Source organism: Amblyraja radiata, chromosome 17 (genome assembly GCF_010909765.2).
Source record: "Amblyraja radiata isolate CabotCenter1 chromosome 17, sAmbRad1.1.pri, whole genome shotgun sequence".
Taxonomy (NCBI): Eukaryota; Metazoa; Chordata; class Chondrichthyes; order Rajiformes; family Rajidae; genus Amblyraja; species Amblyraja radiata.
The window spans coordinates 41580595-41652683 of record NC_045972.1 but is presented as its reverse complement, the minus strand read 5'-3'; the positions used below and the strand labels follow the sequence as shown (position 1 = coordinate 41652683).

The 72089-nt window shown below is 45.0% G+C and overlaps 1 protein-coding gene across 1 annotated transcript; it reads left to right on the top strand.

Moving 5' to 3' along the window:
• The first annotated feature begins 25721 nt into the window (after positions 1–25721).
• mmp2 (matrix metallopeptidase 2) lies at positions 25722–58763 on the top strand. Its single transcript, XM_033036315.1, has 13 exons — positions 25722–26190; positions 28793–29019; positions 34628–34776; positions 37832–37960; positions 39173–39346; positions 42505–42678; positions 48355–48528; positions 50070–50225; positions 51502–51628; positions 53904–54040; positions 54921–55080; positions 55676–55785; positions 57747–58763. Exons 1-13 carry the CDS (start codon positions 26038–26040, stop codon positions 57848–57850), a joined length of 1974 nt encoding a protein of 657 aa, XP_032892206.1. The 5' UTR covers positions 25722–26037; the 3' UTR covers positions 57851–58763.
• Positions 58764–72089: the final 13326 nt, after the last annotated feature.

The window sequence follows — 72089 nt, the reverse complement described above, 5'->3', positions numbered from 1 at the left end:
CAAGGGACAATTAGGGACAAGGGACACACTAGGAACAATTTACAATTTTTACCAAAGCCAATTAACCTACAAACCTGCACGTCTTTGAAGTGTGGAAGGAAGCCGGAGCACCAGGAAGAAACCCACATGGTCCCAGGAAGAACGAACCAACTCCGTACAGACAGCACCCGTAGTCAGGGTGGAATCCTGGTCTCTGGCGCAGTAAGGCAGCAACTCTACCGCCGTGCCGCACTGAAAGGAGGAGATAGATAACTTAGTGGCACGGTATCAGGACAATAACCTCACCCTCAATATCAGCAAGATGAAGGATCTAGTTATTGACTTCAGGAAGTGTGGTGAAGTACCTGCCCAAATCAGCATCAACAGTGCTGAAGTGGAAATGGTTGAGACCTTCGGGTTCCTTGAGCGTTAATACAATGATTCCCAACCTGGGGCCATACCATGGCAAATTTCAGGGGTGCCACAGAAACATTTTGGGATTTAGGGGGCCACAGGTTCAATGAAGTGGGCCACAGAGCTACCTCCTAAATTTCAGTTCTAATAAATTTAAATCTATGTAGTTGAAATATTTTTGATGTTTGTGGAATAGAATAAAAGAGAATATATGTGCAATTAATAGACACTGATATTTTTATGGAAGGTATTATAATATTGAAGTACTTTTTTTCCGCTAATAATAATTTCAGGGGGGGGCCACAGAAAAATTAAAAGATCCCAAGAGGACCATGAGCTAAAAAAGGTTGGGAACCACTGCGTTAATATTACCACCAATCTGTCGAGCCAAGTCCCAAGTCAGATTTGATACCCACATCCAGGGTGGCATGGTGGCGTAGCGGTGTAATCGCTCCTTTACAGCACCAGAGTTCAATCCAGACTACAGGTGCTGTCTGTACGGAGTTTGCATGTTCTCCCTGTGACCACGTGGGTTTCCTCTGGGTGCTCCGTTTCCTTCAACACTCCAAAGGCGTGCAGGTTTGGAGGTTAATTGGCTTTGGTAAAAATTGTAAGTTGTCCCTAGTGCGTAAGTTAGTGCTAGTGTATGGGTGATCGCTGGTCGGAGCGGACTCAGTGGGCCGAAGGGTCTGTTTCCACGCTGTATCTCTAAAGTACTCCATACATACTATGCACAGAATACAGTACTCCATACATACTATGCACAGAATACAGTACTCCATACATACTATGCACAGAAAACCTGTGGAATTGGAGATTAATCTATCTGCCGCTAATTTCTCACTACATTCAAAACTCAAAGATAACTTAATTGAACAGGCCCCTGAGAACCTTTTTGTTTTTGTTAGACTACGAGGAAAGCAAATGTGTTATCCTACTCAGCCAGAGGCTAAACTACTAGCAAACAAATTTCACCCGAGATCCCCCACGTAATAATATACATGCGAGCCTTGAAGAAAGATGTAACACCCTCGGGGAAAAGACCATCCAGCTAAGTAAAATATTTAATCACCATAATATACATTTTGAACCATAATGAACCAAAAAAATACTCAATAAGCACCAGCAGCATTACTTCACACACTGTGTAAATCTTTTTTATATATTTAAAATTTTAATTATATTCCATACCGAATGAAGCTGTTCTGCGGATGGATTATAAAATTAAATATTTGACTAATGATTCTGCTCTTCGCGAAGAGGAGATATCTAGCTCCAAGAAAGATTCTATTAACATTATTTGTAAAGATGCTTTGTGTAATTTTAGTTCATTTTTAACTGCTGAATCTAAACCACCAGTGGTCAAATCCTAAGTAAATTTGCCATGTTTTAATTAGCTGTGTCCTGGAGGCAGATGTAGTGCAGTATTGTAACTGGTGAATGTAATTAGAAAGGAAGTTTCTATTATGTATGGGGTTTTATCATTTTAAAACGTCCGTGGGTATCAAGAGCCAAGAGTGTTTTATTTTCAATATGTCACAGATAGAACAATGACATTCTTACTTGCAGCAGCACAACAGAATATGTAAACATAGTACACTGTAAACAATATAATAAACGAGGAAAAAAAATCAGTGTGTTTATTTATCTATCTATCTATCTATCTATCTATCTATCTATCTATCTATCTATCTATCTATCTATCTATCTATCTATCTATCTATCTATCTATCTATCTATCTATCTATCTATCTATCTATCTATCTATCTATCTATCTATCTATCTATCTATCTATCTATCTATCTATCTATCTATCTATCTATCTATCTATCTATCTATCTATCTATCTATCTATCTATCTATCTATCTATCTATCTATCTATCTATCTATCTATCTATCTATCTATCTATCTATCTATCTATCTATCTATCTATCTATCTATCTATCTATCTATCTATCTATCTATCTATCTATCTATCTATCTATCCCAAAAACTGATCTTGTGCTCTTTCGGTTTGCAGGGTTTTTTCTATTTGGGCAAAAATTGTATACGATAGCACAACAATTTTTTGCCAGGTTACTCACCGTTCTCCTGTGCTGCGAGTGCAACCAGTTTCGTTCCGATCGGTGGTGTATTGTAAAAGTTATCGAGGTTTAAAAATCTTTAAAACCGTGCATGCGCAGATTCCTTCAGTCAGCACCACACAGATTGGCTGGGATGGTGACTCCCCTTCCTGCCCCACTGGCGGCGCCTCACCCACGAACTCCTCTCTCCCCTCCTCACAGTAACTCATAACTCGTAGAAAATAGCGTTTAGTTATCCATACACTAATGCCCCTGACCCACTTAGGAAACCTGAACGGAAAGCTCTGGTGACCTTGCGCCCCACCCAAGGTTTCCATGAGTCGCCAGAGGTTTTGATCACTCGCCTGGAAAGTCTCGACCGAAGCGTGAGTTGAATCTACTGACCAAAGATCCTCCAGGATCTTTGCTTTTGACCACACACACACACACACACACACACACACACACACACACACACACACACACACACACACACACACACACACACACACACACACACACACACACACAAACTCATCGCGAAGGTGGGGGCCAGGGAAGCGGAGGAGCGCTGTCTGTGCGATGAAGAGGAAGGTAAATGGCTGCCACAGAGCACAGTAAGTCCTTTAGAGAGCGCGGGAGGGAGAGGTGGGGAAAGAAGGGGAGAGAAGGACAGAGAAGGGGAGTGAGAAGGGGAGAGAAAGGGGGGAGAAGGGGAGAGAAGGGGGGGGGAGAAGAGGAGAGAAGCGGGGAGGAGTGGAGACAGTTTTAAGAGGTTTAATAAAGTTAGCGGGCATTTTACCTTCTGGTGGATCTTCTAGGTCCTGAAAACCAAAGATCTTATAGGATCTTTGCTGAAAACTCCAATGAGCCAATCAAAATGGCCGGTCCGCGAAGGAGGTTGCCCTCGACTGCCTGTAAGTAAATAGCGGCCCCACTCCACTGGCTTTGACCAACCGGCAACCTATTTTTAGTCAAGGCCGGTTTTGATTTTGTTGAAATAATCGCAGGAACATAGAAGAAGCCTCGACTACGCGGATACCACTTTCGACCATTAGGGAGAGTGAACAAAACCTCCGGGAACCTCACGGAAACCTTGGGTGGGGCGCAAGGTCACCAGAGGTTTCCGTTCAGGTTTCCTAAGTGGGACAGGGGCATTAACTGTCTTTTGCTTTAACAGTCACTTTGTATCATTAGAGCATATCTGAAGTGGAGCAGGGATTATTTGTTCTCTGGTAACTTGTTTGTCAGAATGTAAATACATCCATTCCCCTGTGAGATCACGATATTTACTATGTTGGACCACAGCCCCAGTCCTCTATATACCTCAGGGTTTGTCTGTTCCTCGATATCACACAGGGCGCTTCATGCCTACAACAAAATAGCTTGGGTTCATCCGTTTCCTGAAGCAACGAACATCCAGTTTTCACTTCGGTGCCATGCTGAATAAACAGTATCAGTTTACTGAATCAAAGCCAGCAATTCATTTTTGTTTTTGCCGAGTTTATTGGTTAGCTTGCCCTGAGCTTTCATCTTCGAGACTAACATTATCTCATTGAAATTGATGCATTCAAGAGCCAGTACAGATTACGCCAACATAGCTGCCAAATTAAACTGCTGTTGGCTTTCATTTGACTTGCCCATAAGTCCCGACTGAATTTGTTTTCCATTACAAACTCTGCATCAAAAACAAGGGCAGCCTGGGGGTAAACCACTAGAAGCAAAGAACTTATTATTTCTTGCACTTCTTAACATGTATTGAAAGAGTTGTAGCCTTTGGTAGGATGGAGATAAAAAGCTGGAGTAACTCAGCGGGACAGGCAGCATCTCCGGAGGGAAGGAATGGGTGGCGTTTCTCTTCCCTTCTTCAGACTGAAAGTCAAGGGAAAGGGAAAGGAGAGCTAGAGATGATGATGTACAGAGATATAGAACAAATGAAAGAAAATATGCAAAAAAGTACCAATGATCAAGGAAACAGGCCTTGAGGTTAGAGACTGGGGTGGCGGAATGCAAATTGGAGGAACAGCATCTCATATTTCGCTTGGGCAGCTTACAACCTAGAGGCATGAATGTTGATTTCCCTAACTTTAAGTGACCCCTGCATTCTCTCTCCATCCCTCCCCCACCAGCTTTTCGTTCTCACCTAGCAAACACCTAACATGGCCGAATGTTTTATTTATCGTCAATGACAAACCTCTGCAGTCCGTTTGTCTTTTTGTTATTTTTTGTCCCGTTTTAATGTAGTTTTTATTTTATTTTTATGGGGTATGTGTGTGTGTGTGTGTGGGGGGGGGGGGGGGGGGGGGGGGGGGGTGGGAAACTTTTAAAATCTTTCCCCTGCACGGAGAACCCGACCTTTTCCCTGTCGGGTCTCCGTTGTCGTTGGGGCTGTAACATGGAGCGGCCTCCAGCAGGAACGTCCTGGGGCTCCAGTCGCGGAGCTGCGGAGCTACTCACCATCATGGAGCTGGCCGAGTCCGGAGCGGGTGGATCTGTGGTGGCGCGCTGCTGTGACCCGACCCCCGGAAATTCGGAGGCTTACCGCAGGTCTGGCAGACAGTAATATCGGGAGCCCGCGGGTCCCTGGTGTGAGACCGCTTTTCGAGGCTTCTGCAACGGCGACTTCTCCCGCCCGAGTAGCGGGGTCGAGGATGACCTGGAGCGGGGCCTTACATCATCGCCCGGCGTGGCTTCAACGGCTGCGGGACTTTGCTAGCGCCCGCCGGGGGCTCCAACAACAAGACCCGGAGCGTGGCCTTGCATCACCCGGCGTGGCTTTAATGGCCGCGGGACATTTGCCATCGCCCGCCGGGGGCTTTGACTCTGACATCGGGAGGGGAATGGGGAGTGCAGGGGAGAGATATGTTTTTTTGCCTTCCATCACAGCGAGGAGGAGATGCGCTGTGATGGATGTCTGTGTAAATTGTGTTGTGTCTTGGGTCTTTTTTTTTCATGTGTGTATGACTGCAGAAACAACATTTCATTTGAGCCTCTATGAGGTTCAAGTGACAAATAAATTGTATTGTGTATTGTGTATTGATTCAATAGGTAAATTATCATGTTGGGAAACAATAGAGAAACAAATATAAAATGGGCCACAGAGAATGACTGAACATCTTTGGAGACTGCTCAGCTTAAGTTTGCAGCAATGTAGTGCATTGTAGTACAGTTGCTGCGTCACAGTGCCAGAGATCCGGGTTCGATCCTGACTATGGGTGCCTGTCTCTATGGAGTTTGTACGTTCTCCCTTCAGTAAAATTCCATTCAATAAAATTGTAAATTGTCCCTGGTGTGTGGGATAGTGCTCGTGTACGGGGATCACTGGTCGGCGCGGACCCGGTGGGCCGAAGGGCCTGTTTCCACACTGTATCTCTAAAGTTTAAGGTCCAACTCTTTAGACACAAAACGCTGGAGTAACTCAGCGGGTCAGGCAGAAGCTCTGGAGAAAAAGAATAGGCGACGTTTTGGGTCAAGACCCTTCTTTGGGCTGACAGTCAGGGGAGACGGAAAGGTGAGACATGAAAAGGTACATGGAACAAATTAATGAAAGATATACAAAAAGTCAAATCAATGTTACGTCAAAGATTAGGGCCTTACAGCGAATGCAGCGCCAGAGACTCATAGAAACATAGAAAATAGGTGCAGGAGGCGGCCATTCGGCCCTTCGAGCCAGGACCGCCATTCATTGTGATCATGGCTGATTGTCCCCAATCAATAACCCGTGCCTGCCTTCTCCCCATATCCCTTGATTCCACTAGCCCCTAGAGCTCTATCTAACTCTCTCTTAAATCCATCCAGTGACTTGGCCTCCACTGCCCTCTGTGGCAGGGAATTCCACAAATTCACAACTCTCTGGGTGAAAAAGTTTTTTCTCACCTCAGTCTTAAATGGCTTCCCCTTTATTCTAAGACTGTGGCCTCTGGTTCTGGACTCGCCCAACATTGGGAATATTTTTCCTGCATCTAGCTTGACCAGTCCTTTTATAAGTTTATATGTTTCTATAAGATTCCCACTCATGCTTGGGATCCCCCCCCCTCATCCGGATTGTGTTGTGTAATTCTGGAAAACCACTGCATGTTGGCTGTCAGTAACAAGATAAATTTGCAACGTTGAAAAATATCCCCACAGAATGGATCAAGAGTCAAAATTCTGCTTGCATGAACACTAAACTGAAGTTAAATTACTAGCTGAGCTCATAGTGTGGGTGTAGATTTATTTGCTCTTTGGAAAATAAACACGATGAAAGATAGGAGAATCAGGCAGTACTTTAGAAAGCTAAAAACCACAAATGAGTCAACCCTGGTGCTTCAGACAAAACCCTCAGCATATTTATGCTCTGGTTAAAAATATGTGTAAATCGCCAATAAACAGTTGAGCATCACGTTACTGGGGAAGGTAACTGCAGATGCTGGAATCTTGAGTAAGACACAAAGTGCTGGAGTAAATCAGCGTGTCAGGCAGGATCTGTGGAGGGAATGGATGGACAGCGTTTTGGGTCGGGAGCCTGCTTCAGACCGAGAAGCTGGAAAAGAGGTTGGGCCGGGGTAAAGCCTGGGAAGTGATAGGTGGATACAGGTGAGAAGGGGGGGTGGGGAGAGAACAATAGGCAGAGAGGTGGGCAAAGACTAGAGATGAAACAAAGACAAAAAGGGTTAGACGAGGAGAGGAGAGAAGAGGAGTGAGATGTGAATCCAAAGGGATGGCCAGACAACAGTGGGCCATTATGGACGCCACCCTTCCTGAGGTCTTCTGTTGCCGGCTCAGTTTTGTTGTGGCCTTCTCTATCCCACGTTCAGAAGTTATAGTAGAATTAAGCCATTCGGCCCATCAAGTCCACTCCGCCATTCAATCATGGCTGATCTCTGCCTCCTAATCCATTTTCCTGCCTTCTCCCCAAATCCTTTGATACCCGTTCAAATCAAGAATTTGTCTATCTGTGCCTTAAAAATATTCACTGGCTTGGCCTCCACAGACGTCTGTGGCAATGAGTTCCCCAGATTAACTGCCCTCGGTGGAATTCTCTGCCTCAGAGGGCGGTGGAGGCAGGTTCGCTGGATGCTTTCAAGAGAGAGCTAGATAGGGCTCTTAAAAATAGCGGAGTCAGGGGATATGGGGAGAAGGCAGGAACGGGGTAACTGATTGGGGATGATCAGCCATGATCACATTGAATGGCGGTGCTGGCTCGAAGGGCCGAATGGCCTACTCCTGCACCTATTGTCTATTGTCTCTGACTAAAGAAGTTCCTCCTCACCTCCTTTCTCAAAGAGCGACCTTTAATTCTGAGGCTATGACCTCTGTCCTAGACTCTCCCACCAGTGGAAACATCCTTTCCACATCCACTCTATCTATGCCTTTCATTATTCTGCAAAGGCTTCTCTGAATACCTTTTATTCAGCAGAGGTTGTTTAGTTTGGAACAGTCTTGTTGTCAGATCTTTGCTTCTTGTGCCACCAATATGGTGTCTATGCAGATCTACTGCAGATAAATGTGAATTGAAGGCCAACACAATGCAGTCCTTCTTTGTCAATAGAACTTGCCTTCTTTTTATGCACTCTGCATTAGTTAATATATTCTGAACAAGGCAAACTTAAATCTCTCTGGAGAAAAGGAATGGGTGACGTTTTTGGTCGGAACCCTTCTTCAGATTGGTAGATGGAGCATTATGCCAGGATTGAGTGGGTTAGCGTTTGATGAGCGTTTGACAGCACTGAGCCTTTCCTCGCTGGAGTTTAGAAGGTTGAGGGGGGACCTTATTGAAACTTACAGAAGGGGCTTTCATAAAATTCCTCTTTACAACAGAGCATAAAAACCAATGCACGCTCACGGAGAGGGAAAAAATCAAGCATTTTTAAATATTTACTTAGAACCAGGGGCCACAGTTTAAGAATAAGGAGTAAGCCATTTAGAGCAGAGAATCTGTGGAATTCTCGACATCAGAGGGCGGTGGAGGCAGGTTCTCTGGATGCTTTCAAGAGACAGCTAGATAGGGCTCTTAAAAATAGCGGAGTCAGGGGATATGGGGAGAAGGCAGGAACGGGGTACTGATTGGGGATGATCAGCCATGATCACATTGAATGGCAGTGCTGGCTCGAAGGGCCGAATGTCCTACTCCTGCACCTATTGTCTATAACAAGCCTTCATGGTGATATCTATAACAATGCCAGCAAGCTTTCCATACCTTTACCTTATCATGTGTCTATACACTGTAAATGGATTGATTGTAATCATATATTGTCTTTCCGCTAGAACGCAACAAAGAGCTTTTCACTGTACCTCGGTGCACGTGACAATAAACTAAACTGAACGAGGAAAATAATCATCTTCATATATGCAATGTGAATTCAAATGTTGCTGTACATAAATCATGTGCAGGCCAAGGAGATTAGTTGTTCGGCACAGACATTGCAGCCTGTTCCTGTGCTGCACTGTTCTATGTGTGGCAAATAACTGCAGGTGCTGGTTTAAATCAAAGATAGTCTGAAGAGCAGTCTGAAGAAGGGTCTCGACCCCGAAAAGTTACCCATGCCTTCTCTCCCTGTCCCGGCTGAGTTACTCCAGCATTTTTTGTCTGTACTGGTCTATCTTCTTTGTGAAACTGCTTCTTCTTCTTCCTCTTCTTGCGTATGGCGTGCACAGCCTAAAGTTGTAGGACAACTTTGATCTTAATTGATTGTGCACGCCAGGTTGATTGCATTCATCGAAACAGGGCGGACCACGTGAAGGTTGCAATCTCCCACCCCTTTGTGAAACTGAAACAGCATCTATATTACTAAAAGTCTGTTCTTGACTGCTTTTGGCCATCTGTGCTGCGATTTCCGAGAGAACGCCGCCACCTACGGCCGTAATTTTTGGCCACCTTGCTCAGAGCCCCCCTCCGCCGTATGTGTGCCGAGGATTTTTCCCGTCGATGAAAAATGACAGATATATTAATGTTTTTACAAAATTCCCCATTCTCTCTGCTGCCCCTGCTAGCGACAGGGGGAGGGACTATAAAACCAGGAAGTGGTGTGCCTCACAGTCTCTTCAAGATGGAGGAAGGCAGAGGGTCACGTTTCTCTGAGCTGTGAATAACACTGAACACATGTCGACTCAAATGTAAGTTTCCTTAGTGGTTCTAAAACGCTTGCAGAATGTGTCTATTGGTTCTAAAACGTTTGCAAAAAGTGTTTATTGGTTCTAAAATGTTTGCAAAACGTGTCTCTTTTGGTTCTACAATGCTTGCAGAATGTGTCTTTTTTGGTTCTAAAATGTTTTTTAGGTTCTCCCCCCCTTTCCTCTCCCCCCCCCTTTCTTCTCCCCCCCCTTTCTTCTCCCCCGCTCTCCTCTTCCCCCCCCTCCTCTCCCCCCTCTCCTCTTCCCCCCCTCTCCTCTTCCCCCCCCTCCTCTTCCCCCCCCTCTCCTCTTCCCCCCCTCTCCTCTTCCCCCCCTCTCCTCTTCCCCCCCCTCCTCTTCCCCCCCCTCTCCTCTTCCCCCTCTCCTCTCCCCCCTCCTCTCTCCCCCTCTCCTCTCCCCCTTCCTCTCTCCTCTCCTCTCCCCACCTCACCCCTCCTCTCCTCTCCCCTCTCCTCTCCCCCCTAACCCCCTCTCTCTCTCCCCTCTTTTTCTCCCCCCCCTCCCCTCCATCTCCTCCCCCACCATTCCTCCCCTAAACCCCCTCCCCTCCACACACCCCTACCCCCTTCCCTCCACCCTCCCTCCCCCTCCCTGCTCCCCACATCTCCCCTCCCCTCTCAGCACACCCTCTCTCTCCCTCTTTCCCCTCTTCCCCCCCCTCTCCTCCCCTCCCCCCTCTCCCCCCCGCTCTCTCTCTCGCCTCCTCCCCTCCATCCCCTCCCCCACCCTCCCTCCCTCCCCTAAACCCCCTCCCCTCCCCTCCACACCCCCTACCCTCTTCCCTCCATCCTCCCCCCTACCTCCCCCTCCCTGCTCCCCACCTCTCCCCCTCACCCCCCTCTCAGCACCCCCTCTCTCTCCCCCTCACTCTCACCCTCTCTCTCTCCTCCCCTCCTCCCCCACCTTTCCCCCCTCACCCACCCTCCCTCTTCTCCTCCTCTCCACCCAACTCTCCCTCTTGCCCCTCTCTCTGTGTCTCTGTCTCTCTCTGTCTCTGCCCCTTCTCTCTCTACCCTCACTCTCTACCCCCCCCCCCCCCTTCCCCCCCCTAGCTGTGACTGCAAGTTGGGGGCTATGCGTCAGTAGATAGGGTGTTTATTGGGTAAAAGGAGCAAATTAATAATATTAATATAATATCAAGGGGGGTAATTAGCGTGAGTGCGGGGGGGGGGAGATAGTTAGTGTGTGTGACGCTGCATGCCGCCTCCCCCCCCCCCCCCACAACCGCACGTTGGGGGAACAGACCCAACGGGTCTGCACTTGGTCTAGTAATATCTATCAAAATAAATGTTGTTTTTGTTTTTGATAATTTTAACATTGCAATTTTCCCTGCCTGAATGTTTCCTGGAAAGTCACATTGAACACAAATCTGTGCCAATGATTGAGTCATGTGTTCATGTGTTGCTTGGGAATTAAAGGCTGTATCTCTCAGTTCAGTCAGATTGAGTGCTACATTGGACCTCGTGCATGCAAACTTGGAAAGAATATACAATATCAAAATCTAAGTGCAAATATTGTTGAGGCATCCATTGTTTATCTCTCCACAGCCTTTCTTCTTCCAACATCTATAATTTCTTCCAGCTTTAATATTTTAGGTCAGTTAGGTTTAGTCAGCGTGGAAACAGACACCGAGTCCGGGCCGACCAGCGATCCCCGCACACTAGCACTATCCTACACACGAGGAACAATTTACAATTTTACCGAAGCCAATTCACCTACAAACCTGTACGTCTTCGGAGCGTGGGAGGAAACTGGAGCACCCGGAGAAAACCCACGAGGTCACAGGGAGAACATACCAACTTCGTACAGTTGTTGGTAGGATAGTTCAGTTGCCTGATAGCAGCTGGGAAGAAACTGTCCCTGAATCTGGAGGTGTTTGTTTTCATACTTCTGTACCTCTTGCCTGATGGGAGAGGGGAGAAGAGGGAGTGACTGGGGGACGACTCATCCTTGAATATGCTGGGACTGTAGCTGAAACCCGCTAATCCGGGCAGCATTCTGGCAAAACTCCACTGCACCCTCTCCAAATGCTATACACTGAGAAGCTTACTAGGAGTTAGACATGTCTTTAAAACCTTACAGCTGGAATTTCAACACTTGAAGTCCTGATGCTATTTTACTTTGATAAGCACTCTAGAATAATTAAATTTTGTCATAAAATTTAAAATGCTCAGTCTCCAGTGTCATTAATTCGACCTTTCAATTCCTGCAAACCTTAAACACTAATGAGTAATTAAGTCCGTACAGGCTGTCAATGGGGATTTCTACAAAAGTAACAAGACAAGCAGAGTTATTAGTACGATGCAGTCTAATTTTTTTGTCGGTGATAATAGGCGACCCTGATTTGTTAAAGAAAATATCTCTCCCGAGATCAAATTATTAAGTGCGAAAGGAAATCTAACCAAGTGGAAATGCTGTGGGCTTTCAAAACATATTAGCAAAATATCATTCATCTCCCCATCATCTTTCCTCAGCCTCCACACCCATGATCTCTCTGTCCCAAGACAGAATTTCTAATAAAAATCAAACATTGGCTGTGCATTTTAATTCCTCACACTTTGAAAAGAGAATTCATGAAACCATTGTGTATTTATAAGTTCATTAGTTCATAAGATAGCAATGTTACAACATTTTGAGATTTAAAAAATCACGTCTTTAATTTATCCCATCAGATAAAGCATAAAAAGAAGTTTAATTTGACACCTAATTCACTTTCATATCTTCAGTATTAAAAAAGTTATAGCCATTTTCATACTCGGAAATTAGCATCTTGTTCCCTATTGCTTTTTCATTGACTTAACACAAAAGCTGTGATCGAGGACATTTAAAAGCCCATAACATTCTTAAAATTTAAGAGAACTGGAAGAAATTTTCAGTTATTATAGATTGAAGCATTCTGAAACAAATATGAAACAATCTTACTTAGATGACTTGAAATAAAAGCATATAATTAGTTAGTTACCTAGTTACCTGACTGAAACATGGCTGACCTCGCTGATTCCGGATCAGGTGATCTGCCCAACCGAGTCCTTCACTGTCCACCGTGCTGACAGAACAGAAGCATCTGGGAAATCCAAGGGTGGAGGAGTCTTCTTCATGACCAATAACAACTGGTGCAACCCTGGAAATATCAAGATGCTTTCCCATTCCTGCTCGCCGGACCTGGAGCACCTGACGATCTCATGCCGCCCATTCCACCTTCCCCGGGAGTTCGACTCAGTGATCGTCACAGCCGTCTACATTCCACCGCATGCGGACACCGACGTGGCACTATCGGCCCTACACGATGTGCTATGTCGACATCAAAACAAGTACCCGGATGCGGCTATGGTGGTGGCTGGAGATTTTAATAAATCAAATCTCAAGAAGGTCATGCAGAACTTCTACCAACACATCACGTGTGCCACCAGGGGGGAGAGAACTTTGGACCACTGCTACACGCCATTCAGGAAAGGCTACAAGGCCGTTTCACTCCCTCCCCTAGGAAAATCTGACCACGCTGCCATTTTCCTGTTGCCGGAGTATAAACAGAGGATAGTTCGGGAAGCGGTAGAGACGAGGGACGTAAAGCGGTGGTTCGACCAGTCAGAGGCCATGCTGCAAGATGCACTGAGTGATGTCGACTGGAATATGTTCGAAGCAAGTTCCAGTGACGTCAGTGAGTTCGCGGAAGCAGTCACGGACTTCATCACAACAGTAACCGACAACATCGTCCCCACGGTAAGGGTAAGCACCTTTCCGAACCAAAAACCCTGGGTAGACAGGTCTGTTCGTGTGGCCCTGAATGCTCGCACCGCTGCCTACAACTCGGGCCTGGCATCAGGAAACATGGACGTCTACAAGGCAGAGTCCTACCAACTGCGAAGGGCGGTGAAGGACGCAAAGAGAGGGTACAGAGACAAGATGGAGTTACAGATGGAGCAGCAGGACACCAGAAGCCTGTGGCAGGGGCTACGGATTGTAACCAACTACCGGAGCACCCCTCCCTCATCCGCAAGTGCCGGCACCTCCCTAGCTGATGATCTGAACTCCTTTTACGCTAGTTTCGAGAGGGGCAACACCACTCCAGGTCTGCCGACTATCGACAATACCGCCAGCGGGCTGGCTACCGAAGCTGCAGGGAGGAATGTGCACACATTCTCGCTGTCCGAGCACGACGTGAGGGGGGCTCTGACACGGGTGAACACGAGAAAAGCTGCAGGCCCCGATGGCATTTCGGGGTGAGTACTCAAGTCCTGTGCTACGCAGCTAGCTCCGGTGCTCACTACATTATTCAACCTCTCCCTGGACAAGTCCGTGGTCCCTGCCTGCTTCAAAAAATCCATCATTGTACCGGTACCAAAAAATGCCTCCCCTGCCTGTCTGAATGACTACCGTCCGGTGGCCATTACCTCGGTAGTCATGAAATGCTTTGAGAGGCAGGTGAGGAAACATATCTGCGCTTTCCTCCCTCGGAACATGGACCCGTTGCAGTTCGCATACCGTCCGAACAGATCCACGGACGATGCGGTCTCCCAGGTCTTGCACACCACCCTCTCCCATCTGGACAGCCAGAAGGGGGGCTACGTGAGGATGCTGTTCATAGACTACAGTTCAGCCTTCAACACGATAGTCCCCACCAGACTGCCCGGGAAGCTAATGGAATTGGGGCTCAACACCTCCCTGTGTGCCTGGGTCCTGGACTTTCTCACCGCCAGGCCCCAGGTAGTCAAGATGGGAGGGAATACATCGAAGTCCCTCACCCTGAGCACAGGATCGCCCCAGGGTTGCGTCCTCAGCCCCCTATTGTACTCCCTGTACACACATGACTGTGTGGCTAGGTTCAGCTCCAACTCAATAATTAAGTTTGCTGATGACACTGTGGTGATGGGCCTGATCTCAGACAACGACGAGAAGGCCTACCTGGAGGAGGTGGCTGGTCTAGCACTCTGGTGCCAGGATAACAGCCTCCTCTTGAACATCAAAAAAACGAAGGAGCTGATCATGGACTTTAGGAGGGCACATCATCCGAGGACGTACACTCCATTGAGGATAAATGGGGATCCTGTGGATAGGGTGAACTGTTTTAAATATCTGGGAGTCCACATCTCCGAGGATATGACATGGGCATCACACGCCTCAGCACTCGTGAGTAAGGCAAGGCAGCGCCTTTACCACCTCAGGCAATTGAGGAAATTCAGAGTGTCTCCGAGGATCCTCCAGCGCTTCTACGCAGCGGCGGTGGAATGCATCTTGTCCGGGAACATTACCATCTGGTTTGGAATTGCTCTGCCAAGGACAAGAAGGCTCTGCAGAGAGTAGTGCGTTCGGCCAAACGCACTATGGGAACTTCACTTGCCCCCCTGCAGGAACTATACATCAGGAGGTGCAACTCCAGAGCCAACAATATCATGAGAGACCCCTTCCACCCCTGCAACGGACTGTTCCAGCTGCTACGGTCAGGCAAACGCCTCCGTTGCCATGCGGTGAGAACGGAGAGGTTGAGAAGGAGTTTCTTCCCAGAGGCCATTCAGACTGTAAACGCCTACCTCACCAGGGACTAACTCTACTGAACGTTTTTCCTTCCATTATTTATTATGAAAAAGAATATGTGTGTTATGATTGTGTTTATAGTTTGTTTGGTTGTTTGGTTGTTTGTCTTTTGCACAAAAGTCCGTGAGCATTGCCTCTTTCATTTCACTGCACATCTCGTATGTGTATGTGACAAATAAACTTGACTTGACTTGACTTGAATTGTAGCTAATTACAAAATTCAATTACTAGATCTAAACATCTATCCATTTCTTAAGAATAGATTAACATTTTTAAATAGCCTAAGTGTCCAAATAACATTCACACAATAATTCAGAATATAACATAATTTTTAAATCTCATTGTCATGGGTTTATAGGCCAAATGGAAGGAATTTAATGTTTAATACCTGTAAATTAATGGCCATTTAAATCAGCTTGCCTGTGGGTTTTTCTGGAACGGGACCATGCGGTGATTTTAGTCCCCATATCGGCAGCAAAAACACTGCTGGTTCTTCGGGGGAAAAAATCACCGTTTCGCAACTTAAAATGTGAATTAAATGCATCTTAAGAAACACTTATATACATAAAAATAAACTACTTTCTTTTACCTGTCCCCTACATAAAATCCGGCCCCGTTGTCGGCATTGACGGCTTCAGAAGCTGATTTTAAAATCACTCCAGCGATTAACTTGTCGGGCTAATTTTTTTTTTAAACACACAGAACGGCCGTCGGAATGATTCTTTAGCAACATCTTGCACTCCAACAAATATAATCCAGGACCAAGTCGGAAAAAAAACGCGTTTTAACCGACCCCCACCTCAAACGCGCCAAAACCGCGCACACGGCCAGTGGCAGAATTGCAGCGCCGCTGAAGGTAAGTATTGTAACATACCTACATGAGACATAGGATTAGAATTAGGCCATTCGGCCCATCTAGTCTACTCCGCCATGCAATCACGGCTGATCTATCTTTCCCTCTCAACTCCATTCTCCTGCCTTGTCCCTGTTACCTTTGACACCCTCACTAATCAAGAACCTCAATATCTGCTTTAAAAATACCCGATGACTTGGCATCCATAGCCGTCTGTGGCAAAGAATTCCACAGATTCAGCATCCTCAGGCTAAAGAAATGACTCCTCATTTCCTTTCTAAAGGTACGTCCTTTTATTCTGAGGGCTAGACTCTCCCACTACTGGGAACATCCTCCCCACATCCACTCTATCCAGGCCTTTCATTTTTCGGTAAGTATCAATGAGATTCCCCTCCCCCCATCCCCTTCTAAACTCCAGCGAGTTCAGGCCCAGAATCATCATCCATAATATGAATTTGTTCAGAAAATAGTCCAGTATTTAAAAATATATATAAAATAACTAAATAACATCTCGTATCAGCAGGGCAAATGGGCTGAGGAAGTGGACCAATGGATTTTAATGCAGGTAAGTGTGAGGTTGCATTTTGGGAAGTCAAACCAGGGCAGGGCCTTCACAGTGAATGTAGGGCCTTGGGGAGTGTAGTGGAGCAGAGGGACCTTTAGAGATACAGCGTGAAAACAGCCCTTTAGGCCCACCGAGACCACACCAACTAACAAACAACCGTACACTATTTCTGTGTTATCCTAGTTTTGCATCCTACACAACATGGGGAATTTACAGAAGCCAATTAACCTACCGACCTGCATGTCTTTGGAACGTAGGAGGAAACCGGTGCACCTGGAGAAAACCCACGCGGTCACAGGAAGGATGTACAAAGTCCGTTCAGATGTTATTGGGAGGTAAACAGATAGTCTTTGTGATAATGTGGATATGTGGCCAATACTCACCTTGTGATCCAATACCAGAATTTGGCGGCAGGACTAGAACTAATGTGCGGGTGATAGCTGGTCGGCGTGGACTCAGTGGGCTGAATGGCCTGTTTCTACACTGTATCTCTGAATGAAATACCTTGGGCAGCACAGTGGTGCAACAGTAGAGTTGCTGCCTCACGGCACCAGAGACCCGGCTTTGATCCTGACTGCGGGTGCTGTCTGTACGGAGTTTATACGTTCTCCCTCTGACCATGTACGTTTTCTCCGGGTGCTCTGGTTTCATCCCACACTCCAAAGACGTACATGTTTGTAGGTTAATCGGCTTTGGTAAGTTGTAGAATTGGCCCGATTGTGCGTTAGCGTCATTGGTCGGCACGAATTTGGTGGGCCGAAGGGCCTGTTTCCATGCTATATCTCTAAAATAAAGTCTAATTGTAAACAAGAAGGTAGACACAAAATGCTGGAGTGTCTCAGCGGGTCAAGGAGCATCGCTGGAGAAAAGGATGAGGTGATGTTTCGGGTTGAAACCCTTCTTCAGACTGAGAGTCACCTATTCCTTCACCCCAGAGATGCTGCCTGACCCGCTGAGTTACTCCAGCATCTTGTGTCTATCTTCGGTGTAAACCAGCATCTGCAGTTCCTTCCTACACTACTTACAAACAGCTCAGCTGCATCAGTTACTGTGGTCAGAGATGAGGGAATGGCGTTTGTGACAAACCCAAGTAAAATGCCTTCAGATCGGCCATTGTATACTTTGAAGGCACTGCAGTTCAAGCTGGTCTTTGGATGCTTGACAAGAAGGTCAGATGGTTTCAGGGAGTGGAACGTCCCAGGAGGGAGTGTTGGGGTGGGGTTGGGTACTGACCGCATACAAATGGAAACTTGCGTGGTGCTTTCAGATGATGTTGCCAAGACATGGATGAGAATTGAAAGGATGCCAAGGATGGGAGTTTGGGGATATCAGAGGGAATGATTGCAGAAGCAGAAAAAACACCAGGCTTTCCTAATGTCCACCAACCCTGGCCCTGACCCCACCATCGACCCAGAGTATCTCGGGCTCTCATCCTGATACTTCGGTTCACTCACATTGAAAAGACTATTTTCTTACACTAAATAAATTGTTCTCAGACTACATCGCTAGAACAATATGTGCAGAGAGAGTGTAAACGTCAGGCAACAGAGAGGGTGCAATCCTGGCATTTTGCAGTATACATCCCAACCACAAAATATTTGTTACTGCCACTTCCTCCATTTCCTCCACGGATGCTGCCTGACCATTTGAGTTCTTCCGCCACTTGATCGTTTCCTCGTGGATTTTATCCTTCTTTTTCACCAGCAAAATCATTTCAGTTTAGATGTTAAAGTAAATACCGGTAGCACGGTGGTATTGCTGCCTGGGATCCGGGTTCGATCCTTACTACGGGTGTTGTCTGTACAGACTTTATACGTTCTCCCCGTGACATGCGTGGGTTTTCTTCTGGTGCTCCGGTTTCCTCCCACATTCAAGGTTTGTAGGAGCGGGAAGAGTTGTGGCGGCGCGCGGCTGCGACCCGACTTTGGAGCTTCGGAGGCTCCGGCCGCAGGCCCGGTGGACAGGAACGTCGGGAGCTCGCAGGAAGACGGCTTTTCGGAGCTCCCCCAATGGCAACTTCTCCCGCTGGAATCGCGGGGTTTAAAGGACACGGAGCCGGGTCTAACATCGTCCCGCGCGGTTTAAACGGCCACAGGACTTACCATCGCCCGCCGGCGGCTTTAACATCGTGAGCCCCAGTCGCCTCGACACTGCAGTTGGACTGCTGGACAAGAACAAAGGGAAGAGATAAGACTTTTGCCTTCCATTACAGTGAGGAGATGTTGGAGACCCACTGTGAGGGATGCTTATGTAAACTGTGTGGGTCTTGGGGTTTTTTTGTAATGTAAAATTGTAGAAAATGCAATTTCGTTCAAACAAAGCTGTTTGAATGACAATAAAAGGCATTCTATTCTATTCTAATTGGCTTCAGTAAAATTGTAAATTATCCCTAGTGCATGTGTAGAATAGTGTTAGTGTGTGGGAATCGCTGGTCGGTGGACTGAAGGGCCTGTTTCCGTGCTGTATAACTAAACTAAACTAAACTAAGATGTTGTCTAACCCGTTGAGTTTAGTTTAGTTTAGAGATACAGCGTGGAATCAGGCCCTTCGGCCCACCGAGTCCCCGCACATCCCCGCACATTAACACTATCCTACACACACTTCCAGCATTTATGTTTTGCTCATAAATTTCCTCCCCTCTTGTTTTGCAGCACCAAAATTATTTCAGTTTAGATGTTAAAGTACATAGCTACTGTAGGAGGGAGAATAATGCAATAATGGACTCAGACAAACAAAATGTGAACACTGTTCCTTTCTCCCTTTTTAAATGTTGGTCTGCCACCTTGGCATCATGTTAGGCACATTGTGGGATGAACAGCCTGTTCCTGTGCTGTCCTTTTCTATGTTCCATCACTAATTCTCCCTCTGTTGAAAAGAGAGGGCAGTTCTATTTCCTATTAGTTCCACATTACATGCAGCTTCCAGATGTTGAACGTCTGGAATGAAGTAATTCATGCCACATGCAAATTGGAGGAACAGCACCTCATATTTCACCTGGCAGCTTATAACCCAGTGGTATGAATTTTGATTTCTCTACTATCAAGTATCCCTTGGATCCCCCCTCTCTCTCTCTCTATCCCACCCCACCCTAGTTGTCTTGATAGTTTCACTGTTCTTAACCCTTCGTTTACACCACCACCACAGCCAACACTGGAGCATTGTGGGCTCTATGTCCATCAGTGCCGGCTCTGATCTGTCCTGTAGCTTTTCATGCTTCCAGTTTCCCTCTCCCCTGACTCTCAGTCTGAAGAATTGTCTCGACCCAAGACGTCACCTATTTCTTTTCTCTACACGTTCCTTTGGGCGCAGCAGTAGAGTGGCTGCCTCACAGCGCCAGAGACACAGGCTCGATCCTGACCCCGGGTGCTGTCTGTACGGAGTTTGTACCTTCTCCCAATGACCTGCGTGGGTTTTCTCCAGGAGCACCGGGTTTGCTCCCACACTCCAAAGACGTACAGGTTTCCAGTTTAATTGACTTGGTTAAAATTGTCCTTAATGCGTGTAGGGTAGTGTTAGTGTGCGGGGGTCGCTGTTCGGCACGGACGCGGTGGGCCGAAGGGCCTGTTTGTGCACTGCACCTCTAAATTGAACTAAAAAATAATGAAGATGCTGCCTGACCTGCTGAGTTACTCCAGCTTTTTGTGTCTATCTTCACTCTTTACAAAATATTTTTCCACCTTAAAAGCGATGAGATTATTAATTTTTCTAAATCCGTTCCCAACCATGTTAAGGGTGTTGGAAGGAACTGCAGATGCTGGTTTAAACCGAAGTTAGACACAAAAAGCTGGAGTAACTCAACGGGACAGGCAGCATCTGTGGAGAAAAGGAACAGGGGACGTTTCGGGTCGAGACCTTTCTTCTTGACCCGAAACGTCACCTATTCCTTTTCTCCAGAGATGCTGTCTGACCCGCTGATTTACTCCAGTTGTTTGTGTCCATCTCACAGCCGTGTTGAGACAGGCATGATTGATAATCTCAATGGTGTCAAGCATAAACAAACGTCTCACCACTTCACGGAGCTAATGATGGTCACTCTCAAATAATGCCGGCTTTTGTCAAGAATTTATTGTACCCCGTGATTCATGTCTCGCATAAACACATGCCACGCCTGGCAAAATAATAATTGCAGGCGTCCCTGCGACAACATTTAACCATCGTTACTTTGAGTTCATTGACATCTGGAGATTGGCTGCGAACCACTTTCTTTTTAAAATAGTCTCAAGAAGCGCCAGGTCATTAACTTCTTGATGGGTATTTCAAAGCCCGAGTGGAACGACTGTAACGTGGCAAACCATCAAACCATTAGTGGAGCTCGAGGGTTAAAAAGCCATCAAAGGAATTGTTGCTATTATTCAGGCATTAAAAAATGTTAATTGAAAATAATAGCCAACACCCTTTAGAAAATTATCCCACTTACATTTGACTGTTGTAATGGGCATAGAATCACGTCTCACAGAAACAGACCTTTGACCCACTGACTTTATTCTCCAACATGTTCAATGTCTCTTCCCAGATTCTGCCACGTGCCTATGCAATGCGGGCAAGTTAAAATGAACCAATTAGCAACAAGATTCATTCAGACTTTAGAGATACTGTGTGGAAACAGGACCTTCAGCCCACCGAGTCCACGCCAACCAACCATCTGTACACTTGTTCTATGTTAACCCACTTCTCAATCCACTGCCAACACATTTGGGGACAATTTACAGAAGACAATGTCCTGCACACAAGGCACAATTTACAATTTTACCTATTAACAACTTACAATTTTACAATTTAATCAAGTCAAGTCACATTTATTTATATAGCACATTTAAAAAACAACTCTCGTTAGCCAAATATAAGAATAGTATAACAAACAAACTACATACATATAGCCTTCGCTCAGAGGACGTCAAGAAAGGTTTGGGAGTACAGATGGGTTTTTAGTCTTGACTTAAAGGAGTCGATGGAGAGGGCAGTTCTGGTGGGAAGAGGGGATGCTGTTGCACAGTCTAGGAGCTGCAAACGCAAAGGCGCGGTCGCCCCTAAGCTTATGCCTAGACCGCGGGATATTCAGTAACCCCAAGTCGGCCGATCTGAGGGACCTGGAGGTGGTGTGGTGGGTGATTTTACAGTTTCACAATTCCATCCTGCACACAGGGAACAATTTACGATTTTACCGTAGACAATTAACCTACAAACCTGCACGCTTTTGAAGTGTGCGGGGAAACTGGAGCACCCGGAGAAAACCCACGCGTGCCACCGTGGCGCCCTAAAAATGCTGCTGAAGGTGACACAATTTCTCTGCTGAACACTTTGTCCGTGAAGCTGAGCACCTAACCATCTGCATTTTGGCACCATAAATTTTGGTTTGCTTCCAGAGTCAGTAATGTCACTCTTCGTGCCATGCCAATTTCAACACAAGAACACAAGCGTCGTTTTTGACTATTTAATGGGTTGCATGGTGGCAGGGAGAGGGGTGGGTTTAGGGTTTTCTCCCACATCCCAATGACATGTGGGTTTGTACATTAATTGGCCTCTGTAAAAAGGAGGCCATTTGGGCCCTTTCAGCTGTGCAGGCTCGAAGGGCCAAATGGCCTCCTCCTGCACCTATTTTCTATGTGAAATTGTCCCTAGTGTGTCGGGAATTGCCGCAATAGCGGGATAACCGAGAACATTGTGTGGACGGGTGATTGACGGTTGGCGTGGATTCGATGGGCTGAAGGGTCTGTTTCCATGCTGTAGCTTTCAATCAATCAACCAGGAGAAGTGGGGGACTGGCGAAAGTTCAAGGCAAAGAATATTCTGTCAATGGTGTTGTTAGGAAGGAAGGTAAAGGTGGGAAAGTTGGGTGTCGGTGTGACAGGCTATGACACTTTGTGCTTTGTCTACGGAACTAATGGGCTACAATGCTGAGAACTATATTCTGCACTCTGGTATCTTCCCCTTTGCTCTATCTATTGTACTTGAGTTTGACGATTGTATTTATGGTATTATCTGATCTGATTGGATAGCACGCAAAACAAAGCTTTTCGCCGCACCTGCGAATACATCACAATAATAAAACTAAAATAAGTACACTTTGGCAAAGTCTGAAGAAGGGTCCCAATCCCAATTATCACCCATCCTTTTTATCCAGAGATGCTGCCTGACCCGCTGAGTTACTTCACCATCTTCGGTATAAACCAGAATCTGCAGTTTAAGAAGGAACTGCAGATGCTGGAAAATCGAAAGTAGACAAAAGTGCTGGAGAAACTCAGCGGGTGCAGCAGCATCTATGGAGCGAAGGAAATATTCAACGTTTCGGGCCGAAACCCTTCTTCAGACTGATCTTTGTCTGCTCAAACATGCTGCTTGAACCGTACCTGCTCCAACACTTTCTGTTTATCTACACTTTGGCAACGGCTGAATCTTTACATTCGAGGGGGGCACAAAGTGCTGGAGTAACTCAGCGGGTCAGGCAGCATCTCACCTTTCCATGTTCTCCAGAGATGCTGCCTGACCCACTGACTTACTCCAGCACTTTGTGTCTTTTTTGTTTTGTAAACCAGCATCTGCAGTTCCTCGTTCCTCACATTGTGGAAGGTGGCTATTCATCCAACTAGGAACCCTTCCTATAAAAACAGTAGGTTTTCAACTCATTATTATCATTGACATGTATCACCTTAACCTATTGACACTGAAAACAAAGGATAAGAGGACCATCTGACGAAAGGTTTCAACTTGAAACATCACCTATTCCTTTTCTCTAGAAATGCTGCCTGACCCGCTGAGTTACTCCAGCATTTCAGTTCAGTTCTGTTTAGTTTATTGTCACGTGTACGGAGGTACAGTGAAAAGCTTTTGTTGCGCACTAACCAGTCAGTGGAAAGACAATACATGATTACAGTCGAACCATCCACAGTGTACAGATACATGATAAAGGGAATAACATTTAGTGCAAGGTAAAGCCAATAAGGTCTGATCAAAGATAGTCCGAGGGTCACCAATGCGGTAGATAGTAGTTCAGGACCGCTCTCTAGTTGTGGTAGGATGATTCAGTTGCCTGATAACAGCTGGGAATAAACTGTCCCTGTATTTGGAGGTGTGCGTTTTCACACTTCTGTATACTTTTGCCCGAGGAGAGGGGAGAAGAGGGAGTGGCCAGGGTGTAACTTGTCCTTGATTGTGCTGCTGGCCTCGCCGAGGCAGCGTGAGGTGTAAATGGAGTCAACGGAAGGGAGGTTGGGTTTTGTGAGGATTTTGTGTCTATCTTGCAGGTAAACCAGCATCCGCAGTTCCTTCCCACACGGGTCTTTCCTCAGAGCCCTGCAAACAACCTTTCTACCTCTTTCGTGCCTGTCTAATCCCCTTTCCTCAACACTGCTCCTTTCTGCCCGTGACTCCCCCGTACTAATTCTCCTGTGCTTTTTGCATTGCTGACACAACCCTTTGTGTCTTGTAAAGTTGCACGTTTGCCAAATGGTGCATCTGTGCAAGTCTTTTTTTTCCCTGCTTAACCCTCACAGAAATTGAGCTCCATTGAAAACCAAGGCGGCTTGGAAGGAACTGTATCCCAGGAGTACATAACCCTTTCTCTTCCTTGGCTAAACCCGCAGCTCATTCGCAAGAACAGGGAAGAGTTAATTTATCCCAGTGCTCCCTTGTCCAGTGAATGTCCACGTCAAGTTAAAAACAAACGTGGAAAGCCTCACCCTGTCCCACTGTACGAGGTAATTCAAGAGTTCTCCCGAGTTTTCCCGATTCAAACTCAGAGAATATCCGTAGCGGGTCCGTAGGAGTTCGTGGATGTCTCGTAGCGGCTCGTAACGCTAACGGTAGGTACTCGGGACATCCGGTAAACTCGTGACGCTTTTTCATCCCTGCAAAAAATGTCCACGAGTAAAAATAAATACTCGTGATGAAAAAAATGGTTGCTTTTTACTCGTACGAGCCGCTACGAGACATCCACGGACTCCTACAGATCCGCTACTGACATTCTCCGAGTTCGAATCAGGGGAAAACTCGGGAAAACTCTTGAATTACCTCGTACAGTGGGACAGTGGCTTTAAAGGAAAACGGCAGGCACGACAATGAGCACAGATTTAAGCGGCAACCGTAGAGCCAGTCACTGCTTAGGGCCGGGTGGCCGATGGTGACTGAGGTTTCACCTCCACCTCTACCGATTTGCAACAAGCTGGCAGACGACCTGCCTTCCCCAGCATTCCTGACTCTTACAGCCAACCAGCCAGCCAACAGGTTTACTGTGCACTCCCACAAACACACACACACTCCCAGTCTACACTTGGAAGCCTTAAATGCATTTAACATTTCCTTCAGAAAAAAGTCTCCAATATAAACCTCAGATCATTTTAAAATAATTTGTAACAGACTTCGACTGGTTTGCGTTTCAACCAACTGAAACCTAATATTATCCACATATGACTTCAATTTGTTATTTATTTTCCACTGTTAAAATTGACTGTTTTTTTGCATTCCTGGTCGTAAAGTCTTCCCATTCTTTGTTTTCTTTGTAAATAAGTTAAGGTGATGCCTGTCAGCGATGTTGATAAGATGAAAATGTAATGTTTTTTTAGGAAATTGGCGAACAAGTAGAACATTGGGCTTTAATATAAAATTAAACCATGTTAACAGATTTGTGAAGGAAAGAACTGCAGATGCTGGTTTACACCAAAGACAAACACAAAAATGCTGGAGTAACTCAGCGGGACAGGCAGCATCTCTGGAGGGGGGGGGAAGAGGGTGACATTTCGGGTTGAGACCCTTCTTCTCCCCTGACTCTCAGACTGAAGGAGATAAGGAAGGGTAAGGTGTGAAAACGAGACCAAAGGAGATGAGGATCAAGGAGAATGTAGAATAGATCATTGTTAGTTAGGAGAAGCTGACAACGAAGCATACAGAGATAAAATTTAATAAGGGGGGGGAGATAATCAGTCTAGTCGGAGAACTAGGATGGGGGGGGGGGGGGAGAGAGAGAGAGGGAGAGAGAGAGAAAGCGAGAAAGCAAGGGTTACTTGAAGTTAGACACTGTAAATTAATATTCACACTGCAGCCCAAGATAAATATGAGGTGCTGTTCTGTAACTGTGAAATAGTTTTGCGACTTTTACCCGCACCGTTTATGGACATCCAAAGGGGGAGGGGAGGGATTGTTGTTTTGAAGACCTTGAATGCATTAAGTAGAAATGGTCTCAAGCGGCAGATGTGTGCAACTCCCGAGTTTCCAAGTGTTACAATTGCTGCTGGTCAAAGCAGTTCCCCAGATGCCAGCGAGTATTTCCTTCGGTGGGGAGTTTTTTTTCCCCCAACTTCCGCCAGTCCTTTCTGCCCAGCAGCTTGAAGGCGTCTGAGATATCTGGAAGTACAAAGGATTGGAGTGGAGAGGAGCGAGGAGAGACACGCCTTGTCTGTTGTCCTGCAGTTTGTTCCTCGTGATAGCAATTGTTAGTTTAAAAAGTTCTCAACTCAAGGATATCACAGCTGTGTTTGCCTTTCACTCTCTACTTTAAGTATTTGTCTTCACTCTGGAAGAAAATGACTGTCAAAGCAACGGGCAACTTTCACCGTTTGGTCTTAGAAGTAACTTTATTCTGCATCGTCGCGGTCCGTCAGACGGCAGCAGCACCCACTGGCATTGTCAGTTTTCCAGGTGATAACAGCACGAAAACAGACAAGGAGCTGGCCACAGTAAGTTTGGACGGAGTTTGCTAACTTTTCTTTATCGCCGCTGCTCTGCAAATGGCGTTTAATGTTTACTGGGCTGATGTTTTCTGTGACTAACAATAGCTGCCAAAAAAAAAAGCAGGGTTAAAAAAAAAAGAATCCTGCTTTGCTCTTGGTTTGATTCTGGTTCACATATTCTGTTGTGCTGAAGCAAAGCAAGAATGGCATTGTCCTATTTGGGACACATGACAATAAACTCTCTTGAATCCTGAATCATTGAACCTTGAATCTTAACTGAAACTGTGATATGGTGTTAAGAGCATCTGGGAGTTTTTGACAATCAGATGAAAAATTGTCAGAACTTGCATTGTTTATGCATAAGATATTTAACAGTAGATTTTCTCCCGTATTAAGTTACAGATCAAAAATATTCGTTGAAACGTAACATATATTCAATAATCATTGCATACATTTCAAAATATCAATGAAAATAGAATTAACACTGTAGATGGTCGACATATTTTGAAGGTTTATTTATCTCTTCAAATAAACTGGCGTCATTCGAGTTCATGAGTTCATAATACTCAAGCAATGTTTTTAATGGTGAGTATGGCATTTGATGCAAAACGATTGGGTGTGCAGCAAGTTTATTATTTTTGCAGATTATTCGCCAAAGAAAATAAGTTTTTAAACCTCCAAATGCCAAATATACCTGTAGAGATTAAAACAAAATAATTACAAATCATTCTGAATTATAAAAGTTCTTCCTTTCATCCCAATCTCAATTCTAGCCACCCACTGTACTTCCAGTTTAAGTGATTCATGCTAAACTTTGGAATAGTTTAGTTTCTTGCAAACGTTCATAAGTTATAGGAGCAGAATGAGGCCATTTGGTCCATCAAGTCTACTCCGCCAATCAGAGAGCAGTGCTGAACTACTATCTACCTCGGTGGTGACCCTCGGACTATCCTTGATTGGACGTTGCTGGCTTTACCTTGCACTAAACGTTATTCCCTTATCATGTATCCATACACTGCAAATGGCTCGATTATAATCATGTATTGTCTTTCCGCTGACTGGATAGCACGCAACAAAAGATTCTCGCTGTACCTTGGTACACCTGACAATAAACTAACCTGAACTGAACATTCAATCATGGCTGATCTATCTTTCCCTCTCAACCACATTCTCCTGCCTTCTCCCCAGAGCTCCTAACACCCCAGACATTGCAAAAGATTGACAATAGACTACAGACAATAGGTGCAGGAGTAGGCCATTCGGCCCGTCGAGCCAGCCCCGCCATTCAATGTGATTATGGCTGATCATAACATTGTATGTAACATAGTAATTCAATGGTTCCTTTACCACACGTACCAAGGTACAGTGAAATTCTTTTTTTTTTGCATACAGATCAGAAAATTCTTGCCATACATCAGTACAATAACTACGTCGAAGGAACATTTAGACAGTTACATGGATAGGATAGGTTTAGAGAGATATGGGCCAAACGCAGGCTGGTGGTAGATGGGATATGCTGGCCGATGTGGGCAAGTTGGGTCGAAGGGCCTGTTTCTACTCTGTAGCACTCCATAACTTCATAAAACATAAAAACAGCCCACTGAGTCTATATGCAGGAGTCGCCAGGTTTTGGCACCATTTCACAGTTGCAGTTGGCAACAAAGGCCTGTCCCAGCCGTAACCATCATCCACTCATCCCGCGAACCATCGTCCCTCTCCACGCACGGCCATCTTCAGCCTTCGTGACCCCAGGGCACCTCCCTCAGTCGACCTTAAGGGAGCGGAAGGTAAGACCCCCGGTCCCTCTTAGAAACATAGAAAATAGGTGCAGGAGTAGGCCATTCGGCCCTTTAAGCATGCACCGCCATTCAATATGATCATGGCTGATCATCCAACTCAGTATCCTGTACCTGCCTTCTCTCCATACCCTCTGATCCCTTTGGCCACAAGGGCCACATCTAACTCCCTCTTAAATATAGCCAATGAACTGGCCTCAACTACCTTCTGTGGCAGAGAGTTCCAGCAACTCACCACTCTCTGTGTGAAAAATGTTTTTCTCATCTCGGTCCGAAAGGATTTCCCCCTTATCCTTAAACTGTGACCCCTTGTCCTGGACTTCCCCAACATCGGGAACAATCTTCCTGCATCTAGCCTGTCCAACCCCCTAAGAATTTTGTAAGTTTCTATAAGATCCCCCCTCAATATTCTAAACTGAGGGGGGAACTTGGTCCAGGGCCAAAAGGCCATTCATCATACACGGGCGGCCCAGTGGCGCAGCGGTGGAGTTGCTGCCTTACAGCGCCAGGCACCCAGGTTCGATCCCGACTACGGGTGCTTGTCTATACAAAGTTGTACGCTCTCCTCACAAACTCCGTGGGTTTTCTCCGAGATCTTCGGTTGCCTCTCACACTCCAAAGACGTACAGGTTTGTAGGTTAATTGGCTTGGTGTAATTGTAAACTGTCCCAAGTGTGTGTAGGGCAGCGTTAATGTGCGGGGATCGCTGGTCGGCACGGACTTGGTGGGCCGAAGGGCCTGTTTCCACGCTGTATCTCTGAACTAAACTAAAATAAACATGCACTAACATACTGATTTACTTTTTGCTTCAGATATACTTGAACAAGTTCTATGGCTGTCCAAAGGAGAGGTGTGACCTTGTGGTGCTGTCAGACACACTGAAGAAAATGCAGAAATTCTTTGGATTGCGCCAAACTGGAAAGCTGGATTCTGACACAGTCAATATGATGAAAAAGCCACGTTGTGGAGTTCCTGATTTAGCCAATTACAACTTCTTCCCACAGAAGCCAAAATGGGAAAACAATAAAATAACTTACAGGCAGGTGTCAATTTACACATATTGTAATAGCTGAACAATGCCGGTTTGTAAAATGCTTTTAATTGCTTGGAGTTTAATGCGCTATCTGCATGTTCTCAAAATGGAAAGAAAACATAGAAACATAGAAAATAGGTGCAGGAGTAGGCCATTCAACCCTTCGAGCCTGCACCGCCATTCAATATGATCATGGCTGATCATCCAACTCAGTATCCTGTACCTGCCTTCTCTCCATACTCCCTGATCCCTTTAGCCACAAGGGCCACATCTAACTCCCTCTTAATTTAGCCAATGAACTGGCCTAATGAACAAAATAAGTTAGACACAAAATGCTGGAGTAACTCAGCGGGTCAGTCAGCATCCCTGGAGAGCATGGATCGGTGATGTCTCCAGGGATGCTGCTGCCTGACCTGCTGAGTTACTCCAGCATCTTTGCCTATCTTTGGTGTAAACCAGCATCTGCTGTTTCTTGTTGTAACAGAAACAAGTTTTTGATTTTGATTAAAGGACACAAAGTGCTGGAGTAACTCAGCGGGTCAGGCAGCATCTGTAGAGAAAAGGAATAGGTGACATTTCATGTTGGAACCTGTCTACAGACTGAAAGGTGGAGAAGGACAGATCAAAGCAGAGCCGGTATCAGATGACCTCATGAAGGGTGGTGCCCAGAATGGCCCATTGTTAGCTGGGGGAGATGTACTAACGGCAGAGATACAAGGATGCGAGGAAACCAAACATCTTCTGCAAAGAACAATTGATGCATAATATTTCTAGATTCTATGTTAATGTCTTTGTTACTGAGATAAAACATAAAATTGCATTTTAACTAAAAAGTATGCATGGCCTACTCACCTGTGAATGTGATTACATTTCCAGAACTAGGGGTCACAGTTTAAGGATAAGGGGGAAGTCTTTTAAGACCGAGATGAGAAAATTATTTTTCACACCGAGAGTGGTGAATCTGTGGAATTCTCTGCCACAGAAGGTAGTTGAGGCCAGTTCATTGGCTATATTTAAGAGGGAGTTAGATGTGGCCCTTGTGGCTAAAGGGATAGAAACATAGACATAGAAACATAGAAATTAGGTGCAGGAGTAGGCCATTCGGCCCTTCGAGCCTGCACCGCCATTCAATATGATCATGGCTGATCCTCCAACTCAGTATCCCGTACCTGCCTTCTCTCCATACCCTCTGATCCCCTTAGCCACAAGGGCCACATCTAACTCCCTCTTAAATATAGCCAATGAACTGGCCTCGACTACCCTCTGTGGCAGGGAGTTCCAGAGATTCACCACTCTCTGTGTGAAAAATGTTCTTCTCATCTCGGTTCTAAAGGACTTCCCCCTTATCCTCAAGCTGTGACCCCTTGTCCTGGACTTCCCCAACATCGGGAGCAATCTTCCTGCATCTAGCCTGTCCAACCCCTTAAGAATTTTGTAAGTTTCTATAAGATCCCCTCTCAATCTCCTAAATTCTAGAGAGTATAAACCAAGTCTATCCAGTCTTTCTTCATAAGAGTCCTGACATCCCAGGAATCAGTCTGGTGAACCTTCTCTGCACTCCCTCTATGGCAATAATGTCCTTCCTCAGATTTGGAGATCAGGGAGTATGGAGAGAAGGCAGGGATGGGATACTGAGTTGGATGATCAGCCATGATCATATCGAATGGCGGTGCAGGCTCGAAGGGCCGAATGGCCTACTCCTGCACCTATTTTCTATGTTTCTATGTTTCTATTTACAATTTGGTATCAATAATTGTGTCAAATTATTGATAAATCGTTATTAAGAAATAAATTATTTCATATATCAATGTATTGCTATAACAATGTGATTATCTCAGGCTGAGAAGAAAGGTTTCCATTGTCTGTGGAGGGAATGGATAAATGACATTTCGGGTCGGGACCGTTCCCAATCTAAAATGTTGTCTATCTTTTCCCTCCGCAGATGCTGCCTGAACTGCTGAGTGTCTGCTTTTCTTCTTGTCTCCAATATTTCCTTTATTATTGCCCTGCATTGTAAGAAGACCCCTTCTTTGGGTCTCGACCCAAAATGTCACCTATTCCCTTTGACCAGAGATGCTGTCTGACCTGTGAGTTACTCCCGCTTTTTGTGTCAACCGCCAAACCTGCACGTCTTTAGAATGTGGGAGGAAATCAGAGCACCCGGAGAAAAAACATAGAAACATAGAAACATAGAAAGTAGGTGCGAGAGTAGACCACCAGGTCCGTCGAGCCCGCACCGCCATTCGCTCATGGCTGAACACTAAACAGACACACTTACCCACAAACAGTAGACACAAGACACAGAACACAAGACACTACCCTCCCCTTTATACCGCTATCACCCCTCTCCACCCCAAGAACCTCGTGATCTCCTGGGGGAGGCAAAAAACCGGATAAAAACCCAGGTCCAATTCGGGAAAAAAATCCGGGAAATTCCTCTCCGACCCCAATCCAGGCGATCGACACTTGTCCAGGAGATCACTCAGGTCTTACTATACTAACCATACCTAGGTCCATATCCCTGCCCTCTCCCCGTAGCCCCTTATCCCCTTGGCAGCTAAAAAACCATCTATTTTAGTCTTAAATATATTTAAAGTTTCTGCTTCCACTGCTCCCTGGGGCAGTGAATTCCATAAATTAACCACCCTCTGGGTGAAGAAGTTCTTCCTCATCTCAGTTTTAAAAGAGCCCCCCCTTATTCTGCAACTATGTCCCCTAGTTCTAGTTTCCCCGATCATTGGGAACATCCTCGGTGCATCCACCCGATCAAGGCCCCTCACGATCTTATATGTTTCAATGAGATCGCCTCTCATTCTTCTAAACTCCAAAGAGTAGAGTTCCAGCCTACTTAACCTTTCCTCATATGTCAATCCCCTCATTGCAGGAATTAATCTTGTAAACCTTCGCTGCACTGCCTCCAGGGCTAGTACATCCTTTCTTAAGTATGGACCCCAGAACTGTACACAGTATTCCAAATGTGGTCTCACTAATACTGTGTACAGCTGCAGCAAGACCTCCGTGTTTTTATACTCAATCCCCCTAGCAATAAAGGCCAAAACTCCATTGGCCTTCCTGATTGCTTGCTGCACCTGCATACTAACTTTTAGTGATTCATGTACTAATACCCCTAGATCCCTTTGCGTTGCATTACAACGCAGCTCCTCCTCATTTAGAAAATAACTTGCCCTATCATTTTTTTTCCCAAAGTGAATGACTTCACATTTATTAGTATTAAATTTCATCTGCCAAGTTGTTGCCCACTCACCTAGCTTATCTATATCCTTTTGCAGACTCTTCCTATCCTCCTCATCCCCTACTTTTCCTCCCATTTTTGTATCGTCCGCAAATTTTGATATATTACACTTGGTTCCCTCCTCCAAATCATTTATATAAATTGTGAACAACTGGGGTCCCAGCACCGACCCTTGCGGAACCCCGCTAGTTACCGGTTGCCATCCCGAGTATGAACCATTTATCCCCACTCTCTGCTTCCTATTTGTTAGCCAATCCTCTACCCATGCTAATATATTACCCCCAATCCCATAATTTTTTATTTTTAGCAATAGTCTCTTATGTGGCACCTTGTCAAAAGCCTTTTGGAAGTCCAAGTATACCACATCCACCGGTTCCCCTTTATCCACCCGGGTTGTTACTTCCTCAAAGAATTCGAGCAGATTCGTTAAACAGGACTTCCCCTTCACAAAACCATGCTGGTTCTGTCCGATGAAGTCATGTTTATCCAAGTGCCCCGTTAGTGTTTCTTTAATAATTGTCTCTAACATTTTACCCACCACCGATGTTAGACTAACCGGTCTATAGTTACCCGCCTTCTGTTTACTTCCTTTTTTAAATATAGGTGTTACATTGGCCATTTTCCAATCCACTGGGACCGTTCCTGCCTCCAGGGAGTTTTGGAAAATTATCACCAATGCATCCACAATCCCCACCGCTATCTCCCTCAAGACCCTTGGATGTAATCCATCAGGCCCAGGGGATTTATCCTCCTTCAGTCTCATTAATTTCCCTAATACCACCTCCTTGGTGATCTTAATAGTATTTAGCTCCTCCATTCCTACCGCCCCCTGTTTATCCAGCGTTGGAATATTTTTTGTGTCTTCTATGGTGAAGACTGATACAAAATACTCGTTTAATGCCTTTGCCATTTCCATGTTCCCCACCAACAACTCTCCAGTCTCACCCTCCAATGGACCAACGTTCACCTTAGCCACCCTTTTTCTTTTTATATAGCTATAAAAACTCTTACTATTAGTTTTTATGTTGTTCGCTAAATTCCTTTCATAGTCTATTTTCCCCGTCTTAATTAATCTCTTAGTTATTTTTTGCTGACCTTTAAATGCTTCCCAATCCTCTACCCTCCCACTATCTCTGGCTACCTTATATGCCCTTGCCTTCAGCCGAATACTATCCTTTATAGTTTTACTGAGCCATGGCTGACTGTTCTTACCCTTACCCCTTTTTTTCTTCATAGGAATAAATTTTTCTTGAAGGTTATACAGTATACCCTTAAACGTACACCACTGCTCATGTACCGTCTTATTCTTGAGTCTGCTATCCCAGTCAACTTTGATCAGCTCAGTCCTCATACCTTCATAATCCCCCTTATTTAGACTAAGCACCCTAGCCTGAGTTTCAACCTGCTCCCCTTCTATTTGAATATGGAATTCGACCATATTGTGGTCACTTGTTCCCAACGAGTCCCTAACTATGACATTTTTAATTAATCCTGCTTCATTACACAGAACCAGATCCAAGATTGCCTCCCCCCTTGTCGGTTCTGTGACATACTGTTCTAGGAACCCGTCTCTAATACATTCTATAAACTCTTCCTCTAGTCTACCCTGCCCAGTTTGGTTTGCCCAATTAATATGAAAATTGAAGTCCCCCATGATTACAGCAGTTCCCTTTTTACATGCGTCAACTATTTGCAGATTTATGTTCTGACTAACAGCGTCACAGCTATTTGGAGGTCTATAAATTACACCCACTAGTGTTTTTTTCCCCTTATTATTCTCTATCTGTACCCAAGCTGTTTCACTATCCTGATCCTTCAACGCAATATCCTTCCTCTCTATTGCCGTTATTCCCTCCCTTATTAAAAGGGCCACCCCTCCTCCCTTTCTTTCCTGTCTATCTTTCCTAATTGTCGAGTACCCCTCTATATTTAACTCCCAGTCCTGATCCCCTTGCAGCCATGTCTCCGTAATGGCCACGATATCATAACTATATATACTTAATTGCACCGTTAATTCATTTATCTTATTACGAATACTCCGTGCGTTTAGATAAAGCACTTTCAGATGATTTTTACTACCCTTCCTTTCCATTTTTGCCCCTTTTACATCTAGAGCTTTATCTTCACACATTCTGTCTCCTGTCACATTTTGACTTTCCGCTTCCCCACTGATACCCTGCTCTATTTCCTCTACCCCTGCCGTTATTACCCCCCTTGTTCTACCCATGTTCTATCCATGTTCTCCAGAGATGCTGCCTGACCCGCTGAGTTACTCCAGCACTTTGTGTCCCTTTGTGTAAACCAGCGTCTGCAGTTGCTTGTCTCTGCATTCTCAGCTGAACTTCTTTTGTCTGCTCCCAGGATTTTGGGCTACACACACGACCTGGACCAAGAGACGGTCGATGACGCCTTTGTCCGGGCTTTTCAGGTGTGGAGCAACTTCACTCCGCTGAAATTTTCCAGGATCCAAGATGGCGATGCCGATATCATGATCAACTTTGGGCGCTGGGGTAACGTTGCTTCCATTGGAACGTAAACAGCACATGAAAGATGGGCGATGAATCCAGATAAACATTGTTAATGCAACACAGGGGGATTGGAAGGCCACATCCAATGTCTAAAGGGGAGATGTTAGTTTAGTTTAGTTTATTATTGTCATGTGTGACAGTGAAAAGCTTTTCCGTTGCGTACTATCCATTCAGCAAAAGGACTTTACACGATTAGGGCGGTGCTGTTTAAACGCATCAGGTGCAAGTAACTCCAGTTCAAATTAGTGGAGGGTGATGCAGGCAGTGCTGACTACGTGGAGTTTGCACATTCTGCCCGTGACCGCGTGGGTTTCCTCCGGCTGCTCCGGTTCCCTGTACATCCCACAGACGTGTGGGTTTGTAGGTTCATTGGAGCGTCTCTAAATTGCCCTGACTGTGTCGAGAGTGGATGTGAAAGTGGGATAGCGTGGAGATAGTGTGAACGGGTGATTGAGGAATGCAGGTGAACAGAGGGATCTGGGAATAACTGTGCACGGTTCCCTGAAGGTGGAATCTCATGTAGATAGGGTGGTAAAGAAAGCTTTTGGTGTGCTGGCCTTTATAAATCAGAGCATTGAGTATAGAAGTTGGGATGTAATGTTAAAATTGTACACGGCATTGCTGAGGCCAATTCTGGAGTATGGGGTACAATTTTGGTTGCCTAATTATAGGAAGGATGTCAACAAAATAGAGAGAGTACAGAGGAGATTTACTAGAATGTTGCCTGGGTTTCAGCAACTAAGTTACAGAGAAAGGTTGAACAAGTTAGGTCTTTATTCTATGGAGCGCAGGAGGTTAAGGGGGGACTTGATAGAGGTCTTTAAAATGATGAGAGGGATAGACAGAGTTGATGTGGACCAGCTTTTCCCATTGAGAGTAGGGAAGATTCAAACAAGAGGACATGACTTGAGAATTAAGGGACAGAAGTTTAGGGGTAACATGAGGGGGAACTTCTTTACTCAGAGAGTGGTAGCTGTGTGGAATGAGCTTCCAGTGGAAGTGGTGGAGGCAGGTTCGATTTTATCGTTTAAAAATAAATTGGATAGGTATATGGACGGGAAAGGAATGGAGGGTTATAGTCTGAGTGCAGGTAGATGGGACTAGGGGAGAATAAGTGTTCGGCACGGACTTGAAGGGCCAAGATGGCCTGTTTCCGTGCTGTAATTGTCATGGTTATATGATGGGTGGTGTGGACTCAGTGGGCCAAAGGGCTTGTTTCCATGCTGTTTGTCTAAACTAAACTAAGCAACATAGTTAAGCAATAGGCCACAAATTGCTGGAGTAACTCAGCAGGTCAGGCAGCATCTCTGGAGAACATGGATAGGTGACGTTTCGGGTCGAGACTCTTGATAGGTAATGTTTCGGGGTCTTTGCTTCTAAATATGAGTATAGAAGTTGGGAGGTCATGTTGCAGTGAAAGAAGACGTTGGTGAGGCCGCATTTAGAGTATTGTGTTCCATGTTATAGGAAAGATGTTGGGAAGGGTAGAGTGAAGATATACAGGGCTGTTGCCAGGACTCGAGGGTCTGAGCTGTAGGGAAAGGTTGAGCAGGCTGAAACTCTATTCCTTGGTTGGCAGGAGGATGAAGGCTGATCTTAAAGAGATGTACAAAATCATGAGAGGAATGGATCGGGTAGACGCGCAGAGTAGGTGAATCGAGAACCAGAGGACATAGGTTTAAGGTGAAGGGGGAAAAGATTTAATAGGAATCTGAGGGGTAACTTTTTTACACAAACGGTGGTGGTTGAATTGAACAAGCTGCCAAAGGAAGTAGTTGAGGCAGGGCTATCTCAAAGTTTAAGAAAGAATGAAACGGGTATATGAATAGGACAGGTTTAGGGGGATGTGGGCCAAACGCAGGCAGGTGGGACTAGAGTAGATGGTGGGACTAGACTAGACATGTTGGTCGGTGTGGGCAAGTTGGGCCGAAGGGCCTGTTTCCGCGCTATATGACATGGCTAAGCAATGAATAATGATTTTAAAAATGAAACCTGATCGATGTGGGCTCATTGTGAAGAAAGGTATCGACCCGAAACATCAATACAATACAATTCAATTTATTGTCATTTGGACCACTTGAGGTCCAAACGAAATGCCGTTTCTGCAGCCATACATTACAAACAAATAGACCCAAGACACAACATAATTTACATAAACATCCATCACATTGCTGTGATGGAAGGCCAAAAAAACTTCTCTCTCCACTGCACTTTCCCCCCCGATGTCAGAGTCAAAGTCAAAGCCCCCGGCGGGCGATGGCGAATTGTCCCGCAGCCATTAAAGCCACGTCGGGTGATGCAAGGTCGCACACCGGGTCTTGGTGTTAGAGCCCCCGGCGTGCGCTCGCAGAGACCCGCCGCCATTCCAAGCCGCGCGGGGCGGTGCTGTAAGGCCCCGCTCCAGGAGCTCTTCAACCCCACAACTCGGGCGGGATAAGTCGCCACTGCGGAAGCCCCGAAAAGCGGACTCCCTCCAGGGACCCGCGGGCTCCCGGTGCCGCCGCCCGCCAAACCCGCAGTTGCAGCCACCGAATCTCCGGGGGTCAGGTCGCAGCAGCATCCACCACAGCTCCACCCGCTCTGGACTCGGCCAGCTCCGCGACGGTGAGGTGAGTAGTCGGCACCACAGCCCCCGGTCTTCCTGTTGGAGGCCGCTCCTCGTTGCAGCCCCAACGACAACGGAGACCCGACAAAGAAAAGGTCGGGTCTCCCGTGCAGGGAGAGATTTAAAAGTTACCCCCTCCCCCCCCACACCACCCCCCACCCCCCCACACACATACCCCAACAAAAATAACAAAAACTACATAAAAATATAGACATAAAATAATAAAAACGCAGACGGACTGCAGAGGCCCGCTGCTGACGAGAGTCGCGCCGCCTACCGGTAAATAGTAGGCTTCTCACCTTCTCCCCGGAGATGCTGCCTGTCCCGCTGAGTTTCTCCAGCATTTTGTGTCTAGGCAACATCGGTTTAAACCAGCAGCTGCACTTCCTTCATACACATCTAATCTAGCAGTGTTATGTTATCCCCATCCAGAACATGGCGATGGATACCCATTCGACGGCAAGGACGGGCTGCTGGCACACGCCTTTGCCCCGGCAAAGGGACTTGGGGGAGATTCGCACTTTGATGACGATGAGTTTTGGACGCTGGGCGACGGGCCAGGTACGCAGTCACCTGTTCACCTGTCATCTGCTCAAGTTAGTCGCCAATTGGTTGTTCACGCATGATTAATACCCGATAGCCATCAGGCTATTAAACACTGCAACATCCAAATAAACTCTGAACTACATAGACTTGGAGCTTTGTTTTTTTTGCACCATTTTTATTTGTTTGTTTTATATATATATATATATATATATATATATATGTGTGTGTGTGTGTGTATAATAAAATAAGTTCAGTGTTTTATATTTTTATATATATACTGAACTTTTATTACATTGTTTATGATATTGTTTACAGAGTAATATGATTGCATATCTGTTGAGCTGCTGCAAGTAAGCATTTCAATGTTCTGTTTGAAACGTACAGCAATGAAACACCCGATTCTTGACTCTTGACTTGATGTTAATTTAGTCTCAAGTACATGCGGTTTTGTAGGTTAATTGGCCTCTGTGAAATTGCCCTTAGTGTGCAGGGAGTGGATGCAAAAGTGAGATACCCGGACCTCGCGTCAGCAGGTGATCGATGGTCGGCACGGACTCGCTGGGCCGAAGGGCCTGTTTCCAAGCTGTATCTCTAAGCTAAAATTAAATGTGAAATTTTGTTTCACAAAATGGTTTGCAGAGTACACAATTTGTACCAAAACTATTTACTGTAACAGGACACTTTAAGTACTGTTGCTCATTTCTGAGTGTTTCTGAGGTCTTGGTTACCTCATGATTATCAGGTATCCTCGAAGTTTAAACTATAATTATCACGGATGATGTTGGTGTCTACTAGTCCATTCATTTATTCAGAGCTAACCGGAATAAAATATGAAAATTACATTTTACGGAACACGGCACTGTGGCGCAGCGGTAGAGTTGCTGCCTTACAGCGCCAGACACCCAGGTTCGATCCTGACTACGAGTGCTGTCTGTATGGAGTTTTCACTTTCTCCCCGTGACCTGTGGGTTTTGTCCGGGAGCTCCTGTTTCCTCCCACATTCCAAAGACATACAGATTTGTAGGCTAATTGGCTTGGTAAAATTGTAAATTGCCCCAAGTATGTGTAGGATAGTGTTAGTGTGTAGGGATCGCGGGTCGGCCTAGACTCGGTGGGCCGAAGGGCCTGTTTCTGTGCTGTATCTCTAAACTAAACTAAAAAAATGTATCGAAGTAGATTGGAAATGCTGCATTGGAATTTATGAGTCTGTACATTTGTATTTTACAGTTATTAAAGCAAGATTTGGGAATGCTGAAGGCGCTTTTTGCAAATTTCCTTTCTTGTTCAATGGGAAGGAATACGACAGCTGTACAACGGAGGGCCGCAGTGATGGATTCCCCTGGTGTTCCACCACTTATGATTTTGACACCGATTCAAAATACGGATTCTGCCCCCATGAATGTAAGATTTCCATTTGAACTAAAGTCATTGAGACTTCATCAGGCAAAAAGTGGTTGGTGAGCCATGGGAGATAAGAGAGCGTATAATCAAATGAAAAATCAAAGGGAAGGGATTTTATAAGGTCATAGTTTCATACAGTGTGGAAACAGGCCCTTCGGCCCAACATTCCCAATCCAGCCAACATGTCCCAGCTACACCAGTACATTTGGCCCATATCCCTCTAAACCTGTCCTATCCATGCACTTGTCCAAATGTTTTTCTTAAACGTTGCAATTCTACCTGCCTCAACTACCTCCTCCGGCAACTCGTTCCAAACAACTACCACCCTCTGCGTGAAAAAGTTATTCCTCAGGTTTCTATTCAATCTTTCCACCCCTTCACCTTAAACGTATATCCTAAAGTTCTTGATTCCCCTACTCCGGGCAAGAGTGTGTCTACCCGATCTATTCCTATTAATTTGTACACCTCCATAACATCACCCCCTCATCCTCCTGCGCTGCAAGGAATGGAGCCGTTGCCTGCTTAACCTCTCCCTTTTAGCTCAGGCTCTTGAGTCCTGGCAACGTCCTTGTAAATCTTCTCCGCACCCTTCTCTTAAATCTTCTCTGTAAGAGAGGACTGGACATAGAACATAGGAAAGTACAGAAGAGGAACAGGCCCTTTGGCCCACGTTGTCTGTGACGAACATGATCCATCTATCTACATATCCATGAGCCTACCTAAAAGCCTCTTAAATGCCACTATCGTATCTGCTTCCACCACTGCACTGCACATTCCAGGCACCCACCACTCTCTTCTCCCGCCCATTTTCTTTCAATGTTCTTCCTCTCGCTTTAAAGCAATGGAGAGAATGTAGATTAGGAAGGATTGAAATGCCATGGGGATTAGGCAGCTGCATTTATGGTGAGAAATGGTCGAACATGGGAATAAGATATATTAATACCCAAATTCAGGGAAACTGAATATTTGTGACAGATATTAATGGGCTGCAGGAGCTTACATAGATAGTGGTGAGGATAGACACAAAATGCTGGAGTAACTCAGTGGGACAGGCAGCATGTCTGGAGAGCAGGAATGGGTGATATTATGGTTGAGACCCTTCTTCAGACTGAGACTGAAGTTTCCACTCAGTCTGAAGAAGGGTCTTGGCCTGAAACGTCACCCACTCCTATCCAGAGATGCTGCCTGTCCCGTTGAGTTACAACATGCACTGTATAATTGTACAACGGTATAACATGTACTGTAGTTTATAAAGATATAACATTGAAATCTAATAAAGTCAGTTTCAAGATGCATCTCCAACGAGGTAGATGGGAGGTCAGGGCTAAAACTCTAGCTGATGAGAGGGCTGTTCAGTTGCCTGATAACAGCTGGGAAGAAACATTTCCTGAATCTCTATTGAGAAAGGAACCAAACTCCCACACACTGTCCAGAAGTGGATCAACACCTTACATAAAACTGGATATCAAGTTGTAAACATGGCAAAAATGGGCTCACTTTCAAGTAAATAAACCATGTCGCATTTTCCTGTGGCTGTTACACAAGAATTTTACAAGCTGGATTTAGCTGAAGGCAGCATTGTAGCTCCAGTCCTGAAAGTTTACTCCTGGCACCGGTAGTCTGCTGCAGTTATTGTACTTCTGTTCAGCAACGTAGACATGTGATTTCACTTAAGGATTGTGTTTGTACCTTTATATTTGCTGCATGTGCATATGAATCAGCAGCATGCTCTAAACTATGAAAACCACAATTGATCTGAAGCTGCATAATAGCTGACAGTTCACCCAAGTTACTGCAGCTGAATCTGCTTGTTAAATATGAGTCATGAAACAGATGTTTCTGTTCCTTCAACTATAACGATGAAATCTAGCTTTTAGTTAAGTTCATGAACTAAGCAAGACAGATTATTTTTCCTGGCATCTGTTTGATCGATTGTACATATAGAGTCATACAGCATTGGAAACTTGGCCAAACTTTGCTCATGTTGACAGAAATGCCCCATCTACACTTGCCCCATCTACCCCCATTTGGCCCATATCCCTCAAAACTTTTCTCATTCATGGATCTGGCCTAGCCCACTAAAATTTTCCTATCCATGTACCTGTTTTAAATGTTGTTATAATATCTGTCTCAACCACCTCCCCAGGCAGCTCGTTCCCTCTACACACCACCCTCTAGGTAAAAAAAATGCCCCTCAAGTTCCTATTAAATCTCTCCCCCTCTCACATTATATCTTTGTTCTCTGGTTCTTCTTCTCCTTCTCTGGTAAAATACTCTGTTCATCTACCCTATCTGTTCCACTACACCGCTATAAGATCACTCCTCAAACTCCTGCACTCCAAGGAATAACGTTCTAACCTGCCCAGCCACTCCCTGTAGCTCAGGCACTCAAGTCCTGACAACATGCTCATAAATCTTCTCTGCACTCTTTCCAGTTCAGTTTATTGAAACATGTACCGAGGTACAGTGAAAAGCTTTCTTTTTTGTTGAGTGCTATCCAGTTAGCAGAAAGACCATACATGATTACAAGTGTATGAAGGAATTGCAAATGCTGGTTTAAACCAAAGATAGACACAAAATGCTGGAGTAACTCGACGGGACAGGCAGCATCACTGGAGAGAATAATTCTCTGCCACAGAAGGTAGTTGAGGCCAGTTCATTGGCTATATTTAAGAGGGAGTTAGATGTGGCCCTTGTGGCTAAAGGGTTCAGGGGGTATGGAGAGAAGGCAGGTACAGGATACTGAGTTGGATGATCAGCCATGATCATATTGAATGGCGGTGCAGGCTCGAAGGGCCGAATGGCCTACTCCTGCACCTATTTCCTATGTTTCTAAGAAATGGGTAACGTTTCGGGTTGAGTCTGAAGAAGGGTCTCGACCCGAAACGTCACCCATTCCTTCTCTCCAGAGATGCTGCCTGTCCCGCTGAGATACTCCAGCATTTTGTGTCTATACACAATTACAATCAAGCCGTCCACTGTATGCAGATGCAGTATAAAGGGAGTAACGTATGGTGCAAGATAAAGTCCAGTGAAATTTGATGAAAGATAGTCTGAGGGTCTCCAATGTTGGTGGCTTAACAACATCACTCTCATACTAACTACGTGCAATTGTTTGTGGTGAAGTGAGTTCCCTGACAGGCTATGCTTCTTCACAGCACTATTCACCATGGGCGGCAACAGTGATGGGGTGCCCTGCACGTTTCCATTTGCCTTTGACGGCAAGGAGTTTAACAGCTGTACGACTGAAGGGAGAAGTGATGGTTATCGATGGTGCAGTACGACCAGCAACTATGATACAGACAGAAAATATGGCTTTTGCCCGGAACAAGGTACTTGTCGATCATTTTTTCGTTTTGTTTAGAGACACGGCACCGACTGGCGATCCTTGTACCCTAGGGCGGCACGGTAGCGCAGCGGTAGTGTTGCTGTCTTACAGCGCCGGAGACCCGGGTTCGATCCTGACTACCGGTGCTGACTGTACGGTGTTTGTACGTTCTTCCCGTGTCCTGCGTGGGCTTTCTCCGGGTGCTCCGGTTTCCTCCCACACTCCAAAGACGTGCAGGTTTGTAGGTCAATTGTCTTCGGTAAAAATTGTAAATTGTCCCAGGTGCGTAGGATAGTGTCAGTGTACGGGGTAATCGCTGTTCGGCGTGGACTCTGTGGGCCAAAGGGCTTGTTTCCGTGTTTCCGTAAAGTCTAAAGGACAGTCAAACATGCAAAATGCTCCTCACTGTGGAAGAGTATTATTGGGATCTCTGAACCAAACGGATTGACTACCCATGTAATGGTCACCTTATTCCAACCATCGCCTTCCTCCACCATATCTGCCCCCCTAGACTTTATACATTTGTTTTCTCTCATTCTCACTTCTAATGAAAGATCTTCGACCTGAAACAGTAGCTGCTGCTTGACCCGCTGTGATTTTTCCAGCATTTTCTGTTTTTGTCATCCATCAGATTATCAGCGTCTACAGTGTTTGTTTTGATTCCTCAAACCATTCCTCCCTGATTTCCTCTCTTGCCTCCCGGCCAAATATCCATGGGCTCTGGAGTCAAGAATAACAAGTTTCATAACGTCCACTATCAGCTGCCATTTCCTGTCAGAAAATGTTGGAATAGCAAGCGTTGGAACCCTCTCGTATAAAGGTCATTGTGGAATCTCCTGACTGCTCTCTGCTGACTGTATTTAATAGGCTATCGGACAACATTGTAAGATGTGTAAGAAAGAACTGCAGATGCTGGTTTAAATCGAAGGTAGACACAAAATGCTGGATTCAGATTCAGATTCAGATTCAATTTTAATTGTCATTGTCAGTGTACAGTACAGAGACAACGAAATGCATTTAGCATCTCCCTGGAAGAGCGACATAGCAAATGATTTGAATAAATAATAATAAGTGATAATAAGTGTCCGGGGGGGGTGGGGGGGGTGATTGGCAGTCACCGAGGTACGTTGTTGAGTAGAGTGACAGCCGCCGGGAAGAAGCTGTTCCTGGACCTGCTGGTTCGGCAACGGAGAGACCTGTAGCGCCTCCCGGATGGTAGGAGGGTAAACAGTCCATGGTTGGGGTGAGAGCAGTCCTTGGCGATGCTGAGCGCCCTCCGCAGACAACGCTTGCTTTGGACAGACTCAATGGAGGGGAGCGAGGAACCGGTGATGCGTTGGGCAATTTTCACCACCCTCTGCAATGCCTTCCGGTCGGAGACAGAGCAGTTGCCATACCATACTGTGATGCAGTTGGTAAGGATGCTCTCGATGGTGCAGCGGTAGAAGTTCACCAGGATCTGAGGAGACAGATGGACCTTCTTCAGTCTCCTCAGGAAGAAGAGATGCTGGTGAGCCTTCTTGATCAGAGTTGAGGTATTGTGGGTCCAAGAGAGGTCATCGGAGATGTTGACACCCAGGAACCTGAAGCTAGAAACACGTTCCACCTCCGTCCCATTAATGTGGATGGGGGTGTGCGTGCCGCCTCTGGACTTCCTGAAGTCTACAATGAGCTCCTTGGTCTTCTTGGAGTTAAGGGCCAGGTTGTTGTCAGCGCACCATGCTGCTAAGTGCTGGACCTCCTCCCTGTAGGCCGACTCATCGTTGTTGCTGATGAGGCCAATCACCGTTGTATCATCTGCATACTTGATGATGGCGTTAGTACCATGTACAGGTGTGCAGTCATAGGTGAAGAGGGAGTAGAGGAGGGGGCTCAGCACACAGCCCTGTGGAACGCCGGTGTTCAAGGTGAGGGTTGAAGAGGTGTGCTTGTCTAACCTAACAGACTGGGGTCTGTTGGTTAGAAAGTCCAGTATCCAGTTGCAGAGGGAGGGGTCGATGCCCAGGTTACCGAGTTTGGTGATCAGTTTTGATGGTATAATGGTGTTGAATGCTGAGCTGTAATCGATGAACAGCATTCTTACGTAAGTGTCTCTGTTGTCGAGGTGGGAGAGGGCGGAGTGAAGTACCGTTGAGATGGCATCCTCCGTACTCCTGTTCTTGCGGTAGGCAAACTGATAGGGATCCAGTGTGGGGGGTAGGCAGCTTTTGAGGTGTGCCAGGACCAGCCTCTCGAAGCACTTGGTGATGATGGGGGTAAGTGCAACTGGGCGGAAGTCGTTGAGGCTTGCCGCAGCGGAGTGTCCAAAATGCTGGAGTGACTCGGCGAGTGAGGCAGCATCTCTGGAGAGAAGGAATGGGCAACCTTTCGGGTCGAGACCCTTCTTCAGACTGAGAGGGTGCACCCGCTGAGTTACTTCAACATTTTGTGTCTACCTTTGACAGCATTGCAAAGTGTCCCAGCAATAATAAGCTTGCACTTTTCAGATGGGTAAGATATTTTGCAGTGCATGTTACGTTTCCAACAGTGTGTCAACCTCACTTCCATTGGCACCACCCACACTTCACGCTGCCTCGGCAAGGCCACCAGCATAATCAGGAACCAGTCTCACCCTGGCCAGTGATAGACACAAAATGCTAGAGTAACTCAGCGGGACAGGCAGCCTCTCTGGAGAGAAGGAATGGGTGATGTTTCGGGTCGAGACCCCCTCTTCTCCCCTCTCCCACCTTCACACTACTATACCTCTGTGCCAGATGCAAACCTCCAGATTCAGGGACAGTTTCTTCCCAGCTGATATCAAGCAACTGAACCATCCTATCACCAGCTCGAGAGCAGTCATAGAAACATAGAAAATAGGTGCAGGAGTAGGCCATTCGACCCTTCGAGCCTGCAACGCCATTCAATATGATCATGGCTGATCATCCAACTCAGTATCCTGTACCTGCCTTCTCTCCATACCCCCTGATCCCTTTAGCCACAAGGGCCACATCTAACTCCCTCTTAAATATAGCCAATGAACTGGCCTCAACTACCTTCTGTGGCAGAGAATTCCAGAGATACACATATACATATACACAGCTAAAAAATAATAAAAATTGTAACCAAAAGCACACATCTAATGGGACAAAATTATTTTAAAAGACAGACGGACTGCAGTCGAACCGCTGCCGTTAGGCGCCGCCACTTCGCGAGCACCTAACGAGCTAATGGGATAATGGGCCAAAGGGCCTGTTTCTGTGCTGTAACACTCTATAATTGGGAGCAGATTATGAAACGCTTATGGTATACAGAGAGCAGTTGGTCGCGTGCCGCAACTCTTGAGATAGGCATGTTCATAAGTTCATATATGATAGGAGCAGAATTAGGCCATTCGGCCCATCAAGTCTATTCTGCCATTCAGTCATAGCCGATCTATCTTTCCCTCTTAACCAAATATCCTGTCTTCTCCCCCAAACCCCTGACACCCTTACTAATCAAATGTCTATATATCTCTGCCTTAAAGATATCCATTGATGGCCTCCACGGTCTTTTAGGACAATGAATTCTATAGATTCACCACCCTCTGGCTAAATAAATTTCTCCTTATCTCCTTCCTAAAGGAATGTGCTTTAATTCTGAGACTATGACCTCTGGCACCTGCAGTTTCTTGGTTCTATATTTCCAATGGATGGCCCTTTTTCTACTGAGACAAGTTTGATAATTTCTCAGAGTAGCTCAGCTACAATCAACAATCCAGTAATTCTTTCTTTGTGCTCCCAGAGCAGCAGCTATTGGGAAATAACATTGGTGGACAGATCATCACTCTGGTATTTATTTTCTGCTTCACGTGCACTTCTGTCATGCAACGTAGCAAAGTGCGGTTGTTCAATAACAATTAATTTTGGCAAACGTTCTTTTAATAGAAACATTCTTGGATGAGGTTATCTGCGAAGGATAATCATTTCAATGTGGATGTTGGATTTACAAAAGTGCATTACTTCCATAGAAGGAACATATTATTTGTCCTGGGCCTCCTCCATTGTCAGAGTGAGGCCAAACACAAATTGGAGGAACAGCACCTCATATTTTGCTTGGGCATCTTACAACCAAGTGCTATGAGTATTGATTTCTCTAACTTCAAGTAACCCATGCAATCCTCCATCTCTCCCCCACCCAACTTGTTATACTAGCTTCAGTCATCTTATTGAGTCTCATTCTCTGTAACTTGTTTTCACCTAGCCCAAACAGCTAACAATGTCCTGTCTCCTTTATCATCATTACTTTTTTGCATATCCTTCATTCCTTTGTTCTATATCTCTCTACATCATCATCAATATCTCTCGTTTCCCTTTCCCCTGACTCAGCCTGAAGAAGGGTCTCGACCCGGAATGTCACCTATTCCTTCTCTCCAGAGATGCTGCCTGTCCCGCTGAGTTACTCCAGCTTTTTGTGTCTGTCTTCGGTTTAAACCAGCATCTGCGGTTCCCTCCTCCAAATTAATTTCAGCTCCACTTTGAGACTTCAACCACTTGCACAAGGCTCTTGCCATTCGTCATTGATACATGTCCTGCAACGTTTTGGAATGAACTCCAGGAGCTTTTAAAGTAAAAACTGCGAAAAGTCGCAAACTCAATGAGCATTTCTGTGCTGAACGGTACTAAAACCACAACTGCCTTGCAACGTCAGACCTGGGTTCTATCCTGACTACGGGTGCTGCCTGTACAGTATTTGTACGTTCTCCCTGTGACCGCGTGTGCCGGTTTCTTCCCACACTCCAAAAACGTACAGGGTTTTTTAGGTTAATTCTTCTTCTTCTTCTTCTTAAGCCCTTTGCTCCTCGAGGGAGCATAGGCCATTGACAAAGGTTAATTGGCTTTGGTAAAAGAAAATTGTAAGTTGTCCCTAGTGTGTAGGATGATGCTAGTGTATGAGGATCGCTGGTCGGTGTGGACTCGGGAGGCCATGGGGCCTGTTTCCACTCTATTTTTCTGTTGTAAACTAAACTGGTTCAACCTATCCAGCCATGTTGTGATTATTTGATTATGTTGTTGAAATACTTTTTGGGGAAAAGTTCCTTTATTCAAAATTCAAACAATTCTCAATGGATTGTTCCTATAGCATGTCCACCATAGCAATAACAAATGATTCAGGGAATGGTTTGTTTTTATAGTAGCTACCTTTACTGAACATTATACTTCATGTCAGAATGAATGTGATAATAATATGACCTTGTGGGCCTTGTGATTCTAGATCTATTGTCTATTTGTAACATTTCACTGCACCTAGACCCAAGGAACTGCAGATGCTGGTTTACAAAAAAAAGCACGTACAAAGTGCTGGAGTAACTCAGCGGGTCAGGCAGCATCTCGGGAGAACATGGATCGACGACATTTCATGAAGATGTGTACCGACTCAAAACATCGCCCATCCATGTTCTTCAGAGATGCTGCCTGACCTGCTGAGTTACTCCAGCAATTTGTCTTTTGTCCCCAATACTTAGTTTGTTGATTTATAGCATAGGAAGGAACTGCAGATGCTGGTTTGAACTGAAGATAGGCACAAAAAGCTGGAGTAGCTCAACGGGCCAGACAGCATCACTGGAGGAAAGGAATAGGCGACGTTTTGGGTCGGGAGCCTCCTTCAGACTGCAGATTTGTAGTTTATTTCACATTGCTTAATTGGACTAATTTCTTCATTTCAGCCTCGGCAACTATCGGGGGGAATTCAGATGGTGCACCCTGTGTATTTCCTTTCGTTTTCCTTCGGAATACCTTTGACTCTTGCACCACAAATGGACGTAACGATGGAAAGATGTGGTGCGCCACCACCGGGAGTTTTGATGATGACAGCAAGTGGGGATTCTGCCCTGACAATGGTAAGTGGTAGACAAGATCATATATGTGCTGGCTCTGGAGAGTGTCCAGAGAAGGTTTACAAGAATGATCCCAGGAATGAGAGGGGGTAACCTATGATGAGCGTATGTCGACGCTGGGCCTGTACTCGCTGGAGTTTAGAAGAATGAGGGGGGACCTCATTGAAACATGCAGAATAGTGAAAGGCTTTCAATAGAGTGGATGTGGAGAGGATGTTTCCACCAGTGGGAGAGTCTAGGACTAAAGGATTAGAATTAAGGACTAAAAGACAGCCTCGGAATTAAAGGACGTTCTTTTAGGCAGGAGATGAGGAGATTTTTTTTAGTCAGAGGGTGATGAATCTGTGGAATTTTTGGCTGCAGAAGGCTACAGAGGCCAAGTCAGGGGATATTTTTAAGGCAGAGATAGATAGATTCTTGATTAGTACAGGTGGGCGGCGCGACTCACGTCGCAGCGGCCTCTGCAGTCCGTTTGTCTTTTTGTTATTTTTTGTCCCGTTTTAATGTAGTTTTTATTATTTTTTTGATGGGGTATGTGTGTGTGTGTGTGTGTGTGGGGGGGGAAACTTTTAAAATCTTTCCCCTGCACGGAGAACCCGACCTTTTCCCTGTCGGGTCTCCGTTGTCGTTGGGGCTGCAACGTGGAGCGGCCTCCAGCAGGAACGTCCTTGGGCTCCAGTCGTGGAGCTGCGGAGCTACTCACCATAATGGAGCTGGCCGAGTCCAGAGCGGGTGGAGCGTTGGTGGCGTGCTGCTGTGAGCCGACCCCCGGAGATTCGGAGGCTTACCGCAGGTCTGGCAGACAGTAATATCGGGAGCCCGCGGGTCCCTGGTGGGAGACCGCTTTTCGAGGCTTCCGCAACGGCGACTTCTCCCGCCCGAGTAGCGGGGTCGAGGATGACCTGGAGCGGGGCCTTACATCATCGCCCGGCGTGGCTTCAACGGCTGCGGGACTTTGCTAGCGCCCGCCGGGGGCTCCAACAACAAGACCCGGAGCGTGGCCTTGCATCACCCGGCGTGGCTTTAATGGCCGCGGGACAATTGCCATCGCCCGCCGGGGGCTTTGACTCTGACATCGGGAGGGGAATGGGGAGTGCAGGGGAGAGAAGTTTTTTTGCCTTCCATCACAGCAAGGAGGAGATGCGCTGTGATGGATGTCTGTGTAAATTGTGTTGTGTCTTGGGTCTTTTTTTTTCATGTGTGTATGACTGCAGAAACAACATTTCATTTGAGCCTCTATGAGGTTCAAGTGACAAATAAATTGTATTGTGTATTGTGTCAGAGGTTATGGGGAGAAGGCAGGAGAGTGGGTTTAGGAAGGAGAGATAGATCAGCCATGATTGAATGGCGTTCGTGTTGGCCTAATTCTACTCCTGTAGCTTATGATCTTGTGACCATAAAAGTTTAAAAACTATATTTCTAGAAGGGGGCGACATGGCGGTAGAGTTAGTGCCTCGCAGCGCCAGAGACCCGGGTTCAATCCTGCCCTTCCTCTGTGAATAGTTGGCTAAAATAATACTGATGTTTCTGTATGTTTCTTGCAGGTTACAGTCTCTTCCTTGTCGCTGCTCATGAGTTTGGCCACGCACTCGGCTTAGAGCATTCCCAAGATCCGGGGGCATTAATGGCTCCAATTTACACCTTTACAAGAAACTTCAGGCTGTCGCAAGATGATATTTCCGGCATTCAGAAACTCTACGGTACAGTGACAGCGGACAAAATTCATAATGGGAAATCAATAATTTGTTTTGCACACTGCAGCTTGACTGTTGTGAACAAACATGTTCTTTAAATGGGTTATAAGACACTGCAACTTGAAGAAGACATAGAAACATGGAAAATAGGTGCAGGAGTAGGCCATTCGGCTCTTCGAGCCTGCACCTCCATTCAATATGATCATGGCTGATCATCCAACTCAGTATCCTGTACCTGCCTTCTCTCCATACCCCCTGATCCCTTTAGCCACAAGGGCCACATCTAACTCCCTCTTAAATATAGCCAATGAACTGGCCTCAACTACCTTCTGTGGCAGAGAATTCCACAGATTCACCACCCGCGGTGTAAAAAATGTTTTTTTCATCTTGGTCCTAGACTCGCTTCAGAAGGCGGTAGTTGAGGCAAGGACAATTGCAACGTTTAAGAAACAATTAGACAGGTACATGGATAGGATAGGTTTGGCAGGATATGGGCCAAACGCAGGCTGGTGTGACTAGTGTAGCTGGGACATGTTGGGCGGTGTGGGCAAATTGGGCTGAAAGGCCAGTTTCCTCACTGTATGACTCCATGTCTCTAGAAAAACTGAGTTCACCTTCTTTTCCCTCAACTTGTTTAAATATTATAAAAAGCATAATGACGAGAAATTAATTTGAGCAAATCTTGGGAATATTATCCCAGCTTTTATTTGTAGACTGCAGATGGCTTGATTGTAATAATATATAGTCTTTCCGCTGACTGGATAGCACACTGTACCTCGGTACACGTGACAATAAACCAAACTAATTAACTAACTGATTCAGTAATTCAAATGTCTTTATTGCATGTTAAACAGTTGCATATCGAACAAAGACTGTAACAGTTGCATATCAACATCAGAGATAAATCTAAATATCAGTCCAAGGATAACTGAGATGCAAGAAGTAGGCATAGTTTGTAAATTCATGTTATATATTACCATAGATCGACACAATAAAGCTGGAGTAACTCAGTGGGACAGGCAGCATCTGTGGAGAGAAGGAATGGGTGACGTTTCGGGAGACCCGAAACGTCACCCATTCCTTCTCTCCACAGATGCTGCCTGTCCCGCTGAGTTACTCCAGCTTTTTGTGTCTATCTCCGATTTAAACCAGCATCTGCAGTTCCTTCCTACTTATATCCTACCATGATGCTTATCAATATTTTATGAATGGGACAATTATTAACCTTCCTACTGCCTCCTGTCAACTGAATATAATTGTTTGTCCTTTGCATTCTCTTCAGGTGCTCCAGCTGGTAAGCCTTTGTCACCAACACAGGGTCCAGTTACGCCAATGGATCTTTGTAAGGAGAACTTGGTCTTTGATGCAATTATGTACATGAGAGGAGAAATGTTCTTCTTTAAAGATAGGTACGGACTCTTTACCCATTTTATATCTACTTGTTATTCACCAGGAGTCAAGAGTGTTTCATTGTCATATGCACCGGCAATGGAACGGTAAAATTCTTATCTTAGTTTCATTTTTGTTTTGAAATACAGTGCGGAAACAGGCCCTTCGGCCTGCCCAGTCCACACTGACCAGCGATCCCCGCACTTTTACACTGTCCTACACACACTAGGGACAATTTTACATTCATCCCAAGCCAATTAACCTTTGGAGTGTGGGAGGTAACCGAAGTTCTCGGAGAAAACCCATGCAGTCACAGGGAGAACTTACAAAACTCCGTACAGACAGCATCCCTTAGTCGGGATCGAACCCAGGTCTCTGGCGCTGCAAGGGCAGCAACTATACCACTGCGCCACCGTGCCGCCCACGGCTTCTGCAGCTTAACAACCCCATTTATGCTATATACATATATATATATATAATCGATGATACAATACCTTAATAACATGTAGCCATAATCGTGCAAAACTGAAGTCCATGGTGCTGCCAAAGTCACAGTCCATAGTCTTCAGTTGTCACCGACAGGGTCGTACCCTGTCGCGGGTGAACGTAGGTTGTCGTAGGTGTGGTCGTAGGTGGACGTCCTAATGGGTCGCCGGTTGTCGGTAGCTTGACGTCGACTAGGTAGTAGGTTGTTGTAGACATTGTCGAAGGGGGGTCCAGTTGCCGGTTTTTCGGCGACCTGCTACGACAATGACAGTCGCCGAAAAAATTGCTTAAGTGGGACAAGCCCATTACTTTTATTCTTATTACTGATATTTGTATAAAGATAATGTAGAAGTGATTTAAATGATTCAATCTATTGAAAATGAAAGTTTTTATTATAATGTGATTGTTTCAGACATATGTTATTGTAATTTCCTGTATTTAAGCAAATTTGGTAGAATCTACTGTAATCGGGCAGATGGGGCTCGTCAGCCTGGGAAGGCAGTCCATCTAGGCGAGGGAAAACTCTGATTTAAAACCTCCACTGCCTTGTGGCCATATCCAGTCATGAAAAAGGCTCCTGGAGTAAACCTCAAAAAAATCCAGAGTCGGAGCCCCTAAGGGAGTTTGTCGTTGTCTACAACCTCGCTCAGGGAGCTCCTGCGATGGCGCTGGTGCCAAACTGTAACGGCCCTGCTGTTCCTTTGGATCAATCAGCGACATGGAGAGGGGGGATGTGCTGCATGGGCAACAGCCTGTCCTCCATATGACATCGCCCAGGCTGGCATCCGACCACACATCGGATGTGTGGTCGGATGCCGTGGGACTTGTGGTCTTCATGGCCGTGGGATGTGTGGTCTTCATGGCCGTGGGACTCACCATCGCACGCTGGGGCTCCGACCTTGTACTTTCAGACCGGGAGCGGGGCCGTAAATCGCCCCGCGCGGCCTAAAATGGCCGTGGGACTTATCATCACCCGCCTGGAGCTTGGACATTGGGAGAGAAATGGAGAGCAGGGGAGAGAAAAGACTTTGCCTTCCATCACAGTGGGTTCACTGTGATGGATGTTTGTGTGAACTTAATTGTGTGTATGTCTGTAGGACATTGTTTTTGTTTGTATGGCTGTGGAAACAAAATTTCGTTTGAGTCTCACTGGGGCTCAAATGACAATAAATTTGTATTGTATATTGTATTGTACATCACCTGCAAACTAGGATGCATCACCCATGGTCAGTCATGACCGAGGGGAGCCTACTACTGAAAAGCCCTGTCCCACGGCACGAGTTCATTCCAAGAGCTCTCCGGAGTTTAAAAAAAATCAAACTCGTGGTAAGCACGGAGAATGAGCCTAGCGGGTACGTCGGAGCTCGGGGACGTCTCTTAGCGGCTCGTTACGCTAACGGCAGGCACTCGGGAAGACTCGCTAACGGCAGGTAAGCACGGGAAGACTCGTGAAGATTTTTCAACATGTCCACGAGAGCCCCGAGTACTGACGAGTGGCCAACTACCGTAAATCTCCGAGTTCAAATCAGAGCAAACTCGGAAGAACTCTTGGAATGAACTCGTACCGTGGGACAGGTCTTGTAATTGCAGAGACCATGTTATTCTTCCACTTGAGAAAGACGTAGAATAGGTTTTTCAACTATTATTTTATTCTGTTTCCAGGTATACAATTGTCAAAGGGAATAATCTCAAAAAGAGAAGGAATTAGTAAATGTTGCTGCAGATAGATACGGTGTAAAGGATGATTAGAAATGGGCATTCGGAGGAATCTGTTGATTGTGAGGTCTCTCAAATCTTTTCTTCTTTCAGATTCTTCTGGAGGAGCACAAATCCTCGGAGCAAACCCAGCGGACCGAATCTCGTTGTTATCTACTGGGTTGACCTACCTGATACAATTGACGCTGCCTATGAGGACCCTATTCAGGAAAAGAATATATTCTTTGCAGGTATCATTCTTAATATTCACTCTGGCTCAGTAAATACATCACATTTATGGTTTATTAAACAAACTGGCAGATACAGTGTCAAGGACCTAGCCAAAATTCTGCAAGCTGCAGCACTTTTACCAATTTGTTTAGCCACTTGACAAATTTTAATTGGTCACCTTCCACTCGGTCAACAATGAGCCATTCTACATTTCCTTATCATCATCTGCTTTGATCTGTCATTTTCACACCTTACCCATCTATATCATTAGACTCCATCTCCCCTGACTCTCAGTCTGAAGAAGGGTCTCGACCCGAAACGTCACCCATTCCTTCTCTCCAGAGATGCTGCCTGTCCCGCTGAGTTACTCCAACATTTTGTGTCTATCTTCGGTAAACCAGCATCTGCAGTTTCTTCTGATGCATGAACTTTTTAAAAACTCTTTATAGCTACGAAATCCGCCCTAATCTAAAAGGCAATAATGCCGTTATTTTTGCACTCTATGCAAGCTCCGAGGTAAATCCTATGGGTACAGTGACTCGGCTAAAGAAAATCTCAGAAATAAACCTTTTCCACATTTAGAACCTTTACCGCCACTATGTGTCATATAAAAACCAATAATAAGTAAGAATTATGTCATGTGTGAAAGAAAAGGAAATGCTTGATTTTAATAGTGGTGACATTGGATTGCAGTATAAAATCAATTTCCTCGAATAATGTTAGAAATATCTCTCCATCATCTTGCCGTTCAGAAGTTCAATACTAATATCACAATGTGAGAATAATTATGAAAGCAATAAAAGGTTTTTTGGAGTGCAGGGCTGATAACATGAAGAAACCACAGGTCAGCAATGTTCAATCACACTATATCACTAGAAAACACTGGCTCTCCTTCCGTAGGTGATCAGTACTGGATTTACACTGCCAGCGAACTGGACAAGGGATACCCCAAGAAAATATCTACGCTCGGTCTTCCAAGTGACCTGCCACGAATCGATGCAGCTTTTAACTGGAAGAAAAACAAGAAGACCTATTTATTCGCAGGTGACAAATTCTGGAGGTAAGTTGAAGCTCTAAATATTAATTAACAATGTTTTAAGATTATAGCTTGAACAACCATTCGTTATTCTTTCCAATGTGCAAAATGTAAAACCTTGGATTTTACAATGATGCAGATTAGTTTATTTTTGTTGTCACAAAATAAAATATAATATCTTGGGCAGCACTTTGGCACAGTGGTAGAGTTGCTGCCTCACAGCGCCAGAGACCCGGGTTCGATCCTGACTACGGGTGCTGTCTGCATGGAGTTTGTTCATTATTCCCGTGACCTACGTGGATTTTCCCCGGGTGCTCCGGTTTTCTCCCACGCTCCAAAGACGCACAGATTTGTAGGATATTTGGCTTTGGTTAAAATTGCAAATTGTCCCTCGTGTTTGTAGGATAGTGTTGGTGTGCGGGGATCGCTGGTCAGCGCAGACTCGGGGGAAGAGCCTGTTTCCATGCTGTATCTCTAAATTAAGTGAAAGAATAACATTCTAGTGTAGATGGAGCATGTTGGACAAACTGGTCTGGACAAACTGACATGCAATCATTGGTCATCGTAGGAGTAAGTTGCATTATTATAACTAAAAGGTCTGGGTTTTAAATTCTTGCAGATACAATGAAGCAAAGAAGAAAATGGATGTTGGATTCCCTAAATTAATTGCAGATGCCTGGAGTGGGATCCCAAATAACGTGGGTTCCGCCCTAGAGTCTCTTGGAAACGGTGAGATTGATGTCTTTACAGTAGATTAATACCATGGAATGTTACTGGTTAAAAATAAGGAAGCTAAACAATGTTCCCCATGACTTAATGCATGATCCCCCATGCACATTTATTAATTTATGTCTTTTCCACGAACAAGGCATGTCCATTACTTAAACAAACCATTGCAATAACAACGGTTTGTGGTGGCATAACGGACTGGGGTCACCAATTGTTTCAAACTTATAGAAATAGTAAAGGCAAGCAAACGAGTCATAAAATCCACGGAACACATCATCTGGTTCAATAGTTTCTGCATAAGTTAAGCTCCCTTTGGAAGTAAGAATTGCCAGGGTGTTGCTGCAGTAGAGTTGCTGCCTTACAGCGCCAGAGACCCGGGTTCGATCCTGACTATGAGTGCTGTCTGTACTCACAGCTCTGTAGGACATTGGTTGGGCTGCGTTTGGAGTATTGCTTGTAGTTCTGGTGGCCCCATTGCAGGAAAGATGTGTTGGCTTCGGAGAGGGTGCAGCAGACGTTTACCAGAATGCTGCTTGGATTAGAGGGTTTCAGCTACTGGGAGAAGTGGGATACATTTGGATTGTTTTCTCTGGAACGTTGGAAGTTGAGGGGAAACCTGAGACATATATAAAACTTTGAGTGGCATAGATGGAGTAGGTAGTCAGAACATTTTTTATCTCAGGGTGGGAATGTTCAATGATGAGAGGAGGAAAGTTTAATCTAGATGTGAAGGGCATGATTTTTACACAGAGAGTGGTAGGGGCCTGGAACGCATTGCTAGAGGGGTGTGCTGTAGTGCTTTTGGACAGACACGTGGAAATGCAGGGAATTTCGATCATGGTCTGGCAGATGAGATCATTTTAACTTGGCATCATGTTCAGCACAAACATTGTGGGCCGAAGGGCCTGTTGCTGTGCTGTACTGTTCTATGTTCATTGGTAAAAGTTTGAGGCATAGTGTTCTGCTTACTTTCAGAGCAGTTGACAAGAACCCATGGCATGATTTACTGCTGGGTTAGATATGAAGTGGTGATTAGTTGGTGCCAGTTCTGGCCATAAGTTAGAAAAAAATCAAAAGAGTCGGTTACTTGAACATCTTGTGGGTATGCGAGATGTTGCTGGGTCCAACACGCTCTAATGCCAAGGCAGCTTAATGTTACCACAGAATCTGGGGATTAGGTTTGCTTCCACAGTGGGTCAGCCAGCATCTGTGGAGACAAATGGACAGGCGAGGTCAGGGCCCTCCTTCAGACCGTTCCCTACATTGGGTGGTCGGTAGTTCCACAGAGAACCCTCTGCTGCTCACAGTGCAGAGTTGCTGGGGATTCCAGGCTTCTATGACCTCCCATTCAAACGTCAGGAATGTGCTTGAGGTTAGACAAGCTCCTGTGGTGACCCGAGAATCACTAATGAATCCAGTAATGTTCTGCAATTTTTTTTAAAAAGGCACAAAAGTGCTGGAGTAACTCAGGCAGCATCGCTTGAGAATATGGATTGGTGATGTTTCGACCTGAAAAGTCATGTTTCAGATCGAGGCCCTTCTACAAACTCAGCCGATCACTCGCCAGGCTTTGTCCCCCAGGCTTTTAACAAACTTGTTCCACCACCCCATTCCATAATTTAGGGGGCGACAGTGATGCAGTGTTAGTGTTGCTGCCTCAGCTCCAGAGACCCAGGATCGATCCTGACTACAGGTGCTGTCTGTATGGAATTCATACGCTCTCCCCGTGACTGCTCGCGGTTTTCTCCGGGATCTCTAGTTTCCGCCCACACTCCAAAGACGTACGGGTTTATAGGTTAATTAGCTTCGGTAAAAATTGTAAAATTGTCCCTAGTGTGTAGGATAGTGGTGTACGGGGTGATCGCTGGTCGACGGGGACTCGGTTGGCCAGGGGACCTGTTTACGAGCCGGCGTTTATAAATGTGCATTGAAAGTCTTTTTTTTTCCTACATTTTGCGCAGGATACAGCTACTTCTTCAAGGATTGGTACTATCTCAAATTGGAAGATGAAAGCTTGAAGATTGTCAAAGTAGGGAATGTGAAAAATGACTGGCTTGGTTGTTAGGGTAAACTTGTTCCCAATCATTGATGGTATTTTCTTTCAAACAATCGAAAGTCTTAGCTGTACATTATCGTTAAAATGGCAGGTACAGTTTTGTCTTACAGATGCAAATTCCATCTTGGAATTTTATACCAAGACCAACTACAACAGTATTATATCCAGCTTTGGTATTGGAACAATAGTTTTTGCTTCAGTCATTTCATTATTCATTGATATGGTAAAAAATGGTGTAGGCACAGGTTGCCTCTGGTATTGATATGTGTAGTGTAATGGAAAAATAATGAGAAACTATTATTTAAGAATTTGAAAATGCTTTCTGTACTTCACTTCACAATTTTTTAAACACAAGCTATATTCGTATTAACTTTTTTTTCTTTTAAGATATAGGAAATGCTCTAAGCAAATCCAAATGAGTTTTTCATGTCTTGAAATATGAAATATTTGGCTATGTAATATGTTAAACATGAAAATGATCAATTAGCAATCAGAAGACGACTGAGATTATTTTTTTTGGGAGTAAATATGACAGATAGATGAAAACGATCCAAAAATCAGGTTAGAACAACAAAATGCTGGAGTAACTCAGCAGGTCAGGCAGCATCCCTGGAGAACATGGATAAGTGAAGTTTTGTGTAGAGATCGTCCTGTCTGAAAAAGGGTCCAATCATGAAACATCACCTATCAATGTTTTCCAGGTATGCTGCCTGACCCGCTGTGTTACTCCAGCACTTTGCATCTTTTCTTGTTAAACCAGCATCTGCAGTTCCTTGTTTCTACAAAAATCAGGTTGCATTTGCTTAATAATGCACAACAGTATCAATTTAATTACATGAACTGAATAAAATCAGTTTTTGAAGAGTATACTTAGCAAAAGCTATATGCTCAAATCTGATTACAAATAAAATCTCGCAAGAAACACAGGTTTAGTTTTTTAGCTTAGGGATACATCGCGGAAACAGGCCCTTTGGCCCACCAAGTCCGTACTGACTAGCGATTCCCGCACATTAACACTATCCTACGCATACTGAGGGCAATTTACACTTTTTCTTCTTCTTGCCTATGGCGTGTTGTAGATCAAGGGTAGACATCCAGGCCAGGACAGCATCAGTTAATAGATGGATGGCTTTGATGGCCCCAGGGAAAAGCCTCAATGAGAAGTAATTTGCAAGCAGTCACAAGCAGGGCTGTCTGTCATCTCCCACTTATGCAGGTGATGGGTTGTTCTTGCATGGAGGGTGCGGATTCTGTTCTGGGTTAGCCATTGCTTGCGATGGAGGTGAAAACCCGGTGGTTTCACTGTGGGGTCTGTGATGACCTCTCCATTGTTGATGTTGGCATCTTTCCAGGCTCTGCGCCACTCTTGGAGTCAAAGTCTTCCAGGGATTTAACGGAAGACCAAGGTTTGCGGGAGATTGCAACCTTCACTTGGTCCTCCCTGTTTCGACTAATGCAATCAACCCAACGTGCACAAACAAATTAATACTTATACCAAGTCAATTAAACTACAAACCTGTACGTCTTTGGAGTATGGGAGGAAACCGAAGATATCAGAGAAACCCGCGGTCACGGGGAGAACTTACATACTCCGTACAGGCAGCACCTGTAGTCGGGATCGAACCCGGGTCTCTGGTGCTGCAAGAGCTGTAAGGCAGCAACTCTACCATTGCGCCACCATGCCGCCCTTTCAATATTTTGGTATTTTGCATTGCAATGTTAAATGAATCTGCAGAAGATCTATGATTTTTGGAATTATTCTTGTATTAATTCAGTTTTTCGTCCGCAGAAATGTGATATTCAATAAAGTTATCTTAAAGAAGGTTTGACTACAATTCTTGCGACTAATTAACAGTAAAAGGACAGTCGGCAGACAAAGTTACCTCATTAATATTACCCAGATATTATTTAACCCATACATCACAATAGTTATTAATATATTGTTAATCAAATAAATCCTTGCCTGAGGCTAGACATTTTAATGGCCATCTCATTAACAAGATAGTTTGGCAAAGCTATTTCAAAACTGAAGAAAAGTGGTTATAAGTGTGAAAAATTTGATAACCTCATATCAGGAACGAACATTCTTAATATAAATTCCAATTTGCAAGTACAAATTAAATTACCCCAGGCACAATGAGACACTGACAATAACCTTTCTCTTCTTGAGTGACTTTACAAAGTTCTGCTGAAATTCAAAGGCAATTAAACAGAAGTACACATTAGCCAGAAATTTCTTGTGATTGTTTATTTGTGGCCAATGTGTATACACCTTTGGCTTCTGGTGGAAATCTTAATACTGTACGTTCCCAGTTTTTCAGATGCCTAAATAAACTTCCAAACCATTATGTTCTCTTTTCTGTTGTTGTTTCATGTTACCACTGAAATTCCTTTTGTTCCCCAAATTAGCTTTGGATCTGTGGGATGTAGAGATAGAGTCTTACAGCGTGGAAACAGGCCCTTCGGCCCAACTTGCCCACACCAACCTAAAACCCTCATCTATACTAGTCCCACCTGCCTGCGTTTGGCCCATATCATACTAAACCTGTCCTATACTGTACATGATGGATTTTTGGCAGGTTGCATTTGGAGTATTGCGTGCAGTTCTGGTCACCCCAATACAGGAAGGATGTGGAGGCTTTGGAGAGGGTGCAGAAGAGGTTTATGAAATTTGCCAGGATTTGGGGGTATTAGCCTCAGGGAGAGGATGGACAAATGTGGTTTGGTTTCTCTGGAATGCCGAAGAAAGACCCAATAGAAGTATATCGAATTATGAGAGGCAAAGAGAGGGTAGACAGTCAGAACCTTTCTCCAAGGGTGAAAATGGCAAAGACTAGAATAAATAACTTTAAGGTGAGATAGACAATAGGTGCAGTAGTAGACCATTCGGCCCTTCGGAGATGGGCAAAGTTTAAAGGATATCTGCAGGGCAGGTTTTTTTACATAAAGAATAGACTGCCAGGTGGAGGCAGATACAATAGTGGTGTTTAAGAATCTTTTGGATAGGCACATGGATACGCAGAGATTGGACAGATATGGACCATGTGCAGGCAGGGGAGATGAGTTTACTTTGGCATTATATTCAGCCTGGAATTTGTGGGCCTGTTCCTGTGTTGTACTCTTCTATGTTCTATGTGGCATGTTAACACGAAAGTTAAAGGTCTTAAATCCCAATAATCCAAACCACAAACACATGAGTTATGAGCTACTTTTGGTGAATGGGGAAACTTCAGGAAAACATATGACAATAAACGTGATGGATAACATTAAAAATATGTATAACACAGATAAAGTGATCCCGTTGTGGCTCTGAAGAGAAGTTAAAGGTAACATTGGAACAAAATTTACACTAGATAAGGTCTTTAACATTTCCTAAAATATCAATAAACTTTAGCATCAGGCAAATTTAACAATTCAACTCAGGAATGGCAAGATATTGATTAATAAAAAGGAACATAGAATACCAAAACAGTCAAACAAGAAATATATAAACAGGCTGCAATGTTTGGATGTTATGGATGTTTAATTTAGAGATACAGCATGGGAACAGGCCCTTCAGCCCACCGAGTCCACACCGACCAGCGATCTCCACACATTAACACCATCCTGCACAGACTAAGGACAATTTACATTTATACCAAAGCCAATTAACCTACAAACCTGTACGTCTTTGGAGTGTGGGAGGACACCGAAGATCTCGGAGAAAACGCATGTGGTCATGGGGAGAATGTACAGACAGCGCCTGTAGTCAGGATCGAACCCGGTTCTCTGTCGCTGTAAGCGCTGTAAGGCAGCAACTCTCCCGCTGTGCCACCATGCCGCCCTAAGTAAGGAAAGATTAGTGAATAATAAATTGAACACTCATTTCCAAGCTGTTCCACATCACAAGCCAAACCTTCAGCCACAACAGGATTGTTTTTTGTGACATTACATTCCATTTCGTATGGTTCTGCACATTTTCCTTGATTTAAAAAAAAATGTTTTCATTGCCAAACCTTCCTTTGTTTCTTTCAATCCCTTCAGCCCCTTGCTATTGATTACAGTATAACCATTTAACATGCCACCTACTTTATGGACGTTGCAACAATAGTGATCCCAACACCAACAAAAATAATCTTGTGTGCTCTGATGTGGAGGTTAGATCTAGTAGTGGATTAATATTTTCTAATTGTCAATTGTTAGTTCTTTTCAAATTCAGGTAATGCAACAAGTTGCACATATAATATTGTTTACATAGATATATATCTTAAGGGTGGCACAGTGGCACAGAGGTAGAGCTGTTGCCTTACAGCGCCAATGACCATGGTTCGATCCTGACTACAGGTGCTCTCTATACGGAGTTTGTACGTTCTCCCCGTGACCGTTTTGGGTTTTCTCCGAGATCTGCTGTTTCCTCCCACACTCCAAAGACATACAGGTTTGTAGGTTAATTGGCTTGGTAAATGTAAATTGTCCCAAGTGTGTGTAGGATAATGTTAATGTGCGGGTATCGCTGGTTGGTGCGGACTCTGTGGGCTGAAGGGCCTGTTTCTGCACTGTATCTCTAAACTAAACTAAACCAACTAAACAAAACCTATCACCAAAACCGATCCACCAATATAAGCAGATGTTAGTTAAACAGCTTGGTTGTATAAGTAGATTTCAAGGAGCATCTGTAATGTAAGGGTTAAGCAGGTTTTTTAGCTAAATGCTGTAAATGTCACCAACCGTACTACCCTACTGTCCATGTGAACCTGTGACCAGTAAATCTAATCCTTTATAAGACGGGACAAGACCAGGGTTTATCTGGTCCTAAAGCACAAAGTCACAACCTTGCCTTTCCCTCTTTTGAATTTAAATGTTGAATTTGCTGAAGAATTTACAGCTTATAAATATTTCACTTTGTTGTAAGTGACTCTCTTTCTTAAACATAAATTGATAAATTCATAGAGATGTTTGAGAGGTGCTGGCTCCAGTACCAAATTCTCCAGCATTTCTATTCTTTATATTTCTTTTGATGTGTGACAGACATCTGAAAGTGGCATGAATTAGAGATGACTGGAAATACATATTCGGTACAAACTATTAAAATAATATTGTAATAATATTATAAAAATAATATTGTCAGTTGATATCCCAAACCTGGTGTATTGAATATTAAGATTTATGTGGTTTCGGGTTGGAACGGATTCAATATATACATACTTGCTTTTGTGAAACATTTCCTTAATGTTTCCTTAAAGTGCCCGGAGTAAGCTTATCACTGCACCTTGGTACACGTGACAATAAACTAAACTAAACTAAACCAAACAAAACTAAATTAAAACTAAGTTGGACACAAAATGCTGGAGTAACTCAGCGGGACAAGCAGCATCTCTGGAGAGAAGGAATGGGTGACGTTTTGGGTCGAGACCATTCTTCAGACTCTATCAGACTTGATCGCAGAGCCTGCGTTATGTTAGCATGTAAAGAGTTTGTTGACTGGTGTGCTATTATCAATTCACTTAATAAAGTTGAACATATCTTTAAAATAAAACGTGATGAAAATCCACGCCTGGTCTATCTTCTTCTTGCGTATGGCGTGCACAGCCTAAAGTTGTAGGACAACTTGTTCTGTTTGATCTTATTTGATTGTGCACGCCGGGCTGATTGCATTAGTTGAAACAGGGCAGACCACGTGAAGGTTGCAATCTTCCACCCCGCCTGGTCTATGAGAATCTTAGAGTACTCAAGTTAAGGAAGTTTTGGTAGCAGTGGTCAGAGAGATAGCCAAGTGGTACAACAGCACAGCAGAACAACATGGGAGAGGGCTAAGGCCATATAGTACAGTTTTTGTTCAAATTAAATTACAGTTTAAAACTGATGGTCAAAATGTATCCGACGTTAAAATTCTGTAGCTTTCAGCTGAGAAAATGTCACGGCAGTGAGGGATTCTGCCACCTAATGGTAAAATTATGTAATTACAGTATATGTTTCCATGGCTCCATCTCATTATGAAGCTAGACATCAGAATTACCAAAGAGTCACAGAGTGATACAGTGTGGAATCAGGCCCTTCGACCCAACTTGCCCACACCAGTCAGCCTGTCCCAGCTACACTCATCCCACCTGCCAGCATTTGGTCCAGATCCCTCCAAACCTGGCCTTTCCATGTACCTGTCTTAACTGCTTCTTAAATGTTGGGATCGTTCCAAATGTTCCATACATCCACCATCCTTTGTGTGAAAAAGTTACCCCTCAGATTCCTATTAAATCTTTTCCATTTCAACTCAAACCTATGTCCTCTGGTCCTCGATTCACCTAATCTGGGCAAGAGACTCTGTGCATCTACCCAATCTATTCAACTCATGAACTTACACACCTCTATAAGATCCCCCCCTCATCCTCCTGCGCTCCAAAGAATAAAGTCCCAGCCTACTCAACCTCTGCCTATAGTTCAGACCCTCTAGTCCTGTCAACATCATCATAAATATTCTCTGTACCCTTTCCAGTTTGACATCTTTCCTATAACACGGTACACAGAACTGAACGCAATACTCTAAATGTGGCCTCACCAACGTCTTATACAACTGCAACATGACCTACCAACTTCTATACTCAATACTTTGACCCTTTCGTCCATCGAGTCCATGCCGACCAGCGATTCCTGTAAACTAACACTATCCAACACACACTAGGGACAATTTACAATGACACCAAGCAAATTAGCCTACAAACGTGTACGTCTGTGAAGTGTGGAGAAAACCCACGCAAGTCACGGGGAGAATGTACAGACAGTACCCGTAGTCAGGATCAAACCCTTATCTCTGGCGCTGTAAGGCAGCAACTCTACCACTGTGCCACCTTGGCATGCTGTTAATTGGCTGGCAAGACCCAAGCAATACCACCCCTCGCCAACCAAGCCCACTGACTGTCAAAGCTTTTGCTGAATTTAATTCTGTGACGGTGCCCTAGACAAGTGCTTTAATGTACAATTAAAATGTAATAACAAATATATTTAAAAAGTGAACAAAACTAACACTAAAAACAGACATTTTAATTAAAAGAATTCATTAAATATAAAGGAAATTATTTTGCACTCTTACTTTTGTCCATACACTTCTCTTCCCATTACTTTCGTGGATTTGTATCAAATATTGATATCAAATTTGTATCAAATACTGATATTTGGATTTGTATCAAATAGTTGATACTCAAGTATTAACTCAGTATCAACTCAGTATCAACCATGAGTTGATGCTGAGCAACCCAGATTAATACTGAGCAAATGCCCCAACACAGCAGTCTAGAAAAACTGTGGAAGATTAGATTAGATTAGATAGCCTTTATTGTCATTCAGACTGAAGTCTGAACGAAATTGAAGCAGTCATACATACAATACAATACAATAAAAAACAACAATAAACACATATTAACATCCACCACAGTGAGTCCACCCAGCATCTCCTCACTGTGATGGAGGCAAAAGTCTTAGGTCTCCAGTCTCTTCCCTCCTCTTCTCCCTCTGCGCTGAGGCGATACCCCCCGGGCGATGTTACAACTGTCCCGCGACTCAAACACCGCGGCCCGGGGTGGTCGAAGCTGCCGCCCACCAGTCCTGCTGACACAGCCGCTGGCCCGCGGCCGAACCCCGGACTCAGGCCACCACCGCCAGAACACTGTCCCAGCCACCGGAGCACCGTTCCAGCCCCGAGCCGGATCGCCCTCACGTGAGTACGTGAAGTCAGCTCTGTCTAGTCTAATTTAGTTTGGAGGTACAGCGTAGAAACAGGCCCTTCGGCCCACCGGGTGTGCGCCAACCAGCGATCGCCCATACACTAATTCTATTCTACACACTAGAGACAATTTACAGATGCCAATTTGCCTACAAATCTGCACGTCTTTGGGATGTGAGAGGAAACCGGAGCACCTGGAGGAAATCCCACGCGGTCACAGGGGGAACGTGCAAACTCCGTACAGACAGGGCCCGTAATCAGGAAGCAACCTGAGTCTCAGGCACGGTAATGCAGCGACACTACTGCTGCACCACTGTGTCGCCCCCAAAGCGTTGTACCTGTCGTAATGCATGAAATACAATACAATACAATACAATTCAATTCAATTTATTGTCATTTAGACCCCTTGAGGTCCAAACGAAATGCCGTTTCTGCAGCCATACATTACAAACAAATAATAATAATAATAAATTTTATATTTAATGGGCGCCTTTCATACAAAATCTCAAGGACACCTTACATAGTAATCGGAATAAAAACATATAATCGGAGTAAAACAAGTAATTAAAGACATCACAGAGACACAAATTAAAAACAGAATTCAATCCAAAAACAGAAAATCAAAAACACAGTGTGAAGAGAGAGCAGCGGCAGCCAAATCGTGCCAGCGTCCACTCTCTCTTCACGGCATAGACCCAAGACACAACATAATTTACATAAACATCCATCACATTGCTGTGATGGAAGGCCAAAAAAACTTTTCTCTCCACTGCACTCCCCCCCCCCCCCGATGTCAGAGTCAAAGTCAAAGCCCCTGGCGGGCGATGGCGAATTGTCCCGTGGCCATTAAAGCCACGCCGGGTGATGCAAGGTCGCACACCGGGTCTTGGTGTTAGAGCCCCCGGCGCGCGCTCGCAATCCCGCGGCCTTTCCAAGCCGCGCGGGGCGGTGGTGTAAGGCCCCGCTCCAGGTGCTCTTCAGCCCCGCAACTCGGGCGGGAGAAGTCGCCGTTGCGGGAGCCCGGAAAAGCGGTCTCCCTCCAGGGACCCGCGGGCTCCCGGTGTTACTGTCCGCCAAACCCGCAGTTGCAGCCACCAAATCTCCGGGGGTCGGGTCGCAGCAGCGTCCACCACAGCTCCACCCGCTCTGGACTCGGCCAGCTCCGCGACGGTGAGGTGAGTAGTCGGCACCAGAGCTCCCGGTCTTCCTGTTGGAGGCCGCTCCTCGTTGCAGCCCCAACGACAACGGAGACCCGACAAAGAAAAGGTCGGGTCTCCCGTGCAGGGAGAGATTTAAAAGTTACCCCCTCCCCCCCCCACACCACCCCCACCCCCCCACACACATACCCCAACATAAAATAACAAAAACTACATAAAAACATAGACATAAAATAATAAAAACGCAGACGGACTGCAGAGGCCGCTGCTGACGAGAGTCGCGCCAGCTCTCTGCATGAACAGCGGAGCTGAGGTATCAATGGAGCAGAAGGCTCCCTTTCAAACTGGGCTCACAGATCCTGAGCTTCCTACTGGAGAATTGCCTAAAAGCTATGAGATAGAAACATAGAAAATAGGTGCACGAGTAGGCCATTTAGCCCTTCGAGCCAGCATCGCCATTCAATAAGATCATGGCTGATCATCCAAAAATCAGTACCCTTTTCCTGCTTTCTCCCCATATCCCTTGATTCCATTAGCCCTCAGACCTATATCTAACTCGCTCTTGAAAACATCCAGTGAATTGGCCTCCACTGCCTTCTGTGGCAGAGAATTCCACAGATTCACAACTCTCTGGATGAAAAAGTTTATCCTCATGTCAGTCCTAAATGGCCTACCCCTTATTCTTAGTCTGTGACCCCTGGTCTGGACTCCCCCAACATCGGGAACATTTTTCCTGCATCTAGCCTGTCCAATCACTTAAGAATTTTATATGTTTCTATAACATCCCCTCTCATCCTAAATCCCAGTAAATATAAGCTGAGCCGATCAATTCTTTCATCATATGTCCGTCCCACCATCCCGGCAATTAATCTGGAGAACCTACGCTGCACTCCCTCAATAACAAGAATCTGATGGATCGGAGAGATTGAGACGCAAGATGAAAGATAAAAGAATAAGACAGTACTTTGATAAAGCTAAAAGCCACAAGTGAGTCAACCCTGGTGCTTCAGGCTAACCCACAACATATTTGTGTTCTGGTAAATAATATGTGCGTGTCCTCGATAAACAGCTGAACTTCATAGGAAGGAACTGCAGATGCTGGAATCTTATGTCAAACACAAAGTACTGGAGTAACTCAGTGGGTCAGACAGCATCTGTGGATGGGTTGTGATAGATAGATTATTGATTCTTGATTAGTACGGGCATCAGAGGCTATGGGGAGAAGGCAAGGGAATGGGGTTCGGAGGGAGAGATAGATCAGCTATGATTGAATGGTGAAATAGACTTGATGGGCCGAATGGCCTAATTCTGCCCCTATCACATGAACTTATGACAGGCGATGTTTTGGGTCGAGACACTTCGGAGTTTTTAAGTTAAGATCTGACTCATATGGAGTGATAAAAATCTGCCACAAATTGTCGGAATGTTATTAAGTTTGGGGTGGTACACATTCATATACAAGTTTGTAATGCTTATGTCTGATCCTGGTCCAAAACCAGATATTTATTTTCACTGAAGATTAAGAAAAGCAGAAGATAGACACAAAATGCTGGAGTAATTCAGTGGGACAGGCAGCATCTCTGGAGAGAGGGAATGGGTGACGTTTTGGGTCGAGACCCTTTTTCCAGCATCTGCAGTTCCTTCCTACACATTAAGAAAAGCAGGTTTGTTCAACAATTAAATATTAAAATAGAGAAGGTGCCCAAGAATCAGATTGGGCCCAGAGGACTCTATGACCATGGAAGCACTTTCACAAGGACTGCAACAATTCAGGAAGATAACTCACCACCACTTTCTGAAGGGCAATTAGATTCAGATACTAAATGCTGGACTCGCTGGCAACATCGAGATCTCCAAAATAGCCCAAAGAAAAGACACCTGAAAATCTAGTGTCTATTCAACCAGAACATTCACAAAATGTTGTCTCAGCAAGCTTATACCTGTCACTCTGGATTATGAAGTCTTTCACGTCTCTGACCTAGATTTTATAATTGACATTAACCCAATTACTATTTAAGTTTTCATATATCGTAGTTCATCATTTATGCCGTGCGGTATGGTGGCGCAGCGGTGTAGTTGCTGCTTTACAGCGCAAGAGACCCAGGTTCGATCCTGACCTCTGGTGCTGTCTGTACGGAGTTTGCACGTTCTCCCTGTGACCGTGTGAGTTTCCACCGAATGCTCCGGTTTCCTCGCATATTCCAAAAACGTGCAGGTTTGTAGGTTAAATTGGCTTCTGTAAATTGTCCCCTAGTGTGTAGGATAGAACTAGTATACGGGCGCAATGTCAGTTGGATGCAGGGCCTGGTTCCACGCTGTATCTCTAAACTAAACTAAAGTAAGAACTTTAATTATCTCAAATAACCGAACAAATATAACTTTGTGCCAGCAATGGTAAACTTCAAAACAGATGCTCCTACATCAACATGCAAAACAGGTGACAAGACAACATCATAACATGCACTAAGCATCTATATTTACAATTAGTTTAGTTTAGTTTATTATTGCAAGATGGTGCCCAAGCCAAGCGAGTCTCGATGTGCTGGCCCCGGAAGTGGATCTGCAATCACACATTACAATCACTCCACTCTTTAAAACCTCTACAGCACCATTCTTTACTTTAAACATTCTCTTCTTAATCTCCTCTTAGATCTGTCGCTACATCATTGGAGACACTCGGACTATCTTTAGTAAGACATTACTGCTCTTTATCTTGCACTAGACATTATTCCCTTTATCGTGTATATGTACACTGTGGGTGGCTCGATTGTGATCATGTATAGGCTTTCCGCTGACTGGTTAGCAGGCAACAAAAGCTTTTCACTGTGACAATAAATTAAACTAACTAAACTAACAAAGTACAATGAAAAGCTTTTGGTTGCATGCCATCCAAGCCGTCCGTACATGATTACAATCACAGAGCACAGATAAAGGATAAAGGGTACAGCATTGAGTGCAAGATAGAGTAGAATTGTTGCTGTTGAAATAAAGATTCCAAAGAGTGGAACGATTGTAATGGATCATAGCAGATCCTCTTCTGGGACCTGCACGCAAAGAGTCGCCACACTCCAGCGCCATCTTATACTGAAATAGTTGTTGTTCCTCAAGGCCTTTGCTGCTCTGAGGAATTTTCATAAACAGAAGACATTCCACAGATTTTAGAGATACAACGTGGAAACAATTTACTCGGACAATTTAGAATTTTACCAAGCCAATTAGCCTACATATGTCTTTGGAGTGTGGCAGGAAACTGGAACAACCAGAGAAAACCCATGCGGTCACAGGGAGAACGTATAAAATACATGCAGACAGCATTCCTAGTCTGGATCGAACCTGGGTCTGGCGCTGTAAGGCAGTAAATCTACCTCTGCACCACCATGCTGCCCTAAGATTCCTGGATGTCTTTCTTAAAACTGTTTTGAACATTCTCTACATCGAAAAACAAATGGCAGAATTACAGGAATAAAGGAATATCAATGTAATGCCGTTAGCTCCATCTACTGGATCATTGTTGCCAATCAAGAATCACGAATCAAGAGTGTCATATATACCAACAACAGAACGTAAATTCTTACTTGCAGCAGCATTTCAGATCTATAACACTCCAATACTGATGCAAAACAAAAGCCCAAAGTTCTTGGTGCAATCAAAAATAGTCCATAGATCATAGGTTACTGTTGTGTGGTGTTCAAGAGCTTGTTGTACGTTGGGAAGAAAGTATTCTTGAACCTGGTGGTCATGGATTTCAGACTCCTGTACCTTCTTCCCAATGGTAAGAGGAAATCTATTGGTCTGTTCAAGACTAAGAAAAGTTTACTTTAGTTTCGTTTAATTTAGTTTAGTTTACTTTAGTTTAGTGTAGTTTAGTTTATTGTCACGTGTACCGAGGTATAGTAAAAAGCTTTTTTTGTTACATGCTCTCCAGTCAACAGACTGTACATGATTACAATCAAGCCATCCACAGTGCACAGATAAAGGGAATAACGCTTAGTGCAAGATAATGTCCAGTAAAGTCCACTTCAAGATAGTCTGAGGGTCTCCATTGAGGTAGATAGTCGTTCAGGACCACCCTCTAGTGAGCGATAGGATGGTTCAGCTGCCTGACAACAGCTGGGAAGAAATTGTTCCTGAATCTGGAGGAGTGTGTTTTCATACTTCTTAATGTCTTGCCTGAGGGGAGAGATGAGAGGAGGGAGTGCCGGGGTGTGACTCGTCTCTGATTATGTCAGTGGCCAAGGCAGTGTGAGGTGTAGCTGGAGTCAATGGAAGGGAGGTTGGTTTGCCTGATGGTCTGGGCTGCGTCCACAATTCTTTGCAATATCCTGTGGTTTTGGATGGAGCAGTTCCCAAACCATGCTGTGACGCATCCCGATAAAATGCTTTCTACGGCGCGTTGAGAAGTTAGAAGTTGTTGAGAGCTGTTGGAGACTGAAGCAGTTTAGGAGCAACCAGTCTGAAGAAGGGTCCCAACACAAAACATCCTCAGTCCATTCCCTCCACAGATGCTGCCTGACCCTCTGAATTCTTCCAACGCTTTGCTTTTTGCTTATGACTCAGTCTTGTTTGGCACCGGCCACCGCTGAATCATTGGTTTAATATTATCATGAAGCAACTGCAAGATTGCGATGAATTTGTGTGGGCTGCTGTATGTGAGGAGAGTGTTCCACAATCCTTCCCAGTGGAGGTCAGATAAAGGCCATGTACCATAGCTGGCGTTGCTTGCTGCTTTTATCTTGGAGTTGTTGTGCAAGAAAGATAATTTCCTCTCTGCCTCTGGAATCTGTCTTGTTATTCAGGGGGCATCTCTCAGGCCAGTGTAAGAAGTCCTTTGAGGATGACTCTGGTGAAGACTTTCCCTCTGGCAATTCTGAAGATGTTTGTGATTATAGTATCTCTGAGTTGCCCTCGTACATCTTCCTTTTCTCAGATGTGGATGATAAGATTGTGGATTCAAGATTAGATCTCTTCCCTCCCGTCAGTTGCTGAGGCATAGTGTTATTTTAGCTCAGAGTTAAACCCCTGCGGCAAAACAATGCCACAGGCCCAACTTGAAAGTCTCCCAAAATACAAAGCGGACTGCAGTTCTCGAGCCCACGAAACACAATGCCTTTAGATTTGTGCGTATGTGGGAATTTGACTGCCATGCTAATGATGGCAGCCAGCAAAACTAAGGACCAGTCTCATCCTGGTCACTCCCTCTTCCCCCCCTCCTCACCCATCAGGCAAGAGGTACAGAAGATAGACACAAAAAGCTGGGGTAACTCAGTGGGACAGGCAGCATCTCTGGAGAGAAGGAGTGGGTGACGTTTTGGGTCAAGACCCTTCTTCAGTCTGATGCACCTTCAGTTCAGAGATGCTGCCTGTCCCGCTGCATTGAGTTACTACAGTCCTCACAGTA

Coding starts and splice junctions, on each gene's coding strand:
- mmp2 (XM_033036315.1), top strand. CDS start 26,038: ATGACTGTCAAAGCAACGGGCAACTTTCACCGTTTGGTCTTAGAAGTA. Junction 42,679..48,354: donor TGGCTTTTGCCCGGAACAAG/GTACTTGTCGAT, acceptor TCTTCATTTCAG/CCTCGGCAACTATCGGGGGG. Junction 55,081..55,675: donor GCAGGTGACAAATTCTGGAG/GTAAGTTGAAGC, acceptor AAATTCTTGCAG/ATACAATGAAGCAAAGAAGA.